This window comes from Magnolia sinica, chromosome 2 (assembly GCF_029962835.1).
Source record: "Magnolia sinica isolate HGM2019 chromosome 2, MsV1, whole genome shotgun sequence".
NCBI lineage: Eukaryota > Viridiplantae > Streptophyta > Magnoliopsida > Magnoliales > Magnoliaceae > Magnolia > Magnolia sinica.
Genome location: NC_080574.1, coordinates 46,048,991 through 46,121,079, shown reverse-complemented (window position 1 = coordinate 46,121,079; position 72,089 = coordinate 46,048,991). Strand labels below are relative to the sequence as shown.

Sequence of the window (72,089 nt, the reverse complement as noted above, 5' to 3'; positions counted from 1 at the left end):
AGCCAAGCAAAAGTCATACCCAAATCTTGCGTTGTGACTTTGTATTATTTGTAGAACCTAATGTTGTGTAATAGTTTGATTGAGTTTGCTTTGAAAACTTTAAATAGACTGTTGTTAACTGTTTTGTTGGTATTGTGACTTTCATGATTGATTGTTTCATGAGTGGATTGAATGAATGGATTAGTAGTTTAAATAAATATTTAAAAAAATTAAACATTTTTAGCCTCAATTTGTAACCGAGGCTTGGCTTTAGCCTCTATTGTTGAGAACCAAGGCTGAAATTCCCGTGTCTAAAGGCTTTAGCCTCGGTTGTTGAGAATCGAGGTTAAAAATAGATTTAGCTTCGATTGGAGGCAATTGAGGCTAAAATTTTGGATTTAGTCTCAGTTGGAAACAATGGAGGCTAAAATTTTGATTTAGCCTCATTTCGAGAAAACTGAAGCTCAAAAGGTTCTTTTAGCCTCACTTGAAGAACCAAGGCTATAAAAGTCATTTTAGCCTCGGTTGCTAAAACAGAGGCTAAAGCCTTTAGCCACTGAGGTTTCAACCTCGGTTTGGATAACTGAGGCAAAACTGAGGCTAAAAGATTTAGCCTCAGTTTTTAACCTTTTTAGCCACAGTTTTGAACCGAGGCTAAAGCCCCCTTTTCTTGTAGTGTTTGTCACCTTATTTAAGTCATGGACCCAAAAATGATGCTAATCCAAAGCTTAGGTGGGCCACACGATAGTTAATAGTGGGATTAACGACACTGTTGAACCATCTTAAGGCTCATTTTGAGCATTGGATCAACCTCATTTTTGTGGCTATGCCCTAAAATGAACTGGAAAAATAGATGGACAGGTGGATTTCTCACAAACATCAAGGTGGCCTCGTGATACAATCTGGGTTAGGTTCCACACCAATTCATTGGCAGCAACAGCCAGTTACATTTTAAATGAAGGTATTTTGGCCTTTTTAGAAAATAAGGTTCTAAAACCATATAAAATATATCTAGGGAGATGTCTAAAGGCAGAAAATCTTAAGTATGTTACTTTAAAAGCAGGCATTTTTTTATCAATAAACCCTAAAAGCAAGCAGCATATGAAAAAATAATCCCTTACATTATTTCATCTTTCAATAACTGTTAGGCCTTAGGAGAATGTGGTCAAATAAATAGTACATTAGGCCTTGGGAGGATTTTAATAGTGGATATCCAATCATTATTTTTTTTCTTGTGGTGTGGTCCAGCTAAGATTTATATCCCTATAATTATTATTTTTTTGTAAAATAGTAAACAAACAACTTCAGACATAAACAAATTTAATTCTTTTTAAAAAAGGATGAGATCCTTTACAGGCTAAGAAATACAGCAATATACCTCAATGATGTTTTTCTTGGATAATAAGTCATTGTATTCTGATATGATATTCCCCAATAGATTAGCTGATGCAATGAAAAGTTTGCTAATATGAATTTCACTGAAATATGTTATACACAAGGAAGCATTCATCATTTATTTTAGTCAACCATGAAAAGTAGCTACAATACAAGCAGATCTATGGATAAACTGTCTGAAGATACAAGCAGATTTATTTTCACATTTTTTTTATTGAAATTTCTATCCAAACTGTCCCTAAATCATGTGGTTGGAAAAACTTTTAGGAAACAAGTCATCCATGGGCACTTGTAACCAATCAAAGAAGCAGAAACGCATACCAAATGCAATACTTTTACTTTAAGGAAAAAAAAAAAACCAAATGCCTAAGATGACTTCGTTTTCATACAAGTTTTCATGTCCCTATTAGAAACCTGTTATATATCTAAGTATGAACTCATGACTCCATTAAGTGGAGTCCTGCAAACCAAGAACCATGGACAAAAATGATTGTCAGCATTTAATCAAGTTGGATGAGATATAAAATACAAAACTAATAAAATATGCCAACAGCATAACTGATAATCATTACCATGACAACCTAAAGAATAGAAAGCATTCCTAGATAGGTCATCCTACAAATGCCTCTTTAATAGGAGGTGAGCTATACTCACGCAAGCATGCATGCACAGGTGCACTAAGGCCATTATGTTGTTGATCACCATGAAGGTATTTGTCTAGAAAACTTCTAGAATGTTGTTGGCAACCATGAGGGTCCATTCATGCTTGGGATACTGTTGCACAGGTGCACTAGTATCTAAAAAAAATTTGATACTCTGCTTGAGTGGAATGGTTGATGCATAGGCATTAAAAATGCCACCGTGGCACACATGTAACTTAGATTGAACTGTCCAAATTATGCCCCCAAATCTAGATATATAAAAAATAATAGTAATAACTTACTTCATCAATGGACTACGTACCTATTAGACAAGGTGAGTTAGACTTACCTGAATTTTATGTGCAGTAGAAGCTAGATTGTGGCTTGCACCTGGTAGAAAGCTTTGATCATGTACCCATGTGAACTCCCCAGTGAAACATTGCGGACCTCCTCTCAAGCCTACACAATAAAATAACTTCTTCTACTTTAACTCATATTACAAAGATGGATAGACATAAAATGAAAAAAAAAAAAAAAAAAGGAACAAGTGAAACAGTTCCTTGGTACGTATTATACTAATTACAACTTGGACATTTTCCTTGCTCCCATTCCAATTTTCACTTAGCAACTATCCAGCATAACTGCCTTATGATCATTGCAGAAACTTTGCCATTTCTTCCACACCTATTTTGAAGTAGTTGTATGCATATCTGAATGTGTTTCCAATGATCTGGTTTTATGGTGCATTTGGCTCGTAACCTTGAGAAATGGAGAAAAATAGTTTGTGATTTTGGAATCTCTGCACTTCGTAGAATTTCCAACAATTGAGAAATGGGGCTTCTATGTGCTATATTGGACAAAAAGGGCTCTTTCACATCCACATGTGCACTGTTTCACAATTTTTAGAAATTCTACAAAAAGTAGAAATACTGATAATCATGAATTATTTTTCTCATGGTCCTAGCCAAACCGTTCGTGTTCCAGACTCCATGGTACGCTGGCCATCATAAGAAGCATTGTTGAATGGGTGATTTTGTATAAACAAGAATATTTAATAGCTCATAGTCAAATCAAAGATTCAAAGGTCAGGATTATAAGACCATATCTTCTATACGGTAGCATCATGAACATGAATGGTTCAAATCATTTAAAACAAACTCCACTTCTACTGACAAAACACCTGCTTAGTTTCTTCTCAGACAAATCAAATTTCAAATTCCGCAAAGTAAAAAATCCAAACATCAGACATCATCTCTTAAACAATGGTGTTTGCTGCACACAAAATTCTTCGCTACAAATCTACATGTTACTTCCGAATTGGTCTTGTAATTTCCAAACCTTCTATTTCTCCCTCAAGATTCACTATCACACCAACATTATATTCGAAATACATGTATACATAAATAAATAGACTAGAGCATTTGAAACTAATAGAAACTTCATGAGCATTTTCAAAAACACACCATGAGCAATGGCATTTTCACAAACACGTCAAGAAAAGAACAATGGTATTGTAGACATCTATCTTATGGACTATAGACAATGTATATTGATTATGGATTGTTCGTCAATTCATCAGAAAATTCATCAATCAGAGATAAGGAAATAGGAAAATGTTCAACAGATTCAGAGGAAATGATGAGAATGGACCTGAAATTTGTGTTCGCCTTTGCAGGATCAATCAGAGAGAGATTGCAAAGGGAAACCCTAAAAATCTCCTGGAAGAAGACCCGTCTCCTCTTTTTCTCTGAATTTGTTGGATTTCTCAAATGAAAGCTTGAGGTTTGAGAAACGAAAATTTATACAGAGAGAGAGGGGGGGGGGGGGAGAGAGAGAGAGAGAGAGAGAGAGAGAGAGAGAGAGAGAGAGAGAGAGGAGGCGATTAGGGGCAAGTAACAGAACCAAAACTTACAGGATTTCTCTTTGATTCACCGGAAAATGTAAATGAGAAGGAGAGAGAGAGAGAGAGAGAGAGAGAGAGAGAGAGAGATGAATTTGGAAGATGACGCTAGATGGATGATGATGCTCGATGAAAGAGGGAGAAGAGGCAATGGCGCACAACGGAAATGGCGCTCGAAGATGAATTTGGAAGATGGAAATGGCGCTCGCGGGTGTCCTCTTTTGGATATGAGAAAAACTTAAAATCCGAATTATGTGAGTTTTCCATTATTTATAACAAAAGTTATATTAACAGTCGTACATGCATGGGACCATTTTCTAGATGATTAAATTATATTATATAATAAAATTATAAATATTTACCATCTACAACTAGACCGATTATTTGGATGGTCTGGATAACTCTAAATCTTTGCCACTATTGTTATGAATGAGTCACTATTATTTTAAATTAAATACAAAACTCACATTCTTTCACTCTCACCTAAAAAGGTACTTGAACTTGAGATCTAGTATGGTTCTGTGGGCCCCACCATGATGCGTGTCAAACATCTACCCCATCAGTTAGATGCATCATTCCATGGTGGGCCCAGGGATTAAAAATCAAATCAATATGTGACTTGTGTGGGCCACACCACATACAAAAGTTGATAGGGGTTACCCTCCATTAAAACATTCATAATTATTTTTTAGGCCACAAAGATGTGGTTCACAAATCCAGCCCATCCATTATGTGTGTGCCACTTGGATGAGGGGTCATATCAAGTTTCAGACGCATCCAAATTTCAGGTGGGGCCCCACCAAGTGCTTTTATATGTTTTAGGAATGTCTTCACACGATTTTAGATGGTATGGCCCACTGGAGTTCCGTATACAGCTGATTTTTGGGATATCCCATAATTTAAAGGGGACCCATCAAATGCACGGTGTTGATGTTTAACACACGTCATGGTGGGGCCCACACAACTCGACCTCATGGGGAGTTCCCATGAGCTCGACGTATAGAACCTTTTTCCATATATATATATATATATAATATTTAAAAAAATATAAAAACCTATGATGTATTTGTTATATCCACACCGTCCATCCATTCTAAGATATCATTTTAAGTCATTAGCCAAAGAATGAGACGGATAAAAATTTGTAGTGGACCCTGCCACAGAAAATAACGGGGAGGGTGATTCCCACCGTTGAAACTATCTTAAGGTCCATCGGATGTTTATTTGAAATCCAACTGGTTCAAAAGTTTTTTTTTTTTTTTTTGAAACAAAGGAATACACAAATATCAACTTGATCAAAAACTTTTGTGGCCTTTAGAAGTTTTTAATGGTGGGCATTACTATCCCATTGTTTTCTATGCTGGGGTCCACTCGAGCTTGGATTTAACTCATTCTTTGGACATTGCCCTAAAATGATCTCTCCAAATGGATGGAAGGTGTAGATACAAAACATACATCATGGTGAGGCCCAAAAATGAGAGGTATATAAATCTCAGGTGGACCACAACACATGAGAACAATAGTGATTAGATATCCACCATTAAAATCCTCCTAAGGCCCACTGTACTGTTTATTTGACATCCAATCTGTTGATTTGGTCATACAAGACCAAATGAAGGGAAAAAACAAAAATCAGCTTGATCCAAAACTTTTATAGCTACCAAAATGTTTTTAATGGTCGACGCTCATTCAACACTGTTTCCTGTAATGTGGTCCACTTGAGATTTGAATATATCTCATTTTTGGTCTTATATTGTAAAATTATCTGTAAAAATATATGGACAACATGGATGAAACACATACATCATGGTGGGGGCCACATGGCACTGACCACCAGCCATTGGCTGGTGTCAGGGGAGTAGCCAATCCGTTCCCAAGCGTGCTGAGTAAATCCTATGGGGCCCACCATGATTTATTCATTTTATCCACTCCATCCATCCATTTTAACATATAATTTTATTACATAAGATAAAAAATGAAGCCTATAAAAATCTGAAGTGAACCACATCATAGGAAATAGTATAAACTAAACGTCTACCATTGAAAAAATTTGGGAGGCCACTGAAGTTTTGGATCAAGTTGATATTTTAGTTTTCCCTTCATCCATGTATTTGTGATCTATTGAACAGGTTGGATGACAAATAAAAATCACTGTAGGCCATAGGAAGATTTCAACGGTGGAAATCATTATTCTCACTGTTTCCTGTGGTATGATCCACTTAAGCTTTGGATATGCTTTAATTTTGGGCTCAACCACTAAAATGATATGGAAAAATGGATTGATTATGATGTTTATATGAAATATCAGCCTCCAAAAACTTATCAACCTAATTAGTTTTTAACTATGGCCATTCAATTGGCCCACTTGAATTTTAAATCCATCTAATTTTTGAGACCACATCCTAATAGGCTGGCCTAATCGATGAAGGGTCACCATCATGTATGGGTTTTATCAATACCATTCATCCATTTTGCCATATCATTTTAGGGTATAGGACATAAAATGAGGTAGTTTGAAGGTTCAAGTGGACCACAATGTATAGATTAAACACTCACCATTGAAAACTTTTTAGGGGTCATAGAAGTTTTGGATCAATCTTATATTTGTGTTTTCCCTTCATCCTGGTCTATGTGACCTTATAAATAGGTTGGATGGCAATTGATTGAGCCTTAAGAAGGTTTCAATGATTGTGTCATTATCAATGCTACTTCCTATGGTGTGGTCCACTTAAGTCTTTGATCTGCCTCCTATTTTAGGCTTGTACCCTAAAAAGGGAAGTGGATGACAATATCATTATCACTACTACTTCCTATGGTGTGGTCTACTTAAGCCTTTGATCTATGTCATTTTGTGGGCTTGTACCATACGAAGTAAAATAGATGGATGGTGTGGCTAAAACCCTTATATCACAGTGGCTGGGCGGGGTTAGTACCTAATCTGCATCCAGTTAGAGTTTAAGTCTATGGATGCCACTTGTATCATGCTTTGCCTTCTTCTTCCTCTATCGAGTAGATCAAAGCCACAAATAAAATTGAAGCCTATAAAAATCTGAAGTGGACCACATCATAGGAAATGGTATAAATTGAATGTCTACCATTGAAAAATTTTGGGAAGCCACTGAAGTTTTGGATCAAGTTGATATTTTAGTTTTCCCTTCATTCATGTATTTGTAATCTGTTGAACAGGTTGGATGACAAATAAAAATCACTGTAGGCCATGGGAAGATTTCAATGATGGAAATCATTATTCCCATTGTTTCCTGTGGTATGGTCCACTTGAGCTTTGGATATGCTTTAATTGTGGACTCAACCACTAAAATGATTTGGAAAAATGGATTGACGGTGTGGATAAACCATGACTTTGGGCCACGAGCTTAAAAATAAAGTCAATCCATGACTTGGGTGGGCCACACCACATACTATAGTTGAGAGGGTTACCCTCCCATTAAAATATTCATAATCGTTTATTAGGCCCACCTAGATGTGGTTCATAGATCCAACCCATTCATTATGTGTGCCCCACTTGGATGAGGAGTTAGCCCAAGTTTCATACACATCCAAAACTCATGTGGGCCCCACCAATTAAATGCTTTTATATCTTTTAGGAATGTCTTCACATAGTTTTAGATGCTATGGCCCACCTAAGTTTTGTATATGACTGATTTTTGGACTTAAAGGGGACACATCAAATGCATAATGTTGATGTTCTACATACATCATGGTGGGGCACACACAGATTAACCTCATGCGAAGTTCCCATGAGGTGACCTTATAGTACCATTTCACTATTTAGGTAACTCCTTCATGGGTGTTACTCTAACCATGTAGGGCCCACCTTGATATATTTTATGTATATCGACACCGTCCATATATTTTTCCATCATATTTTAGGATGTGATTTCTAATCATAAGAACTCAATAATCTCAGGTGGGTCATACCAATCAAAACAATGATGAATAACTATTAAAAACCTTTTGAAGGCCACAAAATTTTTGGATCAATTTGATCTTTGTAGTTTACCTTCATCTAGATCTTCTTTACATTATCAACAAGTTGGATTGCAAATAAATATTACTAAAACCTTACGATATAGGCTCTTTATAATTTTTAATGGTGAGGTACTATATTATCATTCTTTCAAGTGGTGTGGTCTACTTAAGATTTAAATCTACACAATTTTTTATACCCGGCCCAAAAATGGGTTGGAGAAACATAGGGGCGACAAGGATATACAACACATTATCAAAATTGCACTTTTGTTATCTAACTTTTCAATTTTTCTTGTTAAAATACAAAATCTAGTTTTCTTTTTTTTTTTAAAAAAAATATTTTTTTTTTTTTACAATTTGTCAATTTTTTCACAATTTTGTTTAATTTCTTAAATTTTCTTTTTCAAAATATCATTTTTTTAAATCTCACTTTTGTTATATAACTTTTCAATTTTTGTTGTCAAAATACAACGTTTAGTTTTCTTTTTTAAAAAATATATTTTTTTACAATTTGTCAATTTTTTCACAATTTTGTTTAATTTTAAATTATTTTTTTTCAAAATATCATTTTTTTTATCGAAATCTTGTTATATAACTTTTAAATTTTTCTTGTCAAAATGCAAAATCTAGTTTTCTTTAAATTTTATTTTATTTTATTTTTTTACAATTTGTCAATTTTTTCACAATTTTGTTTAATTTTTTATATTTTCTTTTTCAAAATATCAATTTTTTTATCGAAATCCTTTTTTTTTTCAAAATTATTAACATTATTCAAAGTTCTTAATTTTTTTAAAAAAAAATCTAGATTTTTATAAAATCACAGTTTCTAAATTTTTCTTAAACATTGTTAATTATTTTTTCTAAGCTTCTCAATTTTTATTTTTTTTAAATTCATAATTTTTTTATTGTCAAGTTTGGACCTGAGCATTAAAGACAGTTTAGGACCGTCTTAATGTAAACGATCATTAACGGTCTCATAAGACTGCTATAAGACGGCTAAAGACCGTCTCTAATTAAGACGGTCTTTGACAATCTCAAATTAAGATGGCCAATACCCATCTCTAGTTAAGACGATCTTTGACAGTCTCAAATTAAGACGGCCAATGACCGTCTTTAATATAGATGGCTAATAACTGTCTCTAATGCAGATGGTCGTTGACAGTCTCAGATTACTAGTAAAAGATGGCCAATAACCATCTCTAATGCAGATGGCCGTTAACAGTCTCAGATTACTAGTAAAAGACAGCCAATGACCGTCTCTAATACAGACAGTCTTTGACTGTCTCAAATGACCGAATATAAGATGGTCAAAGACTGTCTTTTATTACAAACGGTTTATAGCCTTCTTTTATTTGCAGTTAATGACGGATTTTGACCGTCTTAAATGATTTATGGACGTTCAAATTTTTAAGACAATATTAAGGACGGTCAAGGCCGTCTAAAATTTTAGGGACAGTTTACGGCCGTCTCTAAAGCGTCTTTAAACCAAGCAATTTTAGAAATGGTCCAGAACCGTCTCAAAATCCATCCTTTTTTTTCCATTTTTTCACGTAGTGAAGATCCTTTTGAAATAGGTATGACCACTTGTTCTAAACATTACCATCTTACTCCACATTTATAGGTACCTGTTCATGCTCTGCATCACTTGTTGGTGCAATCGCACATAGCATCCATGAGTGGCCATCTTAATGAGAAAATACCCCAAGATTATAATCCATAATAATAGTTTATGAATAGTTCAAGATAATATTAATTGACAAGTGCAATTTTGTTAAATGCATTGATGTATGAAATATACCCAGATTTGGGTATGCACATCCAATTGGCGATTGAGGGTAAAACCCACCATGCGAGAGAGACAACCACACAGTAACTAGTCACTAGCAAAACTACTCAAAGGTAGCTTACATTGACTAGCCACTCGGGGCAGTCCCATATCAAAATTGGACGTTCATATAATTTACTAGCCATTGGTGAAAATAAAACAAGTATGTGCTCACAATGGCTAGACACCCAATAACACACACATGTCATATATGTATGATTTACCCATCCTTTAATATTAGTTCGATTTACAAACAATCGAATATTAATGCAACTCCTTACAACTAGTGGTCACCCTATTCTATAATCCCACAAGTAGTTTTACCATTACAACAACAATAAGATTTATCTCCCAAGCCCTCTTAGGCACAAGTCCATCCAAGGACACCAAATAAAGATTCAACCCATAAGCTACTTGAGCACAACTAGATTCCTTGATGGTAACTCTATGGACACTTTCTTTTGAATTTTATAAAATAGTCGCCACTAGTTCAAGGTAGAATCCCAATATATATGTATACACATGCAACAATAAGTTCTCACATAACTCATCAACTCATTAATGTGACATCCCACATTCTCACTTATTTCCCTCATTTGATAATTCAAATCATGTATCAATCCACATTCTCAAATATTCATACAACTTATACCCAACGCCACACCACCTGCACACAATGCCATAGTACTTGCACACTATTCACAAATGCCACACTATATGTATACTATGCTACACTAAATGTCAAACAAACTCCACATAACCACACTCATTCCATACATTGCCACACTAACTCCTATACAAATGTCACGCCAACTCTACTCAAATACCATACTAACTTCCATGCAAATGCTATACTATTCCACATTAATGACACTCATTTTTATAAAAATATCCTCTAACCTTTAGATGATCATAACCTTAATAGGTATACATTGTTTATCATCCTTTAGCCTTAAAAGATTAAGTGAAACATGATAAGTAAGACTACAAGATGTGCAAAACTTCTATAAAATTATATGCATAAAACAACAGTTTATGTGTGGCTCTCAATCCTATCGAGCGATCCTCGATAGGTCTCAATCGATCGAAAGTGGCTAGAAGTATCCAGCAACGTATTGAAAATATTTTGAAAACTCTTGATGCCATTGTAACACCCTGAAAATTGGGGGTCGAGTAGAAGTCCAACTCCCGAGTTCCAATGCATCACTTATGCAACATATTTAATGATGATTAAATGTTGTCTGTATTAGTGCATAAAACATGAATAAGATTAAGCTAAATCAGCAAAACATAATCCAGGGACAATTGTAATACGCAAGCGGAAGAATGACTCAAATATGTATAACTTTCTAAATCATTACAGGTCCCCAAAGTATGTATGCATTGCCAGGTTAAAAATTACATGTATTGTTTCAAAATATAAAATGTCAAACAAATGTAATAGTCCACTACAATTATAACCCTGAAGCCCCGCCGATCAGAACAGTCTATGTAAACCCGCCTGAGTATTGCATATATGAGAAAGCGTCCTCATCGTCTGCGAAGTCTGCCTCTGCCTCATCAGTCAAGTCTCCATCTGCAATTAAGAGTCTGGTTGGTGTTTAAAACATCATCCCGTAACGTGGGAGTGAGTGATCAACTCAGTGGAACAATAAAGCAAAGGTTAACATGTTCTCAATTCAGTCAAGCAGTAATGATAAAATAATACAATTAAACATCCTTAGGTACTCTGATTAATGCAAGAATGGTATGTATAAATGATGCATGCCCTCGCCTGCACTCCCTTTGCGATCTTCATCTAACAGTCGCGCATGTCAATCACTTCCTCGTGCTCTCTACTCAACGCCAAATGGCACATGCAGTGCGGTGCATGAACGTGATTACCAAGTTCTTATTAGTATTTTTCATATAGCAGGATTAGGAAGCTAAGGTACCTCCCTTATATCAATTCCCAAACGATGATCTATTCTAGGGTCGTCAATCTTAGTAAATCTCATATGATGTTACGGTTCTAGGTCACTACAAAGGGCTCATCACCTTATCAGTGCAGGCCTAGTTTATACTCTTGTTGCTACGGAAAGGCTCGTTGCCTCTACGCAGTCTTAGCGTATGCTTGCGGTCACTACAAAGGGCTCGTCACCTTATCAGTGTAGGCGGACAGCTCGAATGCAGTGTCCCATACCACCGTATCCGGCTCACTAGGCTGTGTTGATCACTGGACACTATGGGGAGGCTCGTCACCCCAACGTAGGCCGACATCTCGACTACGGTGTCCCATACTACCATGCCTGGCTCATGAGTCTTAGCGGATCGAGGTACCAAGGTTAAAGGAGTTTTTACTGGTAAGTTTGGTACCTTAGATTCGAACAGTAGCATCCATACATGGTAAACATACATCGGGTCAATCGGGTTACTTGACGAGCTCGACTAATACGAGCGCACCTCGAGTTGATCGACATGAAGGGCGTAAGCACTCCGTGTGGCCTAACCACTGCCGACAACCAAAGTACGACTCAGGTTCATCGAACGCGTCTTGTGTGGCGAAAACAACCTCAACCACCTAATCAAGATCTGTTACCAATTGCCTGGACTAAGTCATAGTCCCAATCACACTCAGTTGCAGTTTATATATCACATATGATTGCATAGCAGCATTACACAACAGTTCAACCATTTAAAGCATTTAGCATTTCATGAAACACATAGTACACATGTTATCTTACCTAGGCATTACTTCCATAAATCACATAGTAGGACGATAGGTTACATAAAGGAAACTATAGTTATAGAGAAGGTGATTGAGAATCCTGTCTCAACACCCTCATTTCAAACATTTAAATAAGCATTTCCTCATACAGGCGTTTTATCAAACACTTATACTACACATATCACATACATAGATTAATTTACTTAAAACGTATATTAAGCAAATCCTTTCAAATTGGAGTTGCAACACATACAACGATCATGTATTACCAAGCATCCATCATAATAGGCACTAATCATAATTCCCTATTCATTCAGACATTTAAACAAACACTTAGTCTACACAGTTCAACATACATGACGGATGTTGGTTATTACAGGTATTAGGGCAAACCCTTTCACCACGAAGTTGTCACATATACAACAACCATATATCCACGATGGATAATCATGGCAAGCGTGAATCCAAATTCCATACTCATTCAACCATATCAACAAACACAAGAATGTACTATATTCAACATAGTTCATATATATGTGTAAAGTGCGGGAAACATCGTGTCTAAGCATGTAATATCAATTCAAGTCAGTCATAAATCATTAACTGACATTGAAAGCCTTGAAAACCATAATCTAAACATTTATAGTCCGCACCTTACGCCGATAAACGTGTAATGGATTCGTTTTAGACGCTTAGCCTTTGTCAACGGCAGATTGGCAACCTACAGTATGAAATAGGTTAGCTATTCCATTACTTACAATGTTTGAGACCCTATAAAAGGTTAGGGTTAGCTTTTCTTACCTAAGTACGAAGCAGTAGTTAAACCCGAGGAGCAATGGGAACAAATCCCAGGAGGAATCTCCAACTCACTCACTCACTTTCTCTCTCTTTCCTTTCCTTTTCCTCTACTCTCTTTCTTAGAGTTTTAAAATTCGTATGGAATATGAGAGAGAGGGTTTAAGGCCCTTATATAGGCCCAGAATTGATGGGAATGGCCTCAGGGCCAAGATATACTTAAGTTATATCCAAAGGGCGTCTGTTTCAGCCTATCGGAGCACTTCTGGTGGCCCCTTTTTCACGTGCGGTCGGACTTAAGCTCCCTGACATTAGATCTAGGTCAAGCTGAGTTTTTGCTCCGATCGGGTTTGCAGATCGACCGTGGCAGACCAGTTTCAGCTCAACGGTCATGGTCACTCGATCAGGGCCACAAGTACATGGCCATGTATGAGACATTTTTTCCTGATCCGAGGGTGTATTTGGGTCAGATTCTGACAGTCTGAATCCTTATATTCGGCCTACAAGCGACACGACTTAGATTACTTAAATTCGGATTCCATTTCTAAAGATATTCACGTTTCTCACACACTTTGCTCCGGGCTTAAGTTATGCATTTCTAGACACAATTAAGACTTGATTTCCGAGGGAGTTTTCAAGTTCAATAATGCGATTATAACTGTATAGTTTTACGGTCATCGGACTTTCGACGTGCGGTAAAGGTCCGATACGGAGTTTCAGTGTGCTCCCCAGAGCAAACGGGATTAGGGATAGATTGTAGATTTCAGAGTAATGTAGCATGAATGATTCTGCACATTTTGGGTCTTATAGATCATATTTAAAGTGATTAGTACTAATTTCACAAGTACTCTAGTTTAGCACTTGCTAATACTAGCCTAATTTCTAAAGGATTTGGTCCTAGGTGATTTTTACCTGAGGTGGTACTCGGGTCCTTGTACGGATTTTTCCGAGACGTTACAATCTAACCCTCTTAAAGAAAAATTTCATCCTCGAAATTAGTACCTTTTCATACTCCTCGAGAATCTGAGGGTAGTTCTTTCGAACCTCGGCTTCTATCTCCCAAGTAGCCTCTTCTTCTATGTGATGCGTCCACAGCACTTTCACAAGTGGAATAACCTTGCTACGTAGCACCTGTTCCTTCCTGTCTAGGACACGCGTCGGTCGCAGTACATATGTAGCGTTCTCGCTCAACATACCTGCTTCCATCCGATAATGTGGGAAGGATTGGGAACGTATTTCTTCAGCATAGATACATGAAATACATTATATGCATGCCCGCGAGTGGAGTGGGCAAAGCAAGGCGGTACGTTACCGCCCCCACTCGATCAAGTATCTGGAATGGGCCAATGAATCGAGACATAAGCTTTCCCTTCTTGCCAAACCGAAGGACTCCCTTCATAGGGGAAACTTGAGGAACACATGGTCTCCGACCTCAAACTCTAGCGGTCACTGCCTCGTATCGGTGTAGCTCTTCTGTCTGCTCTACGTTGTCAAAAGTCGGCGCCTGATAATATCGACTTTCTTTAAAGTTGCCTGAACTAACTCTGGGCCAATTAGGCTCTTCTCGCTAACCTCTGCCCAACAATGCGGTGCCCTACACGGATGCCCATAAGTGCCTCGTAAGGAGCCATGCCAATACTCGCGTGGAAGCTGTTGTTATAGGTGAACTCTGCATAAGGAAGACAGTCATCCCAACTGTCCTTGAAATCCAGCATATAGGCTCGCAACATATCTTCCAGAATCTAATTCACCGGTTCCGTCTGCCCGTCAGTCTGTGGGTCGAACGCAGTACTGAACTTCAACTTTACACCCATCGCTTCCTGGATGCAAGTCCAAAAAATGGATGTAAATCGCATGTCTCGGTCCAACACAATCTCCAAAGGAACCCCATGCAAACATATGATCTCCTTAATATACAGCCTAACTAACTCATCTGTGGAGTTCGAGACTTTAATCGGGAGGAAATGGGCTGACTTAGTCAATTGGTCTACGATCACCCAAATAGAGTCATGTCCGTTCCTTGTCTTCGGTAGCCCTGAGATGAAATCCCACTTCCATTCTGCTATGGGCATGGGCTGAAGTAGTCTTGGAGGTCGGCGATGCTCTGCCTTGACCTGCTGGCATGTGAGACAACGGGACACGTAATCTGCTATGTGAGCCTTCATATTGTCCCACCAGTATGACATCTTCATGTCATGATACATCTTCGTATTGTCTGGATGCATAGCCATCCTTGAATTGTGAGCAGCCACAAGAACTTCCTTCCTCAAGTCAGGGAGGTTCGGGACGCATAAGCGGCCACGGTAATGTAAGCCCCCATCTGTGCCAACTCTCCATTCTGAGTCCTCATCTGCACTAACCTGCTCTCTCATCTTCACCAACAGCTCATCGTCTGCCTGAGTTGTGATAATCCTGTCATCAATGAGGGGCTGTATTAAAAAATGTGTGACGCCCTCATACAGCTCTTCCACCATGAGTTTCTGCTAAAAGTCTCGCACAAACTCTACCATGTCCCACTGTGCTATCATCAGCGGAGCCACAAATGTCAATGCCTTTTTACTGCTCAACGCGTCTGCCACAAGGTTGGCCTTGCCAGGATGGTAAGAGACTTCGAACCTGAAGTTCTTCAGGGTCTCCATCCATCGTCACTACCTCATATTTAAATCCCTCTTTGTGAATATGTACCTAAGGCTCTACTGGTCGCAAAAGAGCTCGAACTCTTCTCCGTAGATGTAATGTCTCCAGAGCTTTAGTACAAAGATGACAGCTACCAACTCGAGGTCGTGTGTAGGGTAGTTCTCCTCATGTTTCCTCAACTATCTCAAGACATATGCAATCACCCTGTCCTTTTGCATAAGGACACAACCCAAACCGACACGAGACACGTCTGTATATATAACATACTTGACCCCTTGCTCTGGCAATCCTAGCACAAGGGTGGACGTCAACTTGTCCTTCAGTTCCTGAAAAGCTGCTTCTGCCTTTTCATTCCAGGAGAACTTCAGATCTTTCCGTGTGAACTGAGACAAAGGTCTGGCTATCTTCGAGAAGTCCCGAATGAATCGTCAATAGTAACCTGCTAGACCAAGAAAACTCCTCACCTCAGTAACCAAACCGGGCTGCTTCCAGTCTTGAACTGCGACTACCTTGGCAAGGTCCACAGCTATCCCTTCCTTGGACACCACATATCTCAGGAACTTGACTTTTTCTTTCCAGAAGTTGCACTTCTTATACTGTGCAAACAACTGGTTTTTCCTGAGTGTATCAAAGACTGCCCGCAGGTGCTCCTCTTGATCTTCCCGACTCTTGGAGTATATCAGGATGTCATCAATAAACACAATGACGAATCGGGAAAGAAACAGACGAAATACCCTGATCATCAAGTCCATGAACACAGCCGGAGCATTCGTAAGGTCGAACGACATCACGAGAAACTCATAGTGCCCAAAGCAGGTCCTGAAAGCTGTCTTCTACACGTCCTCATCCTTATCGCGCAACTGATGATACCCTGACTGTAAATCGATCTTCGAAAAATATTGTACCCCTTTCAACTGATCGAACAGATCATCTATCCTGGGCAAGGGATACTTGTTCTTCACCGTCACTTGGTTTAATCTACGATAATCAATACACAATTGCAGTGAACCATCCTTCTTCTTCACAAATAACATGTGTGCTCCCCAAGAAGACACACTCGACCGTATAAAGCCAGCATCTAACAGATCATCGATCTGTTTCCTCAGTTCCTCCATCTTACATGGAGCCATGCGATAAGTCGGAAGAGATATTGGTGTCGCACTAGGCACAAGGTCGATGGTGAAGTCGATCTCGCGCCGAGGAGGTAGTCCGGGTATCTTACCGAACACGTTCTTAAACTCTCGAACCACTAGTGTGTTTTCAAGTGTCGGGCTGTCAACATTCTTCAATAAGGAAGCATAATAAAGAACTTGAAAAGGGCAATTGACCTGCATGGGAAACGTAAAGGGCGTGCCCTTAGGCTGTGAGCTGTCACTAGTCGGGTCTCGCAGTCAATCTCGGCCCTCACTTCAGTTAGCCAATCCATACCAAGGATGACGTCGAAATGGTATATCGTGGTGATAACTAAGTCAATGCATATTGTCCTCCTCCCTAGATCTATTAAGCAACCCTCACACATTTTTGTGGCATCTGTAAAAGTCCCTGGTGCTGCGATAACTTGCACCCCAACCATCGGAGTCGTCTTCAGCCCTAAGCGCTGGACTGCAGAACATGATATCATGGATATAGTGGATCCCGTATCCACCAACAGAAATATAGGGGTACCTTCAATGTGGGTGGTGAGCTCGAAGGCCAAAGGTACGGTAGTTATAGAATCAGGTGCTTCCGATGTGAGTGCATGGACGCATGCCTGCTGAGATCGGTTGGTCTGAGGAGCCATAGGTCACTGAGGTGGCTTAGATCAAGGTACGAGGGGTCGGAATGATGGATGAATTGGTGCCGAGCGTAGAGGTAGTGCTGATATAACCTAGGGAAGCTAGCGGTTGATCCTCTGGGGCAGTGAGAAGCCGCTATCCCTCATCCTGGTGAAGCAGTTCACCTCCGTGTGGCCTGGCCTCTTGCAGTAGGCACACCACACATCAGATCGCCTCACAAGAGCAGGTGAAGCCATTAGCCTCGGCGATTAATTTTTTTGCGGCCTCTTCCCAAGGAATGGTCTGCTCGGAATCTCTGGTCACGGCTTAGGAGCCATCGGTGCTCGCATACGGGACTGCCTGTCCCCGTCCTGCTCAGCTCTCATGACATGCTCACTAGCTCAACATAGCTAGGTATGCTAGCGCAGCACATCTTCGAGCGAATATCTGGTCGCAAGCCCTCAAAAAAATGTCGCATACGCATCGACTCATTTGCCAGAATCAACGGGGCGTACCTGCCCAACTCCGTAAACCTACTCTCATACTCTGCCACCGTCATCCCTCCCTATTGGAGGCGAAGGAACTCACTCTTCTTCTCATGGCTATAGGTGATGGGATAGTATTTCTCAAGGAAGCGGGTCTCAAAATCTGTCCACGTCCATATGTGTCTGACCGCAATAGTACGGAGGACACTATCCCACCATAAGCTAGCCTCCTTCTCAAACATGAAGGTGACCAACTCTACCTGTTCTAGCTCTGTGCAATGCAGCGGCTTTAGCATCTTAGAGATGCGGTCAAGCCAATACTCGGCTTCCTCGGGTCTGTGAGTACCCGCAAAGGTAGGGGGTCAAAAGCACTGGAATCGCTCAAAGTGGCCGCTGGCACCTACATTCCCAATAAGGGGCGTAAATGGAGCAAGCGGACTCACACCCATGCTCTGGGCAAAAATCCCCTCCATGGTGGTAAAAAACTGTTGCTACTGCTATGCCTGTTGCTACTGCATCAACAACATCATATGCTCCAACCTATCACTAGGGGGAGCCAATTGAGGTACAGATGGTGTCGAAGAGGATCCACGGTTCTACTTTGGAACTGGTAGTACATCAGGTGTAGGCCCATTGGTGGGGCCAGTGGCCGGCTGAGAGTCCAACATGGTGTCAGAGGGAGACGGGCCCGAACTGGGGTCCGTATGGCTATCGCTTAGGGGAGGTGCCCCGTCAAACGAATCACCAAGAGTGATTCGTGCCGTCCTTCGTGTGGCCTTAGGTGGCATTCCCTATATACAATATAGAGCGCAACGCAGGTCAGATTCAGCATGCCCACAAACTCAACCACACAACATTTACACACAATTTAAAGAAACTTCATGCATTTCATTTACCAAAATTGTCAAAATACATGAAATACACATTACATGAATCATGACAGGAAATGCATGTAAGCTATTACAAGCAAGGCTGCAAACAGTAGAGCAAACTACCAACCACAAACACACTTTTTACCTACCATACTACTAAGCCCATCAACATTTAAAACACAGACATCCTAAACAACAACAAAACAAGCTACAGGGCAACGACATGGATGACTAGACATCTGAGTCTAACGACGGAGGAGGGGTGCCCTTATCCTGCAGGCAGCACAGGATAGCTTTCAAGGTGCGAGTCACCTTCTTAAACTTGTGCTTCACGAGGGCCCGGGTATCAATGATCTCCTGTCGCAGGACAGCTTGACCCTCCTCAAGTTGAACTAAACGGGCTTCCCTAGCAGCCCGATCAAGGTCATGCTCCGTTGCCATAGGAGGGGAGCTCTCATCCGTGTCCTGAGCCTCCACTTCTTCTTCCTGCTCTTCTTCTATCTCTTCTCTACTTTCCTCCTTGCTTTCATACTCCTCACTGGCCATCTCATCCTCACTCTCATCGAGTCAGGCTTGCCGCTGTCGTGGCCCAATTTCCATCTGATTGAGAGTAGTTTCGTTGATGTAATGGGTCGGCACTGGCACTTCCGCCCCAAGTCTATAGCCAAACGCACGTGCAATCTTGCATATGAGTCAGCCGAATGGGACCGAATCAGACGCTCTAGTGTAGCGTGCAGTAAGAACTATCTGCCGCAGAACATGCATAGCACGCACAACTTCTCTCCTTGCCCCACTTGGTATAGAAAATCTACCATCAGACGGGTGCACTCGCTGCGGTTGCTCCACCTAGGGTACACGTTGTACGTGAAGATGTGGTGAAGCAGGCGGAAGTCGTCAGTCATATTGGTTGCTAGGAGGTTGTTGTTCGGATTCTAGTGGGCCAGTTGTCTACAAAGGAATCACGTGCGGCGATCCCTTTCACGTGCACTCTTCAAATTCTTGTCACTTGTATGCACTTCGCCAAGCAGCATCTTCATAAGCCGAGCTATCAACCCAGCATCAATTGTGGCTTCCGGATCTCTACCTACTGAGATATTAAACTGCAAGGGCTCCAACGTAGGCTCTCGAATGTCGGCGTAGAAGGATCGGACCGTGCCTACATTTGTGTAGTACTCACCCTCGAATACAGGACCCCTCCCAGCCTCGACCAGGTGGTCCATCACCAGATATTACCCAAAGAGCCTCTCATCCACATGAGCTTCAAAGAGGACCCCGCGACCCTGAAATCTCCCATGAGACATATCCATCAGGAGGATCCTTTCGAGGGGAGCTGGGGATCAAGATCCCGCTTGGTCCTTATCTCCCGATCAACACTTACACTAGTGGCGGCGCCTCTAAGCCTCCTTGAACGAGTAGGGCGACTAGGCCCGGCCTCATCTGTAGGAGTCCTCTTCTTCTCCATGAGAGAAAGAAGCATAGAAATTGAGAAAATGGCCGTCACAAGCTCGAATAGAGCCATTGGAGTGGAATGATAGGTGGAAATATGATGGGTTGTTGAACTTGAAGGTATGTGAGACACAAATGAGAGATTTGTGCACTCAAATTGAAGGAAAAGAGAAAGATAAGAGAGGGCTTTGACGGGAAATGGTGGAGGGGTGTGTGTGTTGAAGGAAAATGAGGAAATGGGTGAATGGAGGGGAGATTTGAGAGAGAAATAAAGGTTTTTGAAGAAAAAGAAGAGCTTGGAGGGGTAGGTTATGAAGAGGGGGCGTGTTAGGAGGGGTTAAAATTGACCCACCCTACATCAATGGGCCATACAATGCCCTAGAGGCGTCAGCCCGAGCTGGCCCGCCAGGCCAGGCCCACCAGCTGGCAAGGCCTCGTAGAACCGGCGAGGTCCTCGCCGGTCTTTGGACAATCCGGCGATGCCTCACCGGTGGGGCGAGGTCCTCCTACCCCTTGGACCCTAAAAACATGTGGGACCCACTCAGGGTCCCCCTGAAAGTGTCCCCTTTGGCCCTCGACTCCCTCTTGGGTCGTTTCAAGTCATTTCGAGTACTTTCTAATGTACATTCGCATTTCTCGATTGTTGAAGGCTGGGATTAGGTAAATCATGCTCTAAACCCATCGATTAACAGTCTAGGGGTGATCTAGGGTCGTCTCAAGTGATCACGAATGTGTACAGACCCGATCTCAATGATCATTTTCGATAAATTTCACCAATTGGCAAAACTGGAAAACCTAAGCTTCTCTCTATATCTTTCTTGCACCCACCTAGGTCTAAATGCGTCAGTGCATGTCATGTGATCATAACCCAAGTTCGGTTTAATCCAAATCATGCTCTGATACCAACTTGTAAAGCCCTGAAAATCGGGGGTTAAGTAGAAGTCCAATTCCCGAGTTCCAACGCATCACTTATGCAACATATTTAATAATGATTAAATGTTGTCCATATTAGTGCATAAAACATGAATAAGATTAAGCTAAATCTGCAAAACATAATCTAGGGATAATTGTAATACGCAAGCGCAAGACTGACTCAAATATGTATAACTTTATAAATCAGTATAGGTCCCAAAAGTATGTATGCATTGTCAAGTCAAAAATTACATGTATTGTTTCAAAATACAAAATGTCAAACAAATGTAATAGTCTACTACAAGTATAACCCTGAAGCCCCACCGATCAGAACGATCTATGTAAACCCGCCTGAATACTGCATATATGAGAAAGCATCCTCATCGTCTGCGAAGTCCGCCTCTACTTCATCAGTCGGGTCTCCATCTACAACTAAGACAGAGTCTGGTTGGTATTCAAAACACCGTCCCGCAACATGGGAGTGAGTGATCAACTCAGTGGAACAATAAAACAAAGGTTAACATGTTCTCAATTCAGTCAAGCAGTAATGATAAAACAATACAATCAAATATCCCTAGGTACTCTGATTAATGCAAGAATGGTATATATAAATGATGCATGCCCTCGCCTGCACTCCCTCTGCGATCTTCATCTAACGGTCGCGCATGTCAGTCACTTCCTTATGCTCTCTACTCAACGTCAAACGGCACATACAATGCGGTGCATGAACGTGATTACCAAGTTCTTATTGGTCCTTTTCATACAGTAAGTTTAGGAAGCTAAGGTACCTCCTTTATATCAACTCCCAAACGATGATCCATTCTAAGGTCGTCAATCCTAGTAAATCCCATACGATGTTACGGTTCTATGTTGCTATAAAGGGCTCGTCACCTTATCAGTATAGGCCTAGTTTATACTCTTGTTGCTAAGGAAAGGCTCGTCGCCTCTATACAGTCTTAGCGTACGCTCGCGGTCACTACAAAGGGTTCGTCACCCTATCAGTGTAGGCCGACAGCTCGAATACAGTGTCCCATACCACCATATTCGGCTCACGAGGTTGTGTTGCTCACTGGATACTACGGAAACTCTCGTCACCCCAGCGTAGGCCGACAACTCGACCAAGGTGTCCCATACCACCATGCCTGACTCATGAGTTTTAGTGGATCGAGGTACCAAGGTTAAAGGGATTTTCACTGGTAAGTTTGGTACCTTAGATTCAAGCAGTAGTGTCCATACATGGTGAACATACATCGGATCAATCAGGTTACTTGACGAGCTTGACTAGTACGAGCGCACCTCGAGTTGATCGACATGGAGGGCGTAAGCACTCCGTGTGGGCTAACCACTGCCGACAACCAAAGTACGACTCGGGTTTATCGAACGCGTCTTGTGTGGCGAAAACAACCTCAGCCACCTAATCGAGATCTGTTACCAATTGCCTGGACTAAGTCATAGTCTCAATCACACTCAGTTGCAGTTTATATATCACATATGATATGCATAGCAGCATTATACAGCAGTTCAACCATTTTAAGCATTTCGCATTTCATCAAACACAGTACACATGTTATCTTACTTAGATATTACTTCCATAAATCACATAGTAGGACGATAGGTTACATAAAGGAAACTATAATTATAGAGAAGGGGATTGAGAATCATGTCTCAACACCCTCATTTCAAACATTTAAACAAGCATTTCCTCATACAGGTGTTTTATCAAACACTTACACTGCACATATCACATACATAGATTAATTTACTTAAAACGTATATTATAGCAAATCCTTTCAAATTGGAGTTGCAACACATACAAGGATCATGTATTACCAAGCATCCATCATAACAGGTACTAATCATAATTCCATATTCATTCAGACATTTAAACAAACACTTAGTCTACACAGTTCAACATACATGACGTATGTTGGTTATTACAGGTGTTAGGGCAAACCCTTTCACCACGGAGTTGTCACATATACAACAACCATATATCCACGATGGATAATCATGGCAAGTGCGAATCCAAATTCTATACTCATTCAACCATATCAACAAACACAAGAATGTACTATATTCAACATAGTTCATATATATGTGTAAAGTGCGGGAAACATCGTGTCTAAGCATGTGATAGCAATTCAATTCAGTCATAAATCATTAACTGACATTGAAAGCCTCAAAAACCATAATCTAAACATTTATAGTCTGCACCTTATGCTGGTAAACGCGTAATGGATTCGTTTTAGACACTTAGCCTTTGTCAACGGCGGATTGGCAACCTACAGTATGAAATAGGTTAGCTATTCCATTACTTACAACGTTTGAGACCCTATAACAGGTTAGGGTTAGATTTTCTTACCAAAGTAAGGAGTCGGAATCGCTGGAATAGCGATGAAGAAGCGGTAGTTAAACCTGAGGAGCAATGAGATCAAATCCCAAGAGGAATCTCCAACTCACTCACTGACTTTCTCTCTCTTTCCTTTCCTTTTCCTCTACTCTCTTTCTTAGAGTTTTAGAATTCGTATGGAATATGAGAGAGAGAGTTTAAGGCCCTTATATAGGCCCAGAACTGATGGGAATGACCCTAGGGCTAAGATATACTTAAGTTATATCTAAAAGGCGTCTGTTTCAGCCCATCGGAGCACTTCTGGTGTCCCATTTTCCATGTATGGTCGGACTTAAGCTCCCTGACATTTGATCTAGGTCAGGCTGAGTTTTCGCTCCGATCGGGTTTACAGATCGACCGTGGCGGACCAGTTTCAGTTCAACGGTCACGGTCACTCGATCAGTGCCATAAGTACATGGCCATGTATGGGACAGTTCCCCTGATCCGAGGGTGTATTTGGGTCAGATTTTGACGGTCTGAATCCTTATATTTGGCCCACAAGTGACACAACTCAGATTACTTAAATTCGGATTCTATTTTTAAAGATATTCATGTTTCTCACACACTTTGCTTCGGGCTCAAGTTGTGCATTTCTAGACACATTAAGACTTGATTTCAGAGGAGGTTTTCAAGTTCAGTAATGCGGTCATAACTGTATAGTTTTGCGGTCATCAGACTTTCGACGTACAGTCCAGGTCCGATACGGAGTTTCAGTGTGCTCCCGAGAGCAAACGGGATTAGGGATAGATTGTAGATTTCAGGGTAATATAGCGTCAATGATTCTGCACGTTTTGAGTCTTGCAGATCATATTTAAAGTGATTAGTGCTAATTTCATAAGTACTCTAGTTTAACACTTGCTAATACTAGCCTAATTTCTAAAGGATTTGGTCCTGGGTGATTTCTGTTTGAGGTGGTACTCAGGTACTTGTGCGGATTTTTTCGAGACGTTACAGCCATCGAACCAGCTTTCGATCCCATCGAATGGGAGTTTGGTCGATTGAAGTCATCGCTCGATTGATTGACCCATACGTTTTTTACCAGTTTTTTTTATTTATTATTTTTAAATAACGTTGGAACTTGATTCCTATATATGGGGAGGCATTCAACATTTGGTCATTTAAATGAGTTTTTTGTGCAAATAAAGGCTAGATTATTTTTCATTCATACTACATATCTTAGACCTCCATCCTATGAGTTTCATGCCAATCTTCTTGTGATCCTTCACTCTAATGAGTATTTCATGCTCTTGTTCGAAGATGCTAAGGAAGTCTCACCTCTCTAGTGATTAGACACTATGCTTATAGTTAAATCATTGTCTAAACTCTGTAAAAGACTCTTATAAGTGAATCCCCAAGTATTACAACATTCATATGAGTTGTAAGAGATTTACCCATCCTCTCTTACCTTAGTCGCCTCATTGACACTTCATATGCAAGGAAAACGACTGTAAAAGTTGAAGTATTAGAAATACATCGACATCAACGATATGTGGAGCAATTGAGGAGCAAATCCAAGCGTAGAAGAGCATTGAAGAAGAGACTCAAAATCGACGCATCAAAATTGACTCAATTCGATAAGTTGTCAAATTGTAAGAGTCTGCACACTCCTTCCTTGTATAGGATTGAGTATAGAGTTTATAATTCAAACTCACATAAGTTCTTGTGTAGGACCATATCGCAACTGACATGGGTGTGTACGTGGTAAGTCCTAATGTACACCACCGGGCATGGGTGTATACATGTTAGTCTCTATGGGAGTTATTGATGAGAGCAAACGTAGGTCCTTGGAATAAGATCGAGGTTATTAGTTAGCTGATTGAAAAGCAACTAAAGTGTCTTGCGAGAGCCTCCGATGGAAGTGTACACTAGGTCCTTATGTAGGGATATAAATATTAGAGTTGAGTCTGATTTAAAACCTCTGATAGTGAAATCTGGTATACTGATGTGTTGAGTGCATCCATCAAGAGTAGAATATGGAAACTAAACCACTATATATGCTTGTGTTTGAGATTGTTATTTGAGTACTTGTTTAATCATGATTATGTGATTGATTTGATGAATTATGTGTATGCATAATTAGATGAATGCTAGGGTTTGATAGTTAATACATCCCACACACACACATATACACTATTATGTTTATAGAGTAGTTGCTTCATTACAATATATATTTTAGTCTATGTGATTGGACTCTCTATTGCTCTGGAAGCCTTAGAGTTACTTATCTTGCTTAGTTTTATTGGCATATTAATTTAAGCAAGTAATTGTGTGTTAAAAGGAATAAATTTTATTTGTTCCTAATCATCCCCCTCTAGGACATAACCTTCATTCTATAGCTCCGCCAAGCTTCCATGTATATCTCATGGCCCACCACCATGCGCAATTTCACCAAGTTCTATGAATTGAGTTAATGACTTAATAATGTAATGGATGACCTGGATTGCGAACTTAGCTCTAAACCGGGTTAGTATCAAATGATGGACTAATATGAAAGATAAATTCTAGATCCACTCACCAGGCTACAACTGTAGGAGAACAATACCTCGAATGCCACTCAGCATCCCAAGTTGAGTCGACCCAAGGACAAAACGCACAATGTGAACTCGGCTTAGAATTCTATACCGCTTATGAACGATGATAAATGGAAAACTCCAGCAACTACAATGGCCGCCCAGGGGTAAGATTTGGCCTGACTCGTCTAATCATGGAAAAGAGAGTGGACAACAAGTCATTGGCAAACCGCAACTCAAGCTTAGAATAAAATCACTAGAATCCAACACCAGTTTCCAGTCTTCTTCCTTCTTCTCTTCTTGGACCTTCAATATGCTTGGACTCAGATTAGACTCGTCCAGTCATTTCAAAACTTGGTCTGACTTGCAAAACAACACGGTAACTCAGTGGAAGGGCCATCTGAGAAGGAGAGGTTATTTATCGCTCACTCTGAGTTATCCATAATAGTCTATAACTAATCGAAAGATTAGTTATAGATTATTTAAGGATTCGAGTTAGCTTGGATAACTTGACCTAAAAGCCTTTGATTTGATGAGATACTAATTGCATAAAGATAATCCACCCTCTAGGAACGGATTACTGGTGTTATAACCCACCTCTTGGATGGCTCTGATTAAGTGACCGTGCCTAACATAGAAGATGGGTGAGATCGCCCAAATGAGAAGATGATAGGCCCTCTCATGGAAAATTTGGATCAAGTCCACCATTCATCAATCGAACATTTATAAACAGTCCAGATGTGTCTCAGGGACTTAGTGGGGTCCAAAGTTTGGTTAGCAATATGGTTTCTATGATGGGTTCGAGTTCATCTCGTGGTTATGAAAGAAACCCTAGTGGCTGCAACATAAACTCTTATAGCTGTGAAAGAAACTTATAGGCTTCCTATAGGGTTATTTTTCAATGCTCTAGATTGATTAGAGGAGCCCATGAACAGTTTTGATCTCTTATAGGGCATCTATTCTTCTCTAACCGAAAATATTCTCCCCAACAACTGCACCTTGTCTTAGTTGTGGAAGCCTTAGATTGGAGGGTTGAGATGCGAGTGAATAAAGGGCTGAGATCATAGGATTTCTCTCCCCTCTAATTGCCAGCACTGTAGATAGAGCACGAAGTTTTCATTTTTGCTAATGAATAGTCCTTTTTTATGCCTATGTTGTGCGCTCACACGTGTGTGAATATTCGCACGATCGACCAGATTTTGGTCAGAACTCCACTTAGCACCTAATAGACGGTTCGAATCTTCATCTACATGCACTTGATGGGTCATACTTGAAAACAACAAACGATGTCATTTAAACAGTCGGAGCAAGAAAGTGGTGACAGAGAGAGATTCTCTCATGTTTCAAAGTTATCGGGTTAGCGCCCGATTTGACCAAGACTTTGGTTCGGTGTGCTGCAGGTGTGCACACACTATGTACACACACTGCCAAAAAATGGAGTCCACAGTGATGTAATGCACAATCAACATTGTCCATTCGACTTTATTCGTCTTACTAGGACAGGTATCCCGAGATGAGGTAAATCGATCACTCATGTAGGCGCTTTTAAGTGCCAATTCTTTCCAATTCAACAGTTTGATTGGTTCCAATCCAAACATCAATGGCCAAAGGGTCCTAGGAAATCATTTGAATGATCAGGATTGCCTATTCTATGAATTTTTAACATTAGATATCCTTATCAAAATATTTTTAATATTAATTTTTAAAATAATAATAATTATTATTATTTTATAATTTAATTTAATTTATAAAATTACAAACTAACATATTTATTTTGCTATACACTAAATAATTAAGTCATTAGAAAAATAATTTATATTTAGTTATACTTTATGATTGCTTATAATATTTTACTATCAATATTATTAGTAATATTATAATTATTTTTATCTTAATTATTATGTGCTTATAATGATTTCAAAAACGATTATTGGAGATAACAATTTGATATTAAGAGGAATGTTTTATAATCTTACCACACTTAATAATTTATTTATTTAGTTATTTATTTGTTCTATTGTGTGTGTAGCTGCATGCTCAACTTCGCACCAGTTCGCACGGAACTCGTGCGAACTCTTTTGATAACTCATCATACATGATGTAACTCCAAATTTTGAATGGTCCACGTGAAGCAGCACCTCATGAAACCAGCCAGGCCCAAATTTTACTTTGATCCAAAACTTTTGTGGGCCTTGGAAAATGAAAATTGTTTTCTCCCATGATTTGCATTTCTCTTTGCTATGGCCCACCAGAGTTATAGATCAGGGTGAAAAATTTATCCCTTGGGGTTTCAAGGGATTCCGCATCACATGGACTGTTTGGATTAAACGCCCATGATACATGTGCAACGGTGTGTGTATATATATATATATATATATATATATATATATATATATATATATATATATATATATATATATATATATATATATATATATATATACCTTTCTTTTTGGCTTTTAGAGTCTTCTTTAGATTAGAGTTGCTCAACTAATTAAGTCAGACCTCAAATTGGCCATCTATCTAAAGATTGGGGCCACATACTGCTTAAGTGGGCCACATGTTGTTAATTTCGAGGTTAACTGACTGTAATTGACAATCCAATGGTTGGATTGTTTCAAAATTCAATTTCAATTGGTCATAGGGCTTATACTTACTATCTAAGTGAACTTTAACAGTTGATTTGAAGATTTGATGGTTCGATTATTGGGATTTAATGGTGGGCCGCACTTTGGAAAGTTGGGAACCCGTTGGACAGTGGATCTTTCGATTTTTGGTATTGAAATTAATAATGTACGATTGCATTTAATTCTAAATACTCTATACATAGTCTGATGTCTAAAAATGTTTTTTTATTTCGTGTGTGTAAATTTTCCAAAACTTCAAGTGTTAATTATGTGTGTCCACACATACATTTCTTTTTTTCTTTTTCTTTTTTTCTTTTTTTTTTTTTTTTTTTTCCTTTTTTTCTTTCTTTTGGATGTTTCATCATATTCTTTATTATTTTCTCTTTATATGCATTTCAAGTGGGTTATCTGTTCATAAGAACACATTATGTCATAATTACAAATCTGGGTACTAGAGTTTCTATCATGGTTTGTTTGTAATTGTTGTATGGCAAACTATCAAGGCTTGTCGTATTTTGAATGTGGCTCGCTAGCAAACCAACAACAATATCATACCTACAAGAATATACAAATAAATATACACAGAAAGCTTCGAAAAATTTGTTCTCTTTGATTCGTTTTGATTTCTGACACATATTTTTCCCAATATTATTTCATAGTCACTTGGATTCTAATATATTAGTGATTTGATTCCAATGCATTCCAAATACAAGATTCCAAATGAGGCCTTAATTTCTCTAATTCTTCTTATATTCTTTCGTTTCCATGTTACCAAATAATCTCTTAATGTCATGAAACGTGTTCACTATATTATACATATGCAGGTCCCATCGTGTTATTCAAGTTCCATCCTACTCAAAGAATAAGTAAGCCATATGGCATCCATGAGATATCTTAAAAATTAAGTCTTTTTAATCATCATGGGAGCCACAACATGGAAAATAATTAAAAAAACCACCTGAAAAAATTCTATCAAATTCACAAGGAGCTAGCCTTCTAGCCCGTGCGATGAGCTGACTACTCTTATGACAAGAGTAGTAAGAATCCTTAAGACTCGAGAGAAGCCCACACTTCTGATTGGATAACTATCAGTGGACAACATGAAGCTCAAATCTACGTCTTTAATGCGGTGTTTAACGTATAATAATCAGACCCGTTTTGACATGTATTGTCCAAAAGCAGTCATAACTACCGTACCAAAACCAGCATCTTGTACCCACGTGTCCATTGCGTGGGGGTGCCCACTAATAATATTGTGAAGAGAAGGGAAACGTGGATGCTTTGGAAGAGCATGACCGTCCATGTGCATTCACATGCAACCAATATAGGTGTGCTAGACGTGTACGTTCAACCAAACCCATAGTCCCCCAATAGGACATGGATCAGGTGGAGCCCACTGTGATGTATGTGTTTTATGTAAATGCTGTCTACCTATTTTGCCAGCTCATTTTAAGATATGAACCAAAAAATGAAGTAGAACCAAAGCTCAAGTAGACCACACCACAGGAAACAGTGGTGATTGAAAAATGACCATTAAAAATTCTTAGGACTACAAAACTTTTGGATCAAATTGATATATGTGTCTTCCCTTCATCTAAGTCTGTGTGATCTTATGAACAAGTTAGATGGTAAATAAACATTGCGGTGGACCTAGGAAGATTTCAACCGTAGGTGTCATTATCCCCACTGTTTCCTGGGGTGGGGTGCGCTTGAGCTTCAGAGCTACTTTATTCTTTTTATGCCTTAAAATGAGCTGGCAAAACTAATCGACAATGGGCCCTACTATTTGAATGGTGCAGATTGAGTGAACATGTATGCCATGTTTGCAGTGGCTCTGTTCATGTGTCTGTCCATCTGAGGTGAGTTAATCATAACCTCTGGATGGAAGATGAACCATCAGATGGCTGCCACAACACTTGATATTTGTCTAGGCTCATCTACATGATGCACCACCAAAACAATGGCCAAGTCATTAACTATATGCTTATGATATATGTGGGGTAAGTTCGTCCATCTTCATGGACCCCCTTACACCCCAAGACAAACCCAGTTGAATGGAGTCTTTATCTATATATGGCTTCTGTATACCACCAGTGCCACGTACGGATTTTAGGTGGGGCCTACCCTGATCCTTGTGAGAAATCCATAGCATCCATTGTTGTCTTTTTTAAAGCTTACGTAGGACATGAGCCCAAAAATGAGGCAGATCTAACACGCAAATGGGTCACAGTACAAGAAACAATGTGGATTGAACACTCACGGTTGACATTTGTGGGGCCACACAAGTACTGGTTCAGGCTAATATTTTTGTGTTTTCAGTTCATCGTGGTGGGAATGGCTGGTTTGGATGACATATAAATATTAACGAGAATAGTAAGAATTTTGGTACCCACTTTTTTCAGTCAAGTGACTCACTTGTGTTTTGAATTTGCCATATTTGTGGTCTCATGTCCTAGCATGAGCTGACAAAATGGATGGACAGGGTGGATTAATTTCTCACAAACATCACGGTGGCCACACTTAGCTTATTGAGGGAAAGAAGGTAAACAAAAATTATGGTTATATTATGGCTTGACAGAGCGACAATTACTTAAAGGTTCAATAGATTTGGCTTTACTCAACTACTTGAGATGTGTTCGATGGGATATGACTTCGACCTAAGTTAGCTGTGGGAACCTATGATGGAACTGAATTCTAAGTTGTTGAAATTTGCAATTCCAGAAACTTACAAGAAAATTCGTAGGCTCTGATGGGACTTATCACATTATGTGAAGGGCACTAGTCCAAGGTGAAAACCCAGCCATGCTTCAAATGGGGTCATGCCCTAGCTGGCAATGGCTTTGAAGCTAACAAGCTAGAAGCTGTTGCGTTGCTTTCCAATGTCCTGCCCAAGGAATTAGGTCTGTCAAAGCCCGGGCTAGGCTTGCCTTGGCTTTGGCCAAAAGTTTGAATTGCTCAGGCCAGGCTTATTCAAAATTTCAAATTTGCCAGGGTCCACTGACAGCTCTTGAGGAATTCAATAACGGCCTGTTTGGTTTAGTGTATTACCCAGTATTAGATGGAATTAAATCGAAAATACCACCCACTTAGCTCCATATTTTATTTGGTTCTTTAATTGGCTATTAGCTTGGTATGCTTTGAAAAATGAGCCAGGGGCTGCAGCAAGAAACCTTTATTTTTTATTTTTTTTTAGTGAAACACTTCCTTCAATTCATTTCATATCAGAAAAAAAAAGGCTCTTTACAGGGACTATACTTGGGGATGCCCATAAATCCAAAAAGTGACAATGGGCAACCTATCATAAAGAAAACTATACATGGACCACCCTCCTAATATTCCCGATGCCCACTTTATCTAAGATCACCCTACCCCTAATATTGTGGGGAAGATCTTATATGGACGTGTATAAACGATGTGTTTGAGTCCTACTACCCACCTTGGCTAGACCATCTGCTGGGCCATTGCCCTCTTTGAAAATTGGAACAAACAGAGGTTGGTTAAGCTAGCGATGCGGCCGAGCCAGTGAGACCATCTCCAACCCATCTGCGAAACATTGTTGATTAGGTCCACTACCAATTTGGAATCCGATTTGACCAAAACCTGCCGCAGGCCCATGCCTACACAAATGGAGAGGCCCTCGTGAATAGCTGAGAATTCTAGACTATTGTTGGACCCCTGCCCGTATCCAGAAGAGAAAGTGAAAATCATATTACTGTCCTCCCTCCTATAGATGCCGCCGCCTCCACATGGCCCTGGATTGTTCAAGTTCGACCCGTCGATGTTTAATTTTACCCATTGGGAGTCCGATCTCCCCCATTTGACCACATCAAGGTGCATGGCGGGGAGAGGTGACTCGGGAATTCCCAGGTTCACGAGGAGCATCTTGTTCAGCCATGATTTGGGCATCATGTGCGGGTTCCCTTTTAACACCCAGGCTAGCCACCATTTGGTCCTGGAAATAACATTCCCAACGACAATCTTCTTGCCCTCAAACCTAACAAATTTCTAGCTCTCCAAATTTCTCAAAGAAGGAAAACTGGAGTCAGACCACAAATTAGGAGATTGGGAACCCCTTGGACCAGCGCACCCCACCACTGGTTCAATTTGTCCAGAGTGGGCTGGTTGGACACACCTGAGAAGTCCATCAGACTGTAGAAGTGACGCCATACCGAGACTGCTAGGTGGCCGGAAGAGAAGATATGATCCAGCGTTTCAACATCTGGCCGAGTGTCGTGGGGATCGCAGCAGACACAGCACTGCAGCAAGAAACCTTCCCAAGATATTTGAGATTCGAGGTGTAATATTGTCTCCATCGATGCCCTGGGTTTTGCTGGATTCGAATGGACTCTTGACCTTATCATGGATATCAACGATTGACTCATCTGGTGGGTTAGCCCCATATGATAACATTTATCAGTTAGTGATTACTACACAAGTGGCCCATCCAATAGCTTGACTGGACTGATTTTGCTCTAGGTTATCTATCCGCTGGGTTCAACCTTTTAACATATGATCAGAAGTCAGACAAGCAGCCCAGGTTCCATGAATGGTGCATGAGAGGGTGTTGTAGTGAGGGTGCGTGGGTAAGACCTATTTATTGATCAAAACTCCTGGCCAAGTATGGTGTGCATGTGCACTTCTGCAGGGAACTACTTGCATGAGATCAACCCTTCCATCAGGTGCCTCACCTCATTGTTCGGCCTAAACTCTAAATCTCACCTCTTAATCTAAAATTCAGGTAGGCCTCACCATAGGAAATAATGTAATAGCATGCTTAAAAGTTAAAACATCTAAATTCATGTGGCATGGCCTACTGTGGAAAAAGTTGCATACAACGGACTGGAAGTCACATATAAACCACTGTATGCTCCACACACAACTAATGGTGGACGTCCCCATCTCAACTCTTTCCCATGGTGCCTAATTTTTGGCTTCTAGGGTGAACTTGAGATAGTGCACTGATGGACGGTGTAGATCTCATGTGTACTCTCCCTAACATGGTGATCGGTTAATTTATAGTTAGCAAAATGGCATACAGTGGAGAAGGAAAAAAAAATTTTGTATGGAATATGTTCGTTTTAATTCTGTTACATTGTTGCGCAGCATGCCAACAACGCTAGTGAACCGAGATCCAATCTCCGGTCTCACCCACAAACGATAAATAAGAAGAAATATAATTTAAAAATATAATCAAAGCATTCCCCAGAAACCACAAGATAGAATATACGTGGAAAAACCCCAACAAGGGTAAAAAATCACGGGCGCAAACTTCCACTATGAAGAAAATGAGATTACAAGCAATATATTAACATCTTGATGCTCCCACGCACAGAGATAACCCTTAGCCTAGCTTAGAAAAACCTTTCTCATACCCTAGAATAGCCCTACTAGTTTAGACAACTTTCCTTTCGTACTCTTGCGAAACTGCCTCAAATTTATATAGTCCACATCAAATCTGCAAATGAATTTGCGTAATCTCGACCGGTCGAGCACCTCAGACACCAAAAATTATAGCTCGCTGGACTTTAAGTCGAGCGGCCCTATCCAGATGTGGCTCTACATCTCAACATACATATCGTTAAAAAGATAGTAAAAAATATGATTAAAATCTAAAAATGCTAAAAATTCAGAGAATGAAATATTTAGAATTCATATATTTTTTTACTTAAAAGGAACAATTGTACATATGCATATATGTGTCTATATATAAATAAGTTTAAAATACAAAATTAAATTAAAATAATTGAAATTCCTATATTATAAAACATAATATATACCAAAAAGAATTTGAAGAGTTTCAACGCCCAGTCAAGGGTTCGAGGGTTCAAGTATATATATATATATATATATATATATATATATATATATATATATATATATATATATATATATGGAAAAGGTACTATGCACTCGACCTCACGATAAGCTCCCGTGAGGTCGAGCTGTGTGGGCTCCACCGTGATGCGTGTTGACCATCAACACCGTGCATTTGATGGGTCCCCTCTAAATTATGGGATATCCCAAAAATCAGCCATAATACGGAACTCAGGTGGGCCATACCATCTAAAATCATGTGAAGACACCGTTAAAACATATAAAAGCACTTGGTGGGGCCCACATGAAATTTTCATGCGTATGAAACTTGGTCTGAACCGTCATACAAGTGGGACACACATAATGGATGGGCTGGATTTGCAAACCACATCTCGGTGGGCCCAGAAAATGATTATGAATGTTTTAATGGTGCACGGCCCCTCCCCACTTCTATATGTGGTGTGGCCCACACAAGTCACAGATTGACTTGATTTTTGAGACCTAGGCCCACGATGGAATGGTGCATCTGACTGATGGGGTAGATGTTCGAAACGCATCACGATGGGGCCCACACAGCTCGACCTCATGGGACGGACTCGTGAGGTCGAGCGCAAACTCCCATCGTGATGCGTTTCGAACATCTACCCCATCAGTCAGATGCACCATTCCATCGTGGGCCTAGGTCTCAAAAATCAAGTCAATTCGTGACTTGTGTGGGCCACACCAGATACAGAAGTGGATAGGGGTCGTGCACCATTAAAACATTCATAACCATTTTTTGGGCCCACCGAGATGTGGTTTGCAAATCCAGCCCATCCATTATGTGTGTCCCACTTGGATGAGGGTTCAGACCAAGTTTCAGCAGCCAAAACTCGTGGGCCCCACCAAGTGCTTTTATATGTTTTAACGGTGTCTTCACATGATTTTAGATGGTATGGCCCACCTGAGTTCTGTATATCGCTGATTTTTGGGATATCTCATAATTTAAAAGGGACCCATCAAATGCACGGTGTTGATGGTTGACACGCATCACGGTGGGGCCCACACAGCTCGATCTCATGGGTGCTCATCGTGAGGTCGAGCGCATAGTACCTTTTCCCTATATATATATATATATATATATATATATATATATATTACTTTTTCGCTAAGAAGCGCTGAATGAGTAGAAATCAATGCAAAATACTTGAGGCATAAATAGCTTATTTAAAGTAACTTGGGATGTAAATGCATCATGATCCTCACGGCAGCAGAACTCTCTCTCTCTCTCTCTCTCTCTCTCTCTCTCTCTCTCTCTCTCTCTGTTCTGGATCTTCATTTAGGAATCCTAACCATTGGATTATTGGACCCACCATGGACAAAGTAGGACCATGCTCAATGAAGATCTATTTAGGATTTTCAGGCCGATTTGGGTTATGTCATGTTAAACTCAAGCCTAGTTACAATTCAATGGGTTAGGTTAGCCAAGGGTAGGACTAGATTGATTTCAGGTGGGTGAGGCCAAGTCTGTAGGTAATGCGTCTCTGGGTTGACCCCGACCTAACCCAAACCTAACGTATTGCCACGCTTATCAATCAGAATGTTCCTTGCCATAATACAATGTTTTGCAGAATCTGGACTGGGGCTGATGGCCGGACCCACATGCCAATGAGTCATGGTCTCAAGACTCGAAAAATCAACTCTTGACTCTATTTCTATTGGGGTCATGTTGACTCATTGACTCAGATCGTTATTTGACTCAACTCAATATTAAATAACTAAATGAATATTATTTATAAATATTTTCAATAGAGGTATATTTATAACATAAAATAATACCGCAAAAATGCAAAAATGGAATGCTTGGCTTGTCGGTTTGATTGGGGTGAACATATAGGTGTAGCTGGAATAGAGGTAGAGTGTGGATTAAAAGTCAAATGAGTTTTTTTTTTTTTTTTTCAACATGGATAAAACCTATTCCACTAATGATAATTCATTTCCAGTAATACAAACAATATAGTATATAATAGAAATCCAGATATGTGCTTCTGAAACATAATTATATAAGGCAATTGCATGTATACTAACCAAAATTTTTACGAAGGAACCCAAAACTGCCGGCTCAATATTAATCCATACCCCAAAATTCACAATTAATTCATATGGCCACACATCTAAGCTCCCAAGATGCCATTAGCCTTCCTTACAAGCAACAATTGTGGAAACAAATAAAGCACCCAAGCATGCTTACCCTCTCTCCTGAACACGAATCCCACCCAAGGGTTGATTTAGAAATATCTCTAGACACTACCGTGAGAATGATGCAACAAGGAGAGTCATTCATTAGGTGTATGAAAGGAGAGAGCAAGATGGCATGCATGTTGGTAGGTAGACTCACATCACACGCTCTAAAAAAAAAAAAAAAACAGCAACAAAAAACAAAGAGGCCATTAGGCTTCGGAGCTGGGATTAACAACATTTTCCTCTCTCTCTCTCTCTCTCTCTCTCTCTCTCTCTCTCTCTCTCTCTCTTTCTCTCTATATATATATATATATATATATATATATATATATATTATTTTATCTTTTATCTTTTTCTTATTTTCAAGGAAAAGGAGTGGCCTAATGAGTTTTGCTGCATTTCATGGGACAGGTTCTAATACAGCTGCCAAGCATAAAGTATTATTTGACACATTTTCAAGGATCATAGTTATAAAGTTTTTACCGAGAGTGATTCTAAGGTTCTTTTAAATTCTTTTCTTTACAAAGGTGATCCTCTATCATCAATGCGATACTGGTGTAACTAAAGGCTTGAGATTCATCTGTCTTTTAGAGAGAATAACCAAGCGGCTGATGCATTAGTTAATTTTGCACGTGACATGTACCAGAAAAATGGCCTTCTCAGTGTTTTTTTCCTTTTTCCTGAAAAGTAAAAAATGCCTTGTTCTCCGTGAGCCTGGGTCTCCCTTTCTTTCCTGTTGTTATGGAAAATGGGGGTGGTCCACCTTTAGCTAATTTGTAATTTGGTTTACTTCTTATGGATAAATAGCTGTGGTACCGTTCAACTTTTTAGAGCACATGCACGTGCACACTTTAGATCTGGTATAGACTAGTGTATTACTTCTGCACACTACAACTGATGTAAAGCGGGATGTGGACAGTTTCATGGCCAAGATGGATCAAAAAAGGCCCAGTCGATGACAGAAGTGATCCGGACCATCAGACCTTAGATCGGGCGTATCTCGCAATCCGGAATGAGTTGTCTGACGTAAAATATTTGATTTTAGGGTAGAACGAGCTACTTTAGCCAACCAACCCCGCTATGCCGGGTTGCGCAGCCCGGAATTGTGAAAAACCCCTTGATCGATGGTCGTTTCCCTATTTTAATTTCGTTTTTACTATAAATAGTAAGTTTTAATTTGATTATAACTCTTCATCCGTCGGGCTTTAGGAGTTGCGCCCAATGTGAAAAGAGCTTAGAATAATTAGGAGAACGGTTTGGTGAAGCCAAATACACTACCAAAAAATTGGGTAAAGGCTATGGATAAAAGCCGTAGCTGAATGCCTATGGCTACGGTTATAGTCCGTAGCACGACCGTAGCCATTGGTGTCGTAGCCATAGGTTTTAAAGCTATGGCTACGGATTAAATTTGTAGCCATAGAAATAACAGCTACGGATTAAATCCGTAGCCATACTTTCCGTAACTCTTAAGTATTTACAGCTACGGATTATATCTGTAGCTAAAAGTGGAGCAAGAACCGTAGCAATAGGCTGAAATTAGCAACAGCTACGGTTTCCAGATAAAGGGCTACGGTTAATAGCCGTAGCTAATGTCTATTTTTTAAAAAAATTAAAAATATATAATAATGGCATCTCTTACCATTGTAGTACATGCCCTGATAGATCGACTCATATTACTTCATAGCTAAATCATTCAATCATTCATTCATTTATTCAATCAAATACAACATTCATTTTAATCCATTCACAAAAGTACAATGGCAACATAATAGTTATATGTTTATTTAAAGTTCTCATTGACAGCAAGATCTAATGCCTTCTCGCAGCCAAATAGCTTGTCAACAATCACAAGCGAGAACTCCATGGATGTGCCTCTACTGGTTATCAATTTGCCATCAACTAACACCCAATTCTCAGCTTTGCTTTAATCCGAAAGCTTACTGCACATGGTTGAAAATCAATTTCATCATACAAAAAATGTAGTCATATGAAAAAGCTATGCCCCGAAATTGAAGAACTAAATTATAGAGAAAGACAACGAGGAGATGACATAAAGAAAAAAAAAGAAGACAATACTCGGGAGCATACACTGATCTTCTCATTTCTAAACAAGTAAAATCTGCAACAGCCAAAGACAAAATAAACATTCAGCTATTCAAAATACCAACTAATATAGGTATAGCAATACCAACTAAATTTGCGAAAATAGAATAGATCAACCATTTCAGCTAAATTAAGATTTCACTCAACCTATGATTTGTCAGTTCACTTGATGGATAAAAGTTCAACAGAATGTGTAAAGAAGACAGTCCCCAAGGAAACTTTGTAAAGAGTGTGAGAGAGCAGCAAAGGTATCAGGGAGATAGGTAAAATAAAATTAAAATAATCAAGTATTTTTGATATTTGAAAATCTATTTGCTGTTTTTGAATATAAAATTAAAATAATCAAGTATTTTTGATATTTGCAAATCTATTTGCTGTTTTTGAATTGCAGTAGATCTTTTCATATTGACAGTCCATTTTATGATGAGGTCTAGTCCATCGAAATTTTGGAATGAACCCTCATAAAAATGGTCCACCAATCAACATATCTTACAAAGAAAAGCTAGGGAACATTTGAGAACACTTGAGAACATTTGTGCCATAGTCTTCATTTAAAAGGCAGTTTGACTCCCATCCTACCAAGCAAGGCTAAATAAATTTGACAGTATCATACCTTAATTGATATCACAAAATGACCTCCATTTTTCAAAAAATATGAGGCATTCAAAGCTAAGATCCTCACCTGCAATTACAAACTGTCATCTAACCACCTCACGGACCATGCATTGCTTTCATACTGCAAAACCAAACTTCATCAACATACAACAAGTGTGCAACAGTTGTGCTAAAATGAAAAATGCAAAATGTCAAAGGCAATCCATATGTCAACAATATATACCTTCAGGTTGCTCAGCATTTTCACAGTAGTAGGATTAAAATATAGCTGCATAGAAGGAAATTTATGTAATTAGATAGCAGGCAAAAAATAAAAAGAAATATGTAAGGAAGTAGGACTAGGAGCCAGAGTCCAATGCACAGTATACTCAGGTAGGTAGCGATGTTTTTCTTTCACTCTGACTGGGAATTAGAGGGTCAGGTGGTTCTAAATTTACTTGATTGGGAACTAGAGAGCTAGGTTGGTAAGTTTTGTTAGCTGCATGACGACGAACATTAACTCTAGCCAAATCTTCATCTATAAATATTCTCTCATTTCCAACAGTTCCTCCAAACACGATGCCCACTGGCTTTGGATATGCTTCATATCTCCCCGTAGGATGTAGGTGGCTATATGCAAAATTCTTGTCCTTCCCTGTACAGTGACAAAATAGATGCTCAATTGAGCTACAGAATGCCAGTACAGGTAGAAAGAATTTTTTCTACGTACCAGAAGGTGGAAATACATGGAAAATTGGGCTTATAGCATAGACATATGCAGAGCTTCCATAGTAACCTTCAATGGTAGACCAGAATTTGTTTAATCCCTTCCCATGAAGAGAAGACCTGAAAAAAAAATTCAATCAAGTATACGTTAAAAAATAGAACTCAATCAAGCATGATAATCACATAATGGTTATAGATTCAATAGAGAACTAATGATTCATGATTAATCTAATATGCCAGCAAAGACTAAACAATCGTTATGGCTAAATCCATTAAACTAATTTTATTTAACCATCTATCTTCAACCTCTTATTCAATGGCAAGGATTTTCAAATCGACCTGATTTTCTTATACGGACGCCTACATGGTGGGCCCATGTGATGAGTAGCTAGCATCTTGCACAAAATAAGGGGAGAGGAGATCAAAACCACCGGAACCCTCTTCAGTAAGGATTTATTTGGGAGATGGCAAAGGACTAAAATGCAATTCAGGGCAGGCCTACAAGTACCACACCCAAACTCCATATTTACAAAAACCTTGTGTTCCTCATCAACTCAACTGAGAAACTGAAATTTGAATTTAACATTTTTTCTTTCTTTTTTTCTCAATATTCATGTAGATTAGATATGCAAACAGCTGAGCTGAGAAGGTTCAAGATGGTTCAAGATGATCTATCATAACTTATACAAAGTAGGATCTATCAAATAGATGGTTCAAGATGATAATTGGACTTATTTTGTTTATCTGCTCAATCTTGACTGTCCATTTTCCATGTTACTGATCAGATGCTTGGGATCATTCCTATGGCATGATTTTTTCACATGGTTAGTTGTATGAAAGAATGGTTGGTTCAAATTGATGATTGGTCCTCCCATGTGTCCATTAAAAGCTTTGGGGGCATTGCTCATGTCCCCATTAAGGATTAGTGTGCACTTTATCGGGAAAGAAAAAGAGTGCTATCTTTTCACGGGATGATACCAACATGCTATTTTCCCTTTCAATAAGTTATCTTTTTCGGTCCAAGTAAAATGCATCTAGGACCCTTTGTTGTCTCTAAACACCCTTCTTCTCTGGAATGCCTCAAGTGAATCATAAAATTTCATGAATAAGCTATAGATACCTAACCTGGGGTTCTTTCCTTGACAATATAAATAATATGCAAACTATATTTAAAGCAACAAAACCATGATGCTTCGATGGTCGAGAACACAAACTACACAATAATGCTGCAGTTTTCATGCCAGTGGAAAATTCAGATTATCTGCCACTGGCTCCCATCATTTTTGGTCCACTTGAAGAGTGAAGCATTTTTTTATTTTTTATTTTGTAGGAATATCAAAATTCATTAAATTAGATTTCATAATAGCACTTGCATGTTCAAGAAAATGTAGATAATTCAAACTAACACATTTCTTTCAAACACAACTGGTCAACCTGGAGATTTAACAACGAAACTCAGGACCTGATTAACAAATTTGCCCAAGTTACTCAGCAACTCATTGTTTAGTTTGGCCTGCAAGTCTGCCCATGTAAACAATGTGTCTGAAACTTGATTCACACATAAGCAGTAAGCATTTTCCATCATTCCAGCACATACAACAATGTCAGCAAACAAGTAAAAGGCAAACCAAACTGTATAGTTTAGTGATAGAACTTCCAGAAATCCAATTGAATGGTGGAGTGACACTGCTGGACAGGTTAGATGCCATTTATTCCTAACAGTGGACGCCACTACCACACATCTCAAACAGAATCAAATGATCAAAATTTGAAATAATTCCTCGTTAGGGAAGTTAGATTGTCCATTCCATCAGGTAACACACCCTGTTCGAATTTTCATGTAATAATTCCTCGTTAGGGAAGTTAGATTGTCCACCAATGATGGTATTAACTAGTCCTTCCAAGTTAGGTTGAAAATTTTGTTACCTTGTAAACAGGGCCAAATCAACCTTGTCCAAGCTTATTTGCCTCCGAAAAGTTATTGGTGGCAAGTTGTATGGTTGCCAAATCAATCCACGACAATTCATGACTGTCTACCTGACTTTCTCCATCCATCTGTGCAAGTGTGCTATTTGGAGGGCCCAAATCATCCACCAAAGCTCCTTACCAATGTCCCTGCATTGTTGGAAACAACAGCAACTATCATTGCAAGGTTGATTATGAAAAGATTGTTCTTCTATTATAAGAACTAGGAAATGCGATCCTTTGGTACCAATATTCCTAGTATTCCTATAATTAAATCTTTTTAGTAAAAAGAAAAAAAAAATCTTTTTAATAATCTTGGATACCATCAAGGATGAGAAATCACAATGGTACTTTACATGTATGTGAAATCAATGGCTATTCATTTTTAGCAATGAGATTCAAACTGAGCCATCCATTTGGTCCATTATAGATTGAGATCTTGCAAACAGAAATAACCGTTGATGCCTTTTTAAGCCCCCATTAAATTAAAGCTTGTTATGCATTTTTTTTTAAAATATACAAATATATGAATTTTAACACCTCTTGAAGTTTTACTAAAAAAATCCCAACATTTTTCCTTCTCTAATGTTTTTCTTTTTAATATCAACGATATTGATACATGTAAAGATACTAATACTATGAAAACTAGCGAGTTGCAATATTTAAGTGCCCAACATTTGCCACATGCATAATTATGTGCATGTGTTATAAATGCTACATATGCCACCATTCACATTAAGCTCCACACATGCACTACAGTTTATCTTTACTCATGCTCGAGGGCATTGGTGCTTAACATAGTGAACATAATAGTCAGTTCAGGAGAGCATGACTTGGGTAGCCTGTCCAAGACATGCAAACACAACTCTGCTTGCATCCAAACAGCCCCAAGAGTATTTCTGACTTTAGGGCCCACTTGAGGAGTGTGCTACTCTGGTTTTGGACTCAGGGCATTTATAGCAAGGTCCATTTGATGGACAAGCTCAAATGTTCCATGTTTGCCATCCATATCATTTCTTTTGTGTGGGTGAGATGGGTTTCATGGCTAGAATGGACTAGTATCCATTCCACCATTTGTTTGGAGCAGCCTAGAAGAAGCCTCCACAGGTTTGTTTGTTTTTTTTTTTTTTTTTTTTTTTTTTTTTTTAAGGAAGGTGAGTAAATTTATACAAATTAGAGGGAAATGGCATTTCCAAAATACAAGAAAGGTTGTGAAGACCCAGCAACCACCAAGGGAATGATGACATGGTCAAAATGGAAAAAACCACATGGGTTAGAGATCATCACCAAAGTGCGTGAAAAACTTCTTTTCTAGACAATAGTTTCTAGGTCATTTCATATGGATGATAAGATCTGATAGGATAGATCATTTCCTCATGATCCTTCTATTGTGGGTGCTTCTAGATGATTGGTCGGTCAGGAAGGGCAAACTCTAGGTTTGAGTATCTCATGGTACTTAATTGAGATTTTAAACAGAAGTAGAAACCAATCTCTTAAGGATTAGTAAAATCTGAGATACTAATGTTGAGGATACAATCCTATACAAAGTCGTGAACACAAAATCTAGAGATTTCGTACATTTCAACTCCAAAACTCATTCGAATTACTCACATAAGCCCAGAAACATCATCTTTTAATGCTGTAAACATTCGTGTAATTTCAACATTTTCAGTAAGAATGTAAAGGATTCCAACAGAAAATGGAAATGAATATTTTCTAAGAAAGGAATTCTGGGTATTCCTGAAATCATTAATTGGAAAGAAGGGATTGCTAAATAGCCACAGGCACATTGAGAGCCACTTGGGTGGAATTTCCATTAGATCCACCATCCATCACGTACGTTGCTCATGTACACCTTGGAACCCAAAAATCAAGACCATCCAGAACTCAAGTCGACCACACCCTAGGAAAAATTAGGGATGAGGGATGCCCACCATTAGTTTTTGGGTAGGGCCCACCATCATGTTTGTGCCATCCAATTCATTCATCTATGTGTCTCACAGGGATGAAATAATTATCCAAAAATCATTGTGTTCCAAAACTCAGGTGGACCATACTGCATGATTTTAGAGGATTTAATTGTGGAGTGGCCCACCTGAATGTTGAATCAGCCTGATTTTTGGGATCAAGGCCAAACAAGGGGTAATGCACCTGATGAACAAGGTGCATTTTACGCAAGTCTATTTCCCTGTAGGTACCTAGGTAGGCAAGAGTTTTCTCTTGCTAAGAAAGTGGAGCTTCAGATCTATATGCTCTCTCAAACTCTACTAATCCACACCTACAAATCAAAAATCAATTCAACTATATTTCCAAGGGAGGGAAAATCTTAAGCTTTCATGAGCTCTGTGCATTTCCCACTCGAATCAGACACCCTAATTCAATTTTTTATTGGAAAAAGGTCAAAATTTCACCCCAATTTTCTAAAAATAATCTATCAAAATTCCCCCAAATTAAAATATTTACAATCTATGCCTAATTCTCAGTCATAATCAAAGCCCCTACAACGGAGTTCATCACTTCTGCCACTAGCATTTCCAAAGGGGAGTTCATATCAGAGAAAAGGGTGTGTAAATATCAATTTTATCATATAATCCTTTCAAACAAGCAGAATTTCTTTACATAAAGAAAGTTCAAATCTTTCAACTTTCAGCAAATAAAAAACAACAGAGAAGAATCGCATACCAAGACTTGAAATCTTCCAATTCGTGATCGGACTCGCGGCCGCTGATGACACGGAGCATGCCTCCTCTGCATCCCTCCCATCCATAGACTTCTATTACTGCTGCCGCTGATCATCCAAGAACCTTTGGCTCATCGAGTAGCAGAGCTTGAGCACCGGCAATGTATTGCAAAGCTCCGAGATCTCTTCATAGTTGAAACTAAACCCTAGATCCAAACACCCCTTCAGTTCATCAAGATCTCCATCAGTCAGGCTCTTCATCCTCAACATCATCCCCTGCTGTTACTGTTGATGTTGAAGAATCGGATCGTTCTTCTCGTCCGTCGCTACGTACCCTTCCAGAAGGACCTGGTTCTTCTTCTTCTTCTTCTTTAACCATGTATCTTCGTGTAGGATTTGGGGCTGTTTTCAGAGGGAAATTCTAGTGTTTTGTAGGTATTTAATCGGTCTTCCATACCTAAAATGGACGCAGATTATGGCGTGAGAGAGGGAAGTCTTCGTGAGATCGAGAGAGAGGGGATGGTTAGGGAGAGAAGAGGGGTTCGTGAGAGGGGAGAGCGAGAGAGAGAAAAGGGGCGCAGGAGATCAAGAGAGAGAGAGAGAGAGAGAGAGAGAGGGATGTGGAATGGGGTTTTATTCCTAGGAGTGGAGGGAGATGAAAAGTTTCATGAGAGGAGGGAAAAGAAAAAGGCAGCGCAAGATGAGTTTTTACCTGCTACGGTTCAGCTACGGTCTTAAACCGTAGCTAAAATCTATCTGGATCGTAGCCATTGTCCCATCCTTCACACCATGTCCACTTCCGCACGAGTTTGACGGTTCTGGACGAATTGTCCTCTCAAGGGCTTTGTGGGATTCATCATGATACATTTCATATATCCACTCCGTCCATTAATTTTGTAAATTTTTTTATAGGGAACGACCCCAAAATCTAAGCAAATCGAAGGTCTAGTTGAACCACACCATCGACCAATGGTAGGTATTTAATCTCCACTGTTTCCTACCGTATGGTCCACTTGAGCCTTCGATCTACTTACTTTTTTGGGCTCTTACCAAAAAATGTTATTTCAAAATGGATAGACGTATTAGATGGAGCACACACATTTTAATGGGCCTCGTAGAGTCCCTTATAGAGCTGTCCCAGGTTGTAGAGTCCCTGATCGCAGGATAGTACCGACAGTGCATCCAAGGGTCATTCCTGAGGAAGGGGGCTCCAATGAGGAGAAAATCGACAACATAATCTTCCAACACCCTAGACATGGCGGCGATCAAGTAGATAGAACGAATCGAGAATTCAAGATGAGGGTTGATATTCCTAGCTTCAATGGCCAACTACACATTGAAGATTTCCTCGATTGGTTTTCTGAAGTTGAGCGATTTTTCGACTATATGAACATCCATGAAGCAAAGAAGGTCAAGCTTGTGGCCTACAAGTTGAAAGGAGGAGCTTCAGTTTGGTGGGAACAACTGCAACTCGTGCAAACCAGGCAGACGAAAGCACCAATCCGCACCTGACAGCAGATGAAGCAGCTACTACGTGCCCGATTCCTCCCTGGCGATTACGATCAGGTATTATTCCAACAATACCAAAATCGTTGACAGGGTAGTCGATCGGTGAGAGAATACGCAAAAGAATTTTACCGCCTAGCGGCGCATAACAATTTGGTGGATTGCGTATGGCTATCCAGGATCGGGTCTAGATGTAGTCCGTCTGGATGATGAATAATGCGATCAAGTTGGCTACTCAGGCAGAAGCGTAACTTGAACGTCCTAACACACGGACCTATCCTACTGTAAGAATCCCTATGGCAGGTCTACCCCAGGGAAGGAGCCCGTAAGAGCACGCACTCAACCTCCTACGTTTGAGAACCGAAATTAGGGAAGCGGGCAAGCTAGACCCTAAAGGAGCGTATCGACTGCTGCTGGTCCAAGTAGAATCCCGAACCCGTATGCTCGGCCAAGGCCTGATAACTGCTATCGTTATGGCCAACCGGGCCACCTATCAAATACTTGTCCCCAGCGAAAAGTGGCAAACCTCGCCATCAATGATGGTAGTGCTGATAACGCTTATTAAGATCCAAATATTAAAGAACAGGAGCATACCACCGAGGACGAGACAGATGATTCAGGTTGGATTCAACAGGATCACGGCGAGTCGCTTGCCGTGAGGTGACTATTATATGCGCCAAGAAAAGAAGTGCATCCACAACGGCATAACATCTTCCGTACTAGGTGTACGGTGAATTGAAAGGTTTGTGACGTGATCATTGACAGTGGGAGTAGCGAGAACATCGTCTCCAAGGTCACGGTGAAAAAATTGTAATTGAAAACGGAGCGCCATCCCTCTCCATATACAATCAGTTGGATCAAGAAGGTCAGTGAAACAAAGGTAACTGAACGGTGCACCATATCCTTTTCAATTGGCAAACATTATAAGGATGAAGTAGTATGCGATGTGGTTAATATGGAAGCATGTCACATACTACTCGGTCGACCTTAGCAATCTGACTGTGACGCCACTCATAAAGGGCGAGATAATATATATATCTTCGTCAAGGACGGTCGGAAGACCATATTGGCCCCTATGAATCCAGAGGGACCACCTGAAACTTCTAAAGGGGAGGGCCATTTTCTCATAACCATATGGGACTTCGTGGAAGAATCTAAGGAAACAGGACAGACTTATACATTAATTGTAAAAGGGGAAGAAATCGAGCCTACCAACATCCCTGAAAGACTAAGGCCTCTGCTACATGAATTCAAAGAAATCTGGCCCGATGACCTTCCCGATGGGTTACCCCCCCATGCGGGATATCCAAGACCATATCGACTTTGTCCCTGGGTCCAGTTTACCTAATCGTCCCCATTATCGAATGAGTCCGAATGAGTGCGAGATTTTGCAGGGACAAGTAGAGGAGTTGATCCGTAAGGATCTTATTCGAGAGAGCATGAGTCCATGTGCTGTACCAGCTCTATTAACTCCAACGAAAGATGGGAGTTGGCGCATGTATGTCGACAGCCGAGCCATTAACAAAATCACCATAAAATACAGGTTTCCTATACCACGGTTGGACGATATGCTAGACATGCTAGAGGGTGCAAAAATATTCTCTAAATTGGACCTAAGGAGGGGCTATCATCAGATTCGAATACGGTCGGGTGATGAGTGGAAAACAACCTTTAAGACCAAGGAAGGATTATACGAATGGATGGTCATGCCCTTCGGTCTTTCAAATGCGCCTAGCACATTTATGAGATTGATGAACCAAGTTTTGAAACCTTTCATTGGACGATTCGTTGTGGTTTACTTCAAAGATATTTTGATATACAGTCAAGACGAAGCCACCCATATGGAACACCTCAAGAAGGTCCTTCAAGTGCTCACGAAAAATAAACTGTACCTCAATTTAAAAAAGTGCAGCTTCATGACTGATAGCCTATTGTTCCTGGGTTTTGTCGTAACATCCATGGGCATTCGGGTGGATGAGAAAAATGTGAAGGCAATCAGAGAATGGCCGGTTCCTACAAATATTCACGAAGTGCGAAGTTTTCATGGACTACGACATTCTATCGTCGGTTCGTAAAAAATTTCAGTACCATTGTATCACCATTCACAGATTACATGAAGAAAGGGCAGTTTCAGTGGACTGACGAAGCTGATAAGAGCTTTGCCAAAATTAAGCGCAGATTATCTACGACCCCGGTTCTTGTACTTCCCAACTTTGACAAATTGTTTGAAGTCGAATGTGATGCCTCATATGTCGGAATTGGGGGAGTTTTGCCTCAAGAAGGTAGGCCGGTAGTCTTCTACAGCAAGAAACTTAGTGATGCACGCAAGAAGTGGTCTACGTGTGAGATCGAGTTATACGCGGTGGTCCAGGCATTGCGGCACTGGCGACATTATTTGATTCAAAGGGAATTCATACTTTACACGGACCATCAAGCTCTCAAATTCATTAATAGTCAAGCTAACATTAACCGTGTGCATGCTAGATGGATCTCGTTTTTGCAGGAATTCACATTCGTAAAACATAAGTTAGGGCAATAGAACAAAGTAGCTGATGCACTGAGTCGCCGTGCAACTTTGTTAGTCACTATAAGTAATGAGGTTGTCGGGTTCGAGCGCCTCAAATATATATATGCCGATGACGACGGCTTCAAGGACGTATGGGTTAGATGCCAAGAAGGTCACCCCGGCGACTTACATATGCAAGACGGGTTCCTTTTCAAGGAAAATCGACTGTGCATCCTAAACAGTTCGCTAAGGGAACAGATAATCCAAGAACTACATGGAGGTGGTCTCAGTGGACACCTTGGGCGAGACAAGACGCGAGCTCTTGTGGAAGAACGGTATTACTGGCCGCAATTGGTACGTAATGTGGGAAAGGCAGTCCAACGTTGTTATATTTATCAGACCTCTAAGGGGCAATCTCATAATACGGGCCTCTACACTCCATTACCCGTGCCTGACGGCCCTTGAGAGGATTTATCTATGGACTTCGTGCTTGGTCTCCCACGAACACAACGCGGCATGGACTCGGTGTTCGTGGTAGTAGATCGTTTCTCCAAGATGGCGCACTTTATTCCATACAAGAAGAATCTCGATGCAACACACGTAGCGAATCTATTCTTCAGAGAAATTGTGCGGCTGCACAGGTTTCCCAAGACTATTACTTCTGACCATGACACGAAGTTCATAAGCCACTTTTGGCAGACTTTATGGACTCGATTTGATACACGACTTTAGTTCGACAATGGCTACCACCCATAGACTGACAGTCAAACTGAGGTTGTGAATCGAACATTGGGAAACCTCCTTCGATGTATTTCAGGAGAAAAACCGAAGCAGTGGGATTTGACCTTGTCTCAAGCAGAGTTTGCATTCAACAATATGGTGAACCGCTCGACAGGAAAATTCCCGTTCCAGGTTATTTATGGACGAGTACCTCGCCACACATTAGACTTAGTTCCTCTGCCCAAGCTCCCAGGCATGAGCATTACAGCGAAACATATGACTGACAAGATCATGGGCATTCATGCGGAGGTACAAACCAAGCTACATGCCTCGAACGAAAAGTACAAGGAGCAAGCGGACAAGCATCAGTGATAAAAAGTGTTCGAGGTGGGCGACCAAGTAATGGTCCATCTGTGCAAAGAACGATTTTCGACCAGAACGTACAACAAGTTAAAGAATAAAAAGATTGGACCGGTACCAATCATCCGAAAGATCAATAAAAACACTTATGTTGTTGATCTTCCAAATGACATGGCAATCTCACGGACTTTCAACGTCACGGACCTGACCGAGTATCATGAGCCAGCGCAGGATGAGAACTTGAGGATGAGTTCTTTTGAAGTGGAGGAGATTGATGTAGAGCGGGTTGTGGACAGTTTCATGGCCAAGATGGATCAGAAAAGGCCCGGTTGACGACATAAGTGATCCGGACCATTGGACCTTAGATCAGGCGTATCTTGCAATCTGGAATGAGTTATCTGACGTAAAATATATGATTTTGGGGTAGAATGAGCTACTTTAGCCAACCAACCCCGCTATGCCAGGTTACATAGCCCAGAATTGTGAAAAACCCCTTGATCGATGGTCGTTTTCCTGTTTTAATTTTGTTTTTACTATAAATAGTAAGTTTTAGTTTGATTATAACTCTTCATCCGTCGGGCTTTAGGAGTTGCGCCCAACGTGAAAAGAGCTTAGAATAATTAGGAGAACGGTTTGGTGAAGCCAAATAGGACACTTACTATTTTTGGCTGAAAACCTTGCGCACTAGTAGACATCACGACCGTCTATAAATAGTAAGTTTACTATTTATAGTAAGTCGCGGATTCTAGGAGTTTGAGTTGTAGTTTGATTCTGATTTCTTTCCCATTGCTTGGTACCCCTATTTAAAGGGTTGTGAACTCGTTTTTACTCATTGATTAATCAATTTTGAATTTATTATAATTTATTTCTATTTTCTGCTTTCTTTCTTCATAGATTCGAGAAGTCTCTGTGAGGAGTCCAGAGAAGTTCCGTGGATTCGGAATAGTTATCCTTTTCAAGAAGATGGTGCTCGACCTCACGTCCTCCCCTCACAACAACAATTCAGACTTTTTGTGGCAAGTTAACCCGTCGCTAAAAATTCCATACTCATTAATTAACTGATTAAAGGTAAATTATCGGGCACCCGAGTTTAAAATGAGAATCAAATGGATTGTTAACCAACCACAAGTTTTCTTCTCAGGTGACTGTGGTGTCTATCTTTCATCAAAACCATCAGGTGTAAATCACCAGATGAAGTGAAGATACATAAATCAGGCGGATCCAAATTTAAGACGGGCCATATCAGAAGAGTGTTTAGAACGGATGATCCTAATCATCATTGGCTATGAAAAACGTATAAAATAGGCAGTGTTGTCCAACCAACATTCTAAATAAAATTAAAAAATTTAAACTAACTTTTCAAACTTTGCGTTACATAGGGAAGGAATAACTTTAGGTGCATGACATCCATCCGATCTATTAGGTGTGCCGCCCGTTGAGACTAAAGATCTGGCCAAACCAAAGCTCAGGTGAGCCATACCACATAGAGCAGTTTAGATGGGGACGTTGAAACCTTTCAAATTGCGTGTGGGGTCCATGGTGATGTGTATATTCAAAACAATCCATTCATCATAGGCGGCTCACCAGAATGATAGAAGTTAGGCTTCCTATACTTGCACAGGGCACAATCGGACGATCCATATTCATTCAAGAAATGCTCCTGTCAATTATTAGTGGGAGGAGAAATACACCTAAATCAATCCAATTAATGCATCCAAATTATGGGCCCCACACAAGAGTTGCACTGAGAGGAACATTCAGGCCCACGATCTGATGGCTTGGACTGAAGTACACGTATACCATGTGTACAAAACGGCATATGCACACAATACTCTGGATTTCCGGTTAACGGTAAATGTCTCTTACCATTGGCTTTTGGTTGGACAGTAGCCCATCATGCTTCAGCCATCCAAGCCATTGGTCTGTTAGGACCAGCGGGACCATGCTCCAAAAATCTTCTTGGTGGGATAATCCCAAACTTCCATTCTGTCCTATGCAAATGGCACGTATACAGCGATCCATATATGGGATTGAAAGTAGACTTAAGATCGGTGGATCAGATATTCACATCTAAGTGGGGAATGGTCTGTTCCACAGTGGGTCCCATCATTTCAAAGTTCTAATCACTAAACGATGGGGCTTCTTTGGACCAAGTGAAAACCAGGGGATATTATGCATGTCCTTGCGTGGAGGATCGTGTAATTCCACGTAATCCAAAGATAGAGAATTTCAGTATGAGGGGTGAATCTGACCATGACAAAATAACAGCACATGAATGATCTCGTACCAGAAGACATGCTCGGTTTCCCAAAAGATGCTGCACCACAAGCTATGCCACACGCCCCTGTTTGATTTTTTCGGCTCAACTGTAATTATCATCTAAATTAACTAGGTAATTACTTCATCTTTTCGTATGCAATGTTACTGCTTACTTTTCTAACGCTTAAATTGAGAAACTTACTAAATCAATGTAGGGCTCATCGTGAAGTATAAGACTTATCCACACCACTCATTCACTACAAGAAATCCCACTTTTAGCAACGAAAATTTTCGTCGCTAAAAGCCAAAATTTCGTAGCTAATAAGTTTTAGCGACGAAAATTTTCGTCGCTAAAACACCGGCGTAAAAAGGTTTTATCGACGAAAAATTTAAATCGCCGCCAAAGGTAACCTTTTTAGCGACGAAACTTTTCGTTGCTAATAAAACTTCACACGACTTTTAGTACCGAAAATTTTCGCTGTCAAAAATATACGTTCCACTTTTAGCGACGAAAGTTTTCGTCGCTAAAAGAACTTCATAAGACTTTTAGCAACGAAACTTTTCGCTGCCAAAAATGTACGTTCCACTTTTAGCGACGAAACTTTTCGTCGCTAAAAAAACTTTATAAGGCTTTTAGCAGCGAAAATTTTCGCGGCCAAAAATTTAAATTCCACTTTTAGCGACGCAAATTTTCGTCGCTAAAAAAACTTTACAAGACTTTTAGCAGCGAAAATTTTCGCTGCTAAAAATATTCGGTTCACTGAAAACTTTCGTCGCTAAAAAAACTTTACAAGACTTTTAGCAGCGAAAATTTTCGCTGCTAAAAAATATTCGTTCCACTTTTAGTAATAAATACAAAACTTTTGCCTACGAAAAATGTCGTAGCTAAAAGTCTCTTTTATAAAATCAATATTCCGGCACAAAATTTCACAAAAAAATTATTTTTCCTGATATACACCTGTTATAATATATTTCATCATATTTTTCCTGATATACACCTGTTATATAGTATAATGCATCATATTCACATTCACATTCATATAAACCCAAACTAGTAAATCCATCCAAACATAAAAGTACATTCATCCAAACACAAACAATCTTATCCACATCACATTCATTCACGCATAAATACATATAAGTTCGTTTATCCATCGGTGGATGTCTATGAAACAAGTGTTCCTCCCGACTCCTATGTCATTTTGGATCAAGCCCTTCATCATGGGAATGTCTATGAAACAAGGAAATTGATCGGCTCCTATGTCAATGAAACTAGAAAATTTTCATAAGACAGCTACTTGACTGGCTATGCTTGGGACGAAAGTATAGAATTAAAAATGAGTTCATTGGAACAGCATAAGAATAATTCCAATAAGAAATTAAATGATCTAGAGCAGGTTGAGGTGATCGGTCATGTGCAACAAAGACTAGAGAGCTCCAGCAAGGAATAATGATAGGAGTTGAAAGGCCTCAAAAAGAATATGACAGGAAGACCTAAAAAGGTCTTGGATCAAGGTGGTGAGGAAGTATATGAAGGCTTGTTCAGTTGCATAGCATAGAGCCTTAGGATTGATTGGTGAAATGAGATTCACAAAGCTGACCCAAATACCTGAGGGAAGGCTATGATGATGACGATGATACACACGAGGTCTCATGTGCAACTAGTTGGACTATTGGTTATTGACCAACCAGCACATAAGATTCAATGTTTCAAGCGTGTCTAACATCCAACCAATCAAAAAGGTTGGCACCTCCATGAAAACACCTGATGCAAATTTCAGGTTGATCAAATAATCAAGTAGGCCAAACCACAAAAAACAATGGACAACCGCTCAGCCGATCCAAAGTACATGTGTGGCACATCTGATGAGTGGATATACCCGATTTATGTGCTAGGTGATCTTCATGGCCGGACCAACCTATTGGAGGGGGTGAATGTCATACACACGATACATTGACAATTATGCACTAGGACCATAACTTAGCAAATGTAGGAAACTTACCTGATTAGAGCTTTGCAGCCAATGCAACAAAGTTGTTTCTTAGCAAATTTCATGATACCGCTGTTTGAAGGAATTGAAATGGAAACTGATCTTGTGTGGCTGCCATGGAGAAGTTCCTTTTCCGCATTCTTCAGAATGGGATCAAATATTCTCAAAAGCGGCTGTAACATGGAAAATACTCAATAACCAGGTCAATCAAAGAAAGTAGTGAAGTAAATCTTGAAGGAAATACCAAATAACACCTTGCTAATTTGATTTTCGAGATAGTAATGGGAATCAATTGGAATGTTATTCTCTAGCACGAAGATAGGATCCTCCGACCTTTCATAAGCCTGTTTCATTATGAACCAGTGGATTTGAAAGCGTTACCAACGAACACAGAAACAAAACAACTCACAAAGAACAAGCATCACATAACCAACTACCTTGGCACCTTTTGCAGCTTTAATAATAACATACAGAACACGATCCCCAACATTTGGAGCAGTGGCAGCATCCCGCTTTTCATGACAACCACACAAGCAGAAAATAAGAGCATGCAATAAAAGAAAATAAAAATGCATCTTGCTGTAAGAACAAAGATAGGAATGACATCCAATTTGTTTAAATAAATACTGATTCGAAATCATGAGAACAATTAGCTGTACTTTATCAGAGACCAGATTTCAATATTAAAAAAAGAGCAAGAAGATGAGCATGAAGTACTAAGATGGGAAGCATAGGGTAGAGATCCTCTCATCCATGCATCTCCTAAATTAGAAAGTGGAGTTGGTTTTATGCTTGTTTTGGGGTTAGAGGAATGTGGAAAAAGTTATCATGTTTAAGTTTGGTCAGATACATGTAAGAAGTTACCTGACATGGATTGAGTTCAGGAAATGACTATGCCACACATCTACAGGCATGTTGATCAAGATATGGTGTAATAATTGCCTCAGCTTCCAATTGTCACATGGATCATGTCTTCCACTACAGGTTTATTCCATTTATTCCTATTTTCTCTCACAAGTCATATATCATGAACCATGAACAGATTGGTTTCTTATTTTATGTCGAAGCATCAAACCACTAGCCCTTCAAGATTGTGGATTTTGGTAAATTATAAAGTGAAATATTTTACTAAAACTTATTTATACTCAAATCTTTAGTTTCCAATTTCAAGGATCCAAACTGCTCATAAAGAGGGTTTCTATAAATGGGCCTGCATGTCTAGAATCTAGATATGTTTTATGCAAGAATCGCATGACAATTTTACAAAGTTTTTAGTTGATTGTATTCATATTAAATAAGTTTTGATGGTGTTAGCACCAACTCAAACCCTCAACCTTGGGGCCTATTGAGCCATTACATGGAACAACTAAGCAAAGGTTTGGAGTAAACAAGAAAATATTAGGAAACGCGCCATTCATATTATATAAATAAGAAAAACTTTAGGGGCTGTTTAGTTTCGAGTGAATGCTATGGTATGCCATGGTACTTCTTTTTCTTGAGTACTAAGTCACAAGTATGAAAAGAAATCAAGTATTAAATACAAAATATAATTATCATTAATAAATACAAAAAAACCTAGTGTACACTATGACGCTACATAGGCTGCGACCCCTATAGCATACGCCACAAGGGATTTACGCTATTTGCTAACTTTAGCATCGTAGCTACGCTACGCTACGACACTATTCAAAACAGTGGTGTGGACACAACTGATAGATTTGCAGGTTATCTTACCAAACAGATTGATTAGCAAATCACCCAAAGAACCTGCAAAAAAATCACTTCATGTGGCCTATAGAATCACTCTCAAACAAAGTCAAGAAAAGGACGAGTTCATGAAAAACTAAGCAAAGTTTTGTTAAATGAATGATACATATCCCATGATCAACTTCCTCCTCTTTTAACTCTCTAGTTCCGAATCAGTGTCTAATATTTGCTCTCGGTTATGTAGTAAAGGCCTATTAACAAAATAATTCCTAGTCAAAACTCATAATACTACTCATTACACATAATCCGGATACAACTCACAGTAAATAAGTTAAACGCATTTAGGTGGTATGATTGCTTTGCCCATCATACATGTTAGGTCAAGGATCTGTTACAAGACATCAGCAACAGTTCCAAAGCATTTCAGCAGCATGATTGCTTCAGTCATCATACATGTTAGGTCAAGGATCAGTTACAAGAAGTCAGCAAAAGTTTCAAAGCATTTCAGCTCATCACTTTTTAATTAACCTATATGCACAGAACCATTGCTTCATGTATTCCCATGAGCAACACACCATATACTTATCTAGTTTCTTCCTCTATTTTTATAAAAAAAAAAAAAAAAATCGTTGAGACAATCTGAAAATTCTTGCCAAGTTTTAAGTTATATATATTGCAAAGTTCAAAAGGAGAACTTACCATAGGATCCATTTCATATTCAAGTGGCTCTAAAATGAAATCTTCATCTTGGATTACTCCATTCACCATCAATTTTCCATCACGAACCTATCAAAAGGCAAAACACATGCATGTCCGATGCTTAGCATTAGAAAATGAAGTATGGAATCAAATGCATATTGAATCATTCTTGATCAATGAAAGTGATTTTAAAAAAATTAGCTGGAGGGGAAACTCACATCGACAAAGTCCCCTACCTTGGCGACAACTCTTTTGATAAAGATATCACCTGAGCTGAAACCCTTTTCCTGCACATAGTGGTATCATGATCATAATTATAGGGTCCTAGTCATGCATATCATTCCATTGGCAACAACTGCTACTTAAGATGTATTGCAGTATGAGATTAAAAAAAAACATATCTGCAGGGCAGGAGGAACCTTGAAAATCACTCTGTGACATCTGGATTGTTAAAATAATAAGAAACCTGTAAAGTTTGCAAGGCAACACAAAAGATCAGCTCCAAGATATTTAAAGGGGAAAAAATCTCATCCAGATGAGCAAGATCTACATGATTCTGGACGATAAAAGCATCAAGTCAAGGCCATTCTCAATGCAAGAGAAGATGTTCTGATAGATATCATTAGTTTAAAGAAAGCATGATTTTAATCATTTCATCATCCACCACTGGTTTCCTTGACAATAAATAAAGCTTAGTGATGTAGCTAGTGAAAGAAGACTTGCCTGCATATGGTCAAACCATAAAGTAAGGCCAACAAGAGCTGCACTAGCAGACAGCTTCCTAAAATCAGCTCCCCAGTCCTTGTCTGCCACCCTGCATCACGGCAAAGATCACAAGGTGTCCAAAAGACAAGCCAATGTGCACAAAACAATAATGATCGGATCATGATACAATGGAAATGAGAAATTACTAAGGATGGCTTTCCAATTTGTCATGGTTATGAGTATTCTAATCGGGACTCAGAAGGGAAAGAAGTTGGGCTTGACAATCATCTGATGAGGCAGATGTTGATGGGAGATGCCATAGAACATCTCATTCACTTCTCAAGGCTTCCTTGGGGAAATGTTCAGGGGTGGGAAATGCAGGTTGGAAAAATTACTTGCAGAAAAATCATTATAATTTTTTCCAACAGCCTTCCAGAAGAATATTATATGATGGCGAATGTTTTTTCTGTACCAAACTCTCCTCGCAACATACTTGGTAGCCCCAACCATTCACACAGGATCAAAATTTTACCTAACCATTTACAAGAGAAGGCCCTATAAAGCAAGTTTACTTCTCTAATGTCCAATGTCTGGTTTTTTCACTTTCATATACCCTACACTGGATGAAGTGGAGCCCCTCTCTGTTTTTATCTCATATGCAGAGGAATCTTTTTTTAACAGTTACATGCAAAGGAATCTTTTCAGAGTTTTTTCTCCGAATTTCAGGCTGCATACTAGACATTGACTACAAATCTACCATGAAGCAACAGCCAACAGTAATGACAAAACAACAAATAAAAAGATAAATATGTGGAATTGTGCCACAAAACTCTTAAGGCATTACACCAAAGAGGCTCTAAAGCCATCACGCCAATAGAAAATCAAATATATGAAAGGAAACAAGAAAACTGACTCAATTCAGTCAAAATATCATCATAGTCTACTCCAGAAGTCCATACATACAGCTCAACAAAGCCTATTGGAAAACAAAAAGTGATCTTCCCTGAACCATCTCTAAAGAACCTGGTTGAGCATTTTCCTCAAAATATGCAACTACGGAATACCACCTGACTGATATTTATGGTCATTTAATACTACCAAAGGCTTTGATTTCCACCATGTTTCTTGAATAACAGATGCATGGGTCTTTATATATTAAGCCTATTGACAGGATCTGCTATGGTTGTATATTTCCATGGTTATATATTTCCATTCTAACATATCCAATTGAACTTGGGGGGTGTGAGGTCCACCCTTGAACCTCCATAGTACAGATATCCACAAGGACAGCCTGTTTGGCAAGCAATGTATCAATGGAATTCTTTCGTTGATGAACCTGTATCTCTGGACATAAAAAATCAAACAGAAAAATGGAACAGAGTAAAAAAGAAGTCTGACATGATGTTTGTAAAAAAAAAAAAAAAGAATTTAATAATGATTATGATTTTGGTGTAGTGCACTCTTCGACTTCAAACTGCTTGCACCCAATTCAACACTTGGGTTCTTGATTCCAGTAGACAGAAGGAAGAGCACAAGCACTTCCTGAGCTCTTACATTTTCAGGATGTGGAACTTTAACAAGCTTCCAAAGCAAGCTCACTTGAACAATGAAATGGACAACTTAGCAAATACACAAAAACAAAAATCATAATGAACATCCTCACAAGGTTAATAATGCTGAGATTGACTTCTCAGTCTTAATGGGATACGACATAGCATGTAAATGAGAATGACAGTTATCAAACAAAAAGTGTCACCTTTCTTCTGTCTGTTTCAGGCAAACGATTCTGGCCAACTACTTTCCAAAGTTCTGACTCAAAACTAGCCATTGGCAAGTTTTTAAGGCTTTCGAGATCATCTATAGACAACACATCTTCTAACTCCTTCCTGCATGTGTGCGGGCACACAAACAAATGGAGCTAGATCATCTTTTACCTGAAGATATGTAAAGAAAAGGAGGAAAGCCAAACATCAATTTCAGACAAGTAAGCTTCCCCTTCCTCATGTTGAGATTTCAGAACATCAGACAGCATACCTATATACCTGAAATATGAATAAAGGCTGGACATATGTGATTCTTGCTCAAAATTATTTGTGCCAAATAGCCACAGTTTCAAGGAAAATATAATCTTAAAGACCTAAAGAACCAATGTCATTATACAACAGATTGATTTGAACCTGTAAATGGGGGGAAAGGCTAACAAACAAAAAAACAATTTTGAAAGCATGCTAGCATTGAATAAAACCACCTTGGTAAAAATTGCTTGCTAAGGTACACCACTCATTATGACGCAACACAGATCAACAGATATTATTGAAGAATCAAATTAAAGTACATTGCGTCCACTTCAGATATGAATCCCAAATAAATCTGTTAATTAGGGATTTTCAGATATGAATCCCCAAAAAATCAAAAAATCAGGGATTTTCGATTCTGAATCCTCAAATCCGAATCCCATACAGGCAAATTAGGGATTTCGAATCCCAAATCCAGAAATTAGGGATTTCGAATCCCAAAATCGAGAAATTGGGGATTTTCGTCAACGGTGAGAACGGTCAGAGAGAGAGAGAGAGAGAGAGAGAGAGAGAGAGAGAGATACCCGATCACGGTCCACCGATCCACCGAGAGAGACAGAGAGAGAGAGGATGCGCGAGAGAGAGAGCACCGAGAGAGACAGAGAGAGCGACAGAGAGACAGAGAGAGAGAGGGCGCGGTTGAGAGGGACGGAGAGAGAGAGAGAGAGAGAGAGAGAGAGAGAGGGTGCGCGAGGGAGAGGAGACAGAGAGTGAGAGACCGAGAGAGAGAGAGAGGGTGCGCGAGGGAGAGGAGACAGAGAGTGAGAGACAGAGGAGAGTATATCTCCTTCTCTCTACTCGCGCTGACACCAACGCCCGTGGCTGGTTGTCGGTGTTGTGTGGGCCCCACGATGTTGTATGTGTTTCATCCCTGCCGTCCATCTATTTTTCCATATCATTTTATGGTATGAGACAAAAAATGAGGTATATCCCAATCTCAACTGGACCACATTATAGGAAACAGTGTTGAATGAGCATCGACCATTAAGTTACTTTTGGGGGCCATATACATTTTTGGATCAATCTGATATTTCTTTTTCTCATCATCCGGGCATGTATGACCTAATCAATAGATTTGATGTCAAATAAAAAGTACAATGGACCTTAGGAGGGTTTTAATGGTGGATATTCAATCACTATTGTTATCATGTGGTGTGGTCCACCTGAGATTTATATACCTCTCATTTTTGGTATCAAGCCCTAATTTTTAAAAAAAAAAAAATTATGTGAGAGAACACCAACACATCTCCCATAAATATTGTTGCTTCACAAGGACTCTTTTATTTATTTATTTAGAAATGCTCCGGTGCCTACGAACACAATTAGTTATAGTGTACCCATTTTTATTCAGAACATAGACAGTCCAAACCATTGATCAATATGGTTCATCAGGTATAATCCATATTTCAAGAACTACCATGAAAATATCACACTGATTTAGTAAATTTGACCATTCGGTAAATGGAATTAAAAATGGACGGTCAAGATCATTTACACAAAAATAGGTCCAATCAACATTTCGATTCATCCATTTGTTAGGATTATCATGGTTTGCTTATAATTGTAAAGAATCACATTGTGCAAGTGACAATTAAAAACCCATGTAATTCCATTTTTTTATCATCAATTAAGCTATTTTTGAATTTACTAGAATTTATTTCTATTTTTTGGCGTGGATTGGAGGAATCTTTATGAAAAATATATAAAAAATGCATGGAATTGGAATAATTATCCACTGTGAGGAAGACAGTGATCGACCTCATCACGTCCATACCTGCGCCAGTCGCTATAAGGGTTTGATAGAGAATGGTGCCCACCATACCATAGCCATCGAGGATGGGTTTAGAACTCGAAATACATCTTAGATGATGAAATAAATTGTTCATATTCTAGTGTATAATAAGAAGCATTCGCTGAACTAATGATTGTCTAGGACAGAAAATTTAGAACATTGAGAACTAAAGATCAAATGGCTCATATTCGAATCCAAGCATGATAGGTTAGGATCAACAATGAAGCATTGCTACCATAGCATCTATGGCATGATTATAACAAAAACAGGGTAGATCATAGTTTAGGAAGCAAAACAGGTTGAAAACCCACCCCAGCAATGTATGCTGATAAGGGGCACCGTGAGTTGTCAAAATCCTCACTGCAAAATGCATGCCAAGGGATGGATGACGAAATGCATCATGGGAAGTTCTTGTGACCAGAAGCTATGTGGGCCCACAGAAATGCAGTAACAAAACCACTTTGTTCATGATTTTCTCAAGCTCGTAATGGGATAGGGTCTAAAAATCGGGCAGGTTCAAAACTAAGTTAGGCCACTCCGAGTGAAATACTGAGAATGGAAACGTCCACCATTGAGACTTCCTAGAACCCATTATGATATTTATACACCATCTTAACCGTTAATAAGGTTATCACCACACAAATAAAACCATGGGCACAAATATCATCCCGATGTCCTACCAAGTTTCCAATGGTGGATGTTCCATCCTGCCCATTTTGTCTGACGTGTGGCCCACTTGAATTTTAGATTTGCCTGATTTTTGAACTCTTCTATTGGCCCATATAGCTTATTACCATTGAAGCGGATTGCGTAGTGAGTAACTCACTATGAGTAAACTCCGTGAGGTCCACCATAATTTATGTATTTTATCCTCTCCATCCGTTAATTTTAATAGATAAATTTTCGGATTGAGACTAAAAATGAGGCATATCCAATGTTCATAAGGACCACACAACAGGATACAATTGAATTAAACATCTACAGTTGAAAAATTCTTGGGAGCCTTAGAAGTTTTGGATCAAGCTTATATTTGTGTTTTAACTTCATCTATGTCTGTATGATCTTATGAACAAGTTGGATGAAAGGTTTTTACGGTGGATATTATTGTCAACATTGTTTCCAGTGTTATGATCCACTTGATCTTTTGGGCTCAACTCCTTAAATTAGATAGAAAAACGGATGGATGACATGGATAGACCAAATACATTCAGGGCCTGTTTGGCCAAGCAAATTAAGAGGGATTAGGAGGGATGGGATGGTAAAATCCCATGATATGCCAAACGAGCCAAACAAACCCGATGAATTTGTCCCGGGATATGGCAAACCCATGGATCACCATGATGTTTTATTATAATATATTTCAAAAAATAAAAATAAAAATACAAATTCTGAATTTTTATTTTCAAAATCTTAAAAAATTTCTTATATTTTAATTTTTTTCCTCAAAAATTTCAAAATGTTGATTTTTTTTTTTACAAGAGCATCATTTTGTTTTCAAAGTTTTTTCTCAAACATTGTCAAAGTTTTTCTCAATGTCATATTTTTACATTTTGCTCCATTTTTTTGTTCAAATCGTACCAAATTAGTGCCAATAGGTAAGAAATGCTTGATTCTTCATTTTTTTTCTACCAAATTCAAGGATTTGAACGTTAGATTTCAAAATTTGAGGGCAGGTGATCCAATTTGGGAGAAATTGGTGAATTTGATTTAAACATCTAAAGTTTACTGTTCAATTTGAACTAATTAAATTGTCCAAAAAGAGTTGATTAAAGGTTCAATTAGTGGATCTCCCTAATAATTTAGTAATTTTATTTTTCACAGATAAATTTCAATTTACATTTAAAAATAACATTTTTTCCAAAATGTATATTTTTTCTCTTTTAATAAAATATCATTTTTATTATAAAATATTTTAAAAAATTAAAATACGAATTTAGAATTTTTATTTTCAAAATCTCAAAAAATTTCTGATATTATAATTTTTTTCTCAAAAATTTCAAATTTCCTATTTTTTCTTCAAAAGCAACATTACTTTTAGCGACAAATATTTTCGTCGCTAAAAGTATTATTAGCGACGGTTTTGGTTTGTCGCTAAAAGTCACTAAAAGTCAGGGCCAAAAATGGAAATACAAAACACTTTTAGCGACGAAAAGTTTCGTCGGTAAAAGTAAATTTCTATTTTTTAGCAACGAAAATATTCGTTGCTAAAACTCTTAGAGGGAAAATTTTTAAAAAAGCGGGAAATTACTTTTAGCGACGCAATTTTTCGTCGCTATTAGTCAGGGCTAAGATTTTCACAACTCTTTTAGCGACGAAAATATTCGTTGCTAAAACTCTTAGCGGGAAAATTTTTTAAAAAGCGGGAAATTACTTTTAGCGACGCAATTTTTCGTCGCTATTAGTCAGGGCTAAGATTTTCACAACTCTTTTAGCGACGAAAATATTCGTTGCTAAAACTCTTAGCGGGAAAATTTTTAAAAGAGAGGGAAAATTATTAGCGACGGTCTTGGTTCGTCATTAAAAGGCAGGGCCAAAATTTTTGTTTTTTAGCGACGAAAATATTCGTCGCTAAAACTCTTCTAGAAATTCCTTCCACTCGTGAAACTTTTCGTCACTCAAAATATTATTAGCGACGGTCTTGGTTCGTCGCTAAAAGTCCGGGCCAAAATTTTCAAACTGAGATAGATGTTTTAGCGACGAAAATATTCGTCGCTAAAACTCTTCTTGAAATTACTTTCAGTAACGAAAATGTTCATTGCTAAAAAAAATTATTAGCGACGGTTTTGGTTCGTCGCTAAAAGTTAGGGCCACCTTTTTCAACCTGGAATACACAACACTTTTAACGACTAAAGTTTTAGAGACGAAATTACTTTTAGCGACGAACTGTTTCGTCGCTAAAAGTCCCATACACAATTTTTAGCTACGAAAAGTTTCGTAGCTAAAAGTAATCGTCCCAAAAATGTTTGGAGCCTGTAGCGACGAATATTTTCGTCGCTAAAAGTCTCGTCCACGATTTTTAGCTACGAAAACTTTCGTCGCTAAAAGTTTCATTGCTAAAGATACTCTTTTAGCGACGAAAATTTATTTCGTCGCTGAAAGTCACTTTTAGCGACGAAAAAAAATTTCGTCGCTAAAAGTTTCGTCGCTAAAAACCCTCTTTCTTGTAGTGATTCGTAATGTCAGATGAATTAGGGCATGAGCAAAAAAATAAAAAAATAAAAAATTCAAAGCTTAAGTGGACCACACTACTGGAAACAATGAGAATCTAATGCTTACCCTTAAAAAATTTTTAAGGCCCTTAAAAGTTTTAGATCAATTTGAGATTTGTGGCTACCCCTTATCCATGTTTGTGTAACCCGATGAACTGGTAAGATGATGTATTAGCCTTAATGTGGGCCTAGTGAAGAAAATAACTTTCAATGGTAGATGAATTAAGGCCACCGATTCCTTTCATGTGGGCCATTTGAGCATTGGATCTTCCTTATTTTTCAATTTATGCCTCAGAATGTTCTAATATAATAAATAGACAGCACGGATACTTCGTATAAGTTACAGTGGCATCCTTTAAGGGAGTACTTTTGTACCGATTTGTTGAGGTGGAATTATTCTCATATTTTCAAACTAGGTGAAGAGGTAATCATTACTTATTTACCATGATTTCTATAAATCATGGAAAATCAAACAGACTTGATAAATCCTAAAAAAGTCCTAATAAATAAGTAATTATTACAGCCAGAAAGGTGTTACAAAAAATGTTGATTTTATATAAAATATATATTTTAAAATAAATATAATATAATATATAAAGTGTTTGAAAAACACCTTTGGGGGGTTTTTAAGAATAGCCCCACATGGGAAAGGGAAGAGAAGAAAAAATGGTTTAAATGAAAACAGTGGAGTATTATAATATTTACTTACCTAGTCCAAGGACTATGGACCTTGCGTGTTCCAGTGCATAGCATTGGAACACCCGCGTGCGCTCGCACTCAAGCACGGGATCAGTGCAAGGGCGTGGGCATGTGAGGCAGTGTGGCTGTGGTGGCGCACTTCGCACGTCCGCATCGTGTCACAGAGGGTCCCTCTGAATATATAGAGGCTGGAAATATAGTTGTTGCACAAATGTGTAACAACTGTGGACTTAATTGCAGGAGTTATGTAGAAACTGCTGCATGGCTAGCCCAACAGCTAGAAAACGTCTACCTACTGTCTCACAATAGTCAGCATTCAGCAGATTAATGGCCATGCACAACAGTCAGAAAATGGTCATAAAACGGTTAGTTTTCTCCAACAGCTAGAAAACGGTCATGGGATTTAATTCCCTGGACCATAACCCCCAACCACCATAGCTTATAAAAGGTCAACCTGGATGGGTTTCCAAACCATCTCACAACCCAACCTGGCACTACCATACGAATTGAAACAGCTCACTACTCCTCTCTCTATACTCCTGTAATTCCAGCAAGATAGCAACAGTTAAACCTTTGCAAGAAGAACAAATTAGCGGTGTGGTTTAGAACGGTTCACCTGAACCAGTGGCTGAAGACTTGACCAATGCAGTGGTCTAAATCACAATTTTCTTCTTTTTTCTTTCTTCTGGGATTTTTTTTCTTTATTGTATTTCTGCCAGACTAAGTGTAATAGAGTTCCAATAGGTGAGCCTTCGTGTTTGCTGAACGCAGACTCACACCAGACTTGTCGTATCCTAGAAGCAATTTGCCTGTAACCTATCAGCATACTCAATTCACTTGAGTAGGGGAAAATAACGCTTTAAGGACAACATTTCAGACGTGCTTCAGCCTGTCCATATTTCAGATTTATTTGTAATTTTCGGTTTCCACATTATCAGTTCTTGATACGTCTTGATCAGCTCGATGGAACCAATTTTACAAGATGGCAAGACAAGCTGAAATTTCTCCTTACGGCGCTGAAGATCTATTACATATTAGATCTAAATCTATAAGTGCTACCTGAAGCATCCGACACAGACACACCTGAACAGGTGACTGCCTGCACCAAATGAGCCGAAGACAAACTCTTGTGTCGATGACACATTTTTAATGCGTTCTCCGACCGTCTGTACGATCTGTACCAATAGATGTCATCAGCAAAGGAGATCTGAGCCGCTTTGGAATTCAAATATAAGGCTGAAGAGGAAGGTACCAACAAGTTTCTCATCGCCAGGTATTTTGACTTTAGTATGGTAGATAATAAACCATTGTTGCCCCAAATGTAAGAACTGCAGCTAATAGTAAATAAAATCAAAGTGATAAAGATTGATCTTCCCGAATCATTCCAAGTCGGGGCTATAATCGCTAAATTTCCACTGATGTGGAAAGACTATAGAATGAAGTTGCTGTATAAAACCGAGGACTACATACTAGAACAAATCCAGAAACACCTCAGGATTGAGGAAGAATCTCGTAACTGCGATAGAAAGAATGATAATGGGAATGCCTCGTCCAAGGTACATGCAGTAGAGAACACCAACGACAAGAATCCCAAGAAGGACGATTCTCTTAAACCTAATAAAGGAAAATTCAAGAAAAACGTCCAAAAGAAGAACAAAAAGTTCAAAGGCCCATGCCATGTCTGTGGAAAAACCGGACACTATGCTCGAGTATGTCGATATCGCAAATCTAAAAAAGACGCAAGTTTAGTAGAAGAAGACGATATTGTGGTTATGATCACTGAGGTGAATACCATCCAAGGCAAAGTTCCAGGTTGGTGGTATGATACTGCCGTTACAGTACATGTGTACTATGACAAATCAGCCTTCAAAACCTATGAGGAATTGACCGATCGTCAAGAAGTCTAAATGGGTAATGAAGTCCGATCGAAGGTCGTCGGCAAAGGAACTGTTGAACTGATATTCACTTCTGGGAAGAAAGTGATTCTGACTAATGCACTGCATGTCCCAGACATGAGGTGAAACTTAATTTCTGAGGATCTTCTGGGTAAACCAGGCATTAGGGTGGTGTACGAATCAGGAAAACTGATTAGGTCCAAGAATGAGAATTTTATTGGAAAGGGATATGCTTGTAATAGAATGGTTAAGTTTTCTCTAAATGAAAGTAGCACTTCTGTGTATATGGTTGAATCCGCTGGACTGTGGCATGATAGACTAGCCCATATAGAGTATAGTACCTTAAAGTTCATGGCTAAGAATGGTTTAATCTCATACACAAATAATGAAACCGATAAATGTGAAGTGTACATACGATCCAAAATGACGAAGAAACCTTTTCTAAGTGTTGAAAGATCGTCTTAAGTATTGGATCTTGTGCATAGTGATATCTGTGAGTTAAACGGCATTCCTACTGGTGGGGGTAAACGGTACTTCATAACCTTTATAGATGATTGCCCTAAATATATGTATGTTTATCTGTTAAAGAGTAAAGATGAAGCATTAAACATGTTTAAAATATATAAAGGAGAAGTAGAGAATCAACTAAATACGAAGATAAAAAATTTTCGTAGTGATAGAGGAGAAGAATACTTCTTAAATGAATTTGATAACTTCTGTGAAGAACATAAACTGATACATCAATGTACAACGCCATACACACCTCAACAAAATGGAATAGCTAAAAGGAAGAATAGAACATTAGTAGAGATGGTCAACTCAATGCTGATAAGAGCAAAGTTGTCACTAAGTCTATGGGGTGAGGTACTGCTTGCAGCATACCATATAATAAATAGAATTTCATCTAAAAAATATAAAATATCTCCATATGAAACATGGAGAGGTAGAAAACCTAACCTAGGGTATCTAAAAGTGTGGGGGTGTCTTACATATTACAGAACTCCTGATCCAAAAAGAACTAAGTTAGGACCAAGTGCTATTAAGTGCGCCTTCATAGGGTATGCACAAAATAGTAAAGCTTATAGATATCTAAACATAGAGTTTAATACATTAATAGAATCAAGAGACGTTGAGTTCTTTGAAAACTCACTATCCTTGGAGTCAAAGGATAATGAAATCCAAACTCCTAATAGAGAACCAGATAACACAGCTCCACAGATAGTGGAAGCTCCTATTGAACCTCATAGAAGTCAAAGGACAAGCATAGAGAAGAGTCTAGGAGATAACTACATAGACTCACAATACGTCGTTTTTCATCTTGTAGAAGGAGATAGAGAAAATGTTATAAAAGAAATACTTATAGTGATGACTATAAAAGATGATCCTAAAACATATAAAGAGTTGTATCCTCTAGAGACTCAACTTTCTGGAAAGAAGCTATAAATGATGAAATGGAATCCACACTGTCAAATCAAACATGGGAACTAGTAAACTTACCTCCAAGTTCTAGACCCATAGGTTGTAAGTGGGTATTTAGGAAAAAATATCACACTGATAGGACTATCCAAACCTTCAAAGCTCGACTAGTAAATAAGGGTTTTAGACAAAAAGAAGAGATATATTACTTTGACACATACTCTCCTGTACCTAGAATAACATCCATTAGAATATTATTTGCGCTAGCTTCCATACATCATCTTCACATCCACTAAATGGATGTAAAGACTGCATTCCTGAATGGTGACTTCAATGAGGAGGAATACATGGAACAACCTGAAGGATTCGTTCTACCAGGAAATAAAGATAAAGTATGTAGATTAGTTAAATCTTTATATGGATTAAAACAAGCTCCAAAATAATGGCATGAAAAATTTGATTTAAAAATACTATCTCATGGTTTCATGCATAATGTAGCTGACAAATGCATATATTCTAAAGTAGATAGTAGTTGTATTATTATTATTTGTCTGTATGTTGATGACATGTTAATAATAAGTAATAATATGGAAGGTGTGACTGAAACAAAGTGGTTTCTATCTTTCGTATTTAAAATGAAGGATCTTGGACAAGTTGATACCATCCTAGGTATCAAAGTTAAAAAACATTGTAGAGGTTATGCTTTGTGTCAATCTCATTATATTGATAAGATACTAAACAAGTTTAACTATCAAAATATAAAGGAAGCAAAAATCCCATTTGATCTAAGTATCAAGATAAAAGAAAATAATGGAAGAACAGTTACATAATTAGAATATGCGAGTGTCATAGGGAGTCTAATGTATGTTATGCAATGCACTAGACCTGATATCGCATATATTGTGAGTAAACTTAGTAGGTTTACTAGTAACCCCAGTACTGAACACTAGAATGCAATCAGTAGAGTACTTGGTTACTTAAAAGCAACCAGAGACTTCAGACTATTTCATTCAGAGTTTCCTATCGTATTGGAAGGATATACTGATGCGAGCTAGATATCGAGTACAGGGGACAACAAGTCTATTACAGGGTGGGTATTCACCCTAGGAGGTGCAGCTGTATCTTGGGGATCAAAGAAACAGACTTGCATAACGCGCTCGACTATGGAGTCTGAATTTATAGCCCTTATTACAACAGGTAAAGAGGCTGAGTGGCAAGGGATCTTCTATTAGAAATTTCTTTTTGTGTAAAGCCTATATCGGCTGTGTCACTACATTGTGATAGTGAAGCCACATTAGCTATAGCCTATAAGGGCACATATAATGGAAAGTCTAGACATATTAGTCTTTAATATGATTATGTCAGACAATTGATTCGAGATGAAATCATTGCTATTTCCTATGTGAAATTAAGTAATAACCTGGCAGATCCTTTTACTAAACCTCTATCAACAGAGGTAGTAAAGGCTACATCTAGAGGGATGAGGTTGAAACTCTTCAACCATAGTTTCACTAGTGATGGTAACCTAACCTAAAGTCAGAAAATCTCTAATTTTAGGTTTAATGGGTAAGAACAAGTCACTTATATGTGGAAAGTTTTCAGCACTAAATTATAAAACCTCATCCATAATAGATAAGTGTTGAGTATTACGAAAGAGGGTTGAGTCTTAGAACTCTTAATGAAATCCAGTCTATAAGACAAGTGTCTTATAATAATAGAGACACTAAAAGGATTTCACCTATATAAACGTAGAGATGGTGTTGTCTCTCATGAGAGTTAGGAGTTTTCTCTCTGGATCGTTCACGAATTAGGATAAGCACATGGCCATTAATTGTGTTGAGCAAGATTGTGGAAACTCTAACAAATACATAACAAATATGTGTGTAGTTTCTTTGACTCTGTTATCTAGGAATAATTGGTTCAACGCTACGGCTACCAGTCATTTCGACAAAGTTTTGAGATACTTACACTAAGGAAAGATTAAAATCGAAAGATATCTTTCTTTATACATATAAGCTGATTATTCTGGAAGAAATGTTTAACCAAGAAAATATATTTTTATAAAAAATCATGTGGGGGATTGTTAAAAAAAATGTTGATTTTATATAAAATATATATTTTAAAATAAATATATATTTTATATAAAACACCTTTTAGGGGTTTTTAAGAATAGTCTCACATGGAAAAGGGAAGAAAAGAAAAAATGGTTTAAATGAAAACAATAGAGTATTATAATATTTACTAACCTAGTCCAAGGACTATGGACCTTGCGTGTTTCAGTGCGTAGCACTGGAACACTCACGTGCGCGCTCACGCTCGGGCACGGGCTCGATCTCGGTCATGCGCACGAGCTCGGGCTCTGGCTCGATGCGAGGGCGTGGGCATGTGAGGCAGTGTGGCTGTAGAGGCGCTAGTAGTGCACTTTACACTTCGCACGTCCGCATCGTGTCGCAGAGGGTCACTCCTTTACGACCTTGAGCGAATCGGAGTGAGACGTGTGTGAGTCGCGGTGCGACTAAGTGGCTAAGGCAGATAGATGACCGGACAAAAATCTAGAGGACTAAATGAGAGTCCCTCTGAATATATAGAGGCTGAAAATGTAATTGTTGCACAAATGTGTAACAGCTATGGACTTAATTGCAGGAGTTATGCAGAAACTGCTGCATGGCTAGCCCAACAGCTAGAAAATGGCTAGTTGCTGTCTCACAATAGTCAGCATGCAGTAGATTAATAGCCATGCAAAACAGTAAAAAAATAGTCATAAAATGACTAGTTTTCTCCAACAGCTAGAAAACGGTCATGGAATTTAATTCCCTGGACCATAACCCACAACCACCATAGCCTATAAAAGGAGGGCTTGGATGAGTTTCCAAACCATCTCACAACCCAATCTAGCACTACTATACGAATTGAGATAGCTCACTACTCCTCTCTCTATACTCCAGTATTTCCAGCAAGATAGCAACGGTTAAACCTTTGCAAGAAGAACAGACCAGCAGTGTGGTTTAGAACGGTTCACCTGAACCAGTGGCTGAAGACTTGACCAGTGCAGTGGTCTAAATCACAATTTTCTTCTTTTTTCTTTCTTCTAGGATTTTTTTCCTTTATTGTATTTTTACCAAACTAAGTGTAATAGAGTTCCAATAGGTGGGCCTTCTTATTTGTTGAATGCAGACCCACACCAGGCTCGTAGTATCCTAGAAGCAATTTGCCTGTAACCTATCAGCATACTCAATTCACTTGAGTAGGGGCACATAGCGCTTTGAGGACAGCGTTTCAGACGTGCTTCAGCCTGTCCATATTTTAAATTTATTTGTAATTTTCAGTTTACATATTATACAGAAATTATATTAATCTGTATAATTTCCAACAAAAGGGGAATTATATTAATCCGTTCCACTCATCCGGTGGTAAAAATCAAAAGAATTTCATGTGTAAAGGGAATAATTCTTGAGAGATTACTCTCATAGTTTTCTGATGGCATGAGTAACTTTCTATGTGATTGAAGGTTATGTACCATTAGAAAATTTTGAAAAATACATTTTTAGTCACAGGAATGTTTTGTTGTTTAGTTCAATGACATC

At 39.0% G+C, this 72,089-nt stretch overlaps 1 protein-coding gene across 1 annotated transcript; it reads right to left on the bottom strand.

The window, feature by feature from the left end:
• Positions 1-53,936: 53,936 nt before the first annotated feature.
• LOC131228647 (DNA polymerase delta catalytic subunit-like) lies at positions 53,937-55,195 on the bottom strand. The gene is made up of 3 exons (XM_058224461.1): positions 54,746-55,195; positions 54,563-54,652; positions 53,937-54,481 (listed from the first exon to the last, which is right to left on the bottom strand). Exons 1-3 carry the CDS (start codon positions 54,947-54,949, stop codon positions 54,317-54,319), a joined length of 459 nt encoding a protein of 152 aa, XP_058080444.1. The 5' UTR covers positions 54,950-55,195; the 3' UTR covers positions 53,937-54,316.
• Between the last annotated feature and the right edge of the window lie 16,894 nt (positions 55,196-72,089).

Bases quoted from the DNA above. Each gene is read 5' to 3' on its own strand.
- LOC131228647 (XM_058224461.1), bottom strand. From the start codon at position 54,949: ATGATTTCGAATCAGTATTTATTTAAACAAATTGGATGTCATTCCTAT. The intron at 54,653-54,745 runs GTAGTTGGTTAT...ATAATGAAACAG, and splicing joins AAGCTGCAAAAGGTGCCAAG to GCTTATGAAAGGTCGGAGGA. The intron at 54,482-54,562 runs GTGTTATTTGGT...TCCATGTTACAG, and splicing joins TCGAAAATCAAATTAGCAAG to CCGCTTTTGAGAATATTTGA.